The following is a 60,948-nucleotide window of genomic DNA, read 5'->3' on the forward strand; positions in this document are numbered from 1 at the left end:
ATATATACAAATCTGCATAGCACTCAGGTTTAGCAAATGAAACAAACGAAGAGGAAAGGGACCAAGAAAACCACAAAACAAAGAAACAACCATAGGATGCAGCTTTGCCTCCGCGCAAACAGATCGATCTGTCAAGCTAAATCACCAAGCTAAAAACCCAAGGGAAAATTCCATAAAACCAAAAACTATCTCAATTCCGATTTAAATTATTACTAAATCTTTCCGACTATCATCGATTTTTCCATATCAAAAGAGATCTTCAGACCAAGCTACTAGCAGTTCTTTATTATATATATAATAGTAATCATAATAATACGAATCATATGCTGTGCTTTCACATGTAGTAATGAAAATGACTAAAGAAGAGAGATTAAAAAGACTGTTTCAACAAAATATCAACAGCTACCTTAGCATCCGCATTTTGTAGTCGCTTGCTCTACGAGATATATTAAAAGCAGTAGAATACAAAACCAAATTATGTAAATTGTCTCTTTCTTTCTATATATGTTCAAAAATATAGAGTTAACTCTCTCGCCTGTGATAAAGAAAAGGTTATACGTAGCAGGGACTTTTTCTTGCAGTACTGGCGCAATCTGAAAGTAAGTGATAATTCATTGGGAAATCTTTACCAGTCATTTCTATTACTCTTAGTATATCAACATTTCTGTAATAATCTGGATTTTTTTTATTAAGGAACAAATCCAACATTTCATATAATTTGATGTGTGTGTTGGGGGGGGGGTAAAAAAAAGAAGAAGAAGCCAGAAACAAAAGAGAGATCAAACCGGAAGAAGGAGAAGAAGCCAGAAACAAAACAGAAAAAAACAGAAAGGAGAAGAAGAAGAAGAGAGGAAGAAGGAAATGACGAGAAAGGGGAAAGATGGATGATACGATTTCAACAAGTTAAGGTAAGATACCACATACAACTTTTTTACAAGGAAAGCTAGTGGCCGAATATCATGAGGTGAAAATTCGATATATGACTGTGGGTGATCAATATGAATATGTTTTATAAGTATTTATAAAATATTTGTGTGCATAGGGAGTGCGTAGTTGATATAAGTGTATTTTTTAAAAAGTAATTTTGAAATATTTGTGATCGCATATGGTGTGAACACTTATTATAAAATATATTATATGATTATGATGAAATGTGATGTGTGCATCTTGGTATCATTTGTAAGGGATGTGTTTAATGCATGCTCGCGGGCGGGGCGTGCATGTGATATATTTGATGTGAAAGGTTGGATGCGACATGAACTGATATAACTTGGTTATGTCATGTTATGAGAATTTCTAAGTAAATCATCATATGAGCGTTTGGTAATTCTATTTCTAGATGTATTTATCTTGATTATTCACTGAGTCATGAAAATTATTTTCATTTTAGCCATATGGATTCTAAATAAAGGAGGAAGTCGGTTGATGTTTAATTAATTATGGATAATGGGACAATTATTTGGAGATTCATTATTAAAGTTTTATATTATTACTTATATTTGTGTTTGGATTAAAGTATTTGATGGTGTAAAAATTATAAGTGGAGATTTCTTGATATTTGTGTTTGGTATTATGGTAGTTTTTATGGTTGTGGTTTGAAAAAGATGGTTTTATAAATAGTACTTTTAGTTAAGATTATTTTGATATTTATATATGTTTGGTTAAAACTGTGGTTAAAAAAATTAAAAGTAGTTTAATGTGTTTGGTTTTAAAAAATTGTTTTTCAAATTGAGGTTATAAAATAATTAATATATATATACATATATATATATATATATATATATATTGATGGTTTTTAATTTAAATATTATAGATTTAACTACTGTTATTACATCATGAAATAAATAATACTTATATAAAATATTTTTTATTGTTCCATTAAACTATCTACAATTTCATCACGTACAAAATCCATCCGATAAGGACTACAGTTTCATTGGTTTCTTTAAGCACGCAACAATATCAGGTAAAATATCATCAGGAACAAAATTGGGATTGCGATCAAATTCTGTAAATGTTATGTTATCAAGCGATCTCCTTCTAATTTTTTGAATAAAACACAATTAAAAATAAAAATAAAAATTGAATTTTTTTTAACTGGGTCGAACCCGGTTCAATGCATTTAGCTTTAGACCAGACCCGGTTCGGCCGGAACAGTGGAGACTACAGTTTCCTTGGTTTCTTTAAGCGTGCAACAACATCGGGTAAAATATCTTTAGGAACAAAATTAGGATTGCGATCAAATTTTGCAAATGCTAGGTCATCAAGCGATCTCCTTTTAATTTTTTAAATAAAATAAAATTAAAAATTTTATTTTTTTTATTTTTTTTTTAATTTAATCAGATCTCATTCAATGTATTTAGCTTTAGATGTCATTCGATACATTTAACTTTGGAGTGTACCTGATTCTACCAAAACAGTTGATAAAATCTCCACTGTATGGGACGGACGCATGATGCGGGGAAAAGAAAGCAGCTGAGAGCTGCTTTCTTTAAACCTGAGGTTCAAACACAATTTATATGGATACCACACCAATAATAAAGTGAGTTTATCGTTGTCAAATATACAAATTGTACAATTTGCTTTAAAAGTTGACGCAGCCGCGTAAACGTCTATACAAAGTCTCTCTTTTTATAAATCTAATATTTCAAAGTGAAAATCTCAAATATTAACCGCTCAATTATTTTCTTAGAAACATAAATCTGAAATTGTAGTCTATATCACAAACACACATCAGTCAACTCAACAACTAATACGCGTGATTTTTTTCAATTTGTACTCTTCTTAATTTCTGGCCGCTTCTGATGAATTCTGGACTTGCTCTAGGACTGATGACACGAAGTTGTACAAACCTATCTACGTGGTGGCAATGGATCCAACGAAATCCAATAAAACGGTGTTTTGCTTTTTTGAAATCGAGACAGGAAATCTAGCAAGGATGCAAGAACGGTGACATTTCAGTCCACAAAAAATGCCTTCTGGAGTGATTTCATTTCAAAGGTGAGGGTCCCCACACACGTTGTCCTGCAAACTTCTCTCTTGCGAAATTAAGCTCCAACTTTCTAGCATATATATACATGGCATATTATCATATGACCCACTATATATAATCTTCTTCTTTTTTCAAGTAAAGCAAATATATGAAAGTTCCTGAACTGTTGTATAGTAATATTACTTTTAACTACTAGAAAATAAAGTAACACTGATCCAAAAGCAAACATGAAAAGACTGCGGCTACAGAAGTCACTATCCAAGATATGAAATCCTTAAAACTCTTAGGTACAGTTGAGGTGTTCGAAGAGAAGATTAAAAAACAGCTTGAAGAAAATTGAGCTGCCTCTCTTATTGAAACCCCATGGTGTGAAGATCTCCAGGGTAACTGCATCATGTCTCCAAAAGGCCTTTCTTCCACGAAACAACTCGCATTCCTGACCTGGAAAACGATCCCGAACTTTGTTAATCACATGTTCTCTTTCTTTCTTTCTTTCTTTCTTTTTTCGGCCTGATAAAAAAAATGCAATCGGCATTAACCTCCCAATTTGGACATCAAACGAAGCTAGTACTTACAGAAAAAGAAAAAAAGATTCTGGGTTAAGCTTTTAATTGGCATATATATGACACAGAGAGAAAAAGTTTAGAATTAATGAAATAATATCGATAATCATTTTCTTCTCCAATTAAAAGTGATTGTACTCGGGAGGAGGAGTGAGTTTACCATGCAGCGGTAGAAAGTGTCTCGGTCATGTCTGTTATCGCATGTGGTGGGGCTTCTTAATTTCCTATCAGAAAAACTAAGTGGTGGGGCTCTAAAATGTACGTTCTCCTCCTGCTAAATGTAACCACAAAATAATTTCTTCCCTGAGCTTGTATGTGTTTGTTTCGATATTTGATAATAAGATTGAGTTATTCTAGTAGCTAGTGATTTGAAAAATAATTGTTCATAGTGTTTGAATTGTTTTTTAAGTATATTTTTTATATCACGGTAAATTCAGAGAGGGAAAGAAATCGTAGATATACTGCAAGGCATGATCTTCAAGTATTAAAGGAAATAGAAAGGAAGGAAAATATAATAATAGGGGAGGAGGGAGAGTTGGCTTAACATTTAACCCCAATATTCACATCATCCCTTCCGCTAAATCATTGGATTATCGATTACTGCCATTAATTTCTGTCAAGGTGCCACAATTCAAATGGGAAAGGAGGAGCCAAAGTGGGAGAAAGTCTGGCCTACTTCTAAGACTTTTTCCCCTAGTATACTTTTCGTGGGAAATCATCATGCACAGTTAGCAAAGTTGCTACTGCTACTACTACTAATGATAATGATAGTAGAAGTTGGGTTTATCCTATGCTCACACAATTAGGCATATTATAATAATAGAAGACTATCCACGAGAGATAAGAAAATGCATTCCTAAATGCTAAAATTGATTTTCAGACAGTAAAAATCAGCTATAATATACTTAAAAATCTATAAATAGGAGCCTAATAAAATTAATTAGACATCTGGAATTGGACACATGACCAAACAGAAAAGACATTTCGTTTGAGCACCCTAAGACGGGCAGCTAGCACTCGTGACTCTGGCAGATATATGTGTAGGAAAAAAGAAATTCAGGTAAAAAGAAATAAGAACAAAAGGACAAGAAAAGAAACAAAAGCCAATACATGTTCTCCCATCTCATGACTGCTCCCCTCATGCAAAGAAACAGGTCAGACAGATGATAATAGGGATAGAAATTCGTTTTTTCCAAAACCCCAAAAAGAAAGGTAAAGTCATCAAGGACACATTTACCAATGGAAGCAGAAAAATTTTACTTTCTAATCATATCCGAGTATGATCATTAAAAACGTCACTAGACTATAGTAGAAGAGAGTTTAGTTCACGTACCGATACTTTTGTCATCTAGCATTTTTTTTCTTCACTGAAAACTCCCATTTCCTCCGAAAGGCTGGCTTGTCGGCGCCGCAGAAATATTAGTGTTATGTCTCTCTGAATCCAAGGAGGAGCCACCCATATCCATGCCATGATGCTGACGCTGTGGCTGCTGCTGTTTTTCTCTCTGTGAAAACCCTGATGATCCACTCATGCTTCTCACTATTTGAGGACCAACACCAAGAAAGTCTCTTGTCAATCTATCAGACCCACCAATGCTTGCATTGAGACTTTGGTGCAACTTTGCTTCATCCATACTAGTGTTGCCAAAATTTGGGCCGTGGTGCTGCTTTTCTTGCTCCAAACTTGTCCTGCTTGCAGTATATCCACCATAGGGGTTTTCTTGTGCATGTCCGGAACCAAACATGGAGGAATTCCCAGGAGCAAATGAGTTCATTAGGTCATGAAGATTATTCTCGTTTTCGCTGAACATGCCACTAAAGTTCCCACCAACAAGTTGCCTATCTGATTTGTTACCACTTGAGGAAGAGCTACCAAAACTTCTAAGTAATGAGGCACTGTTGTTGCTTGAACTTGAACCCATTTGAGCAGCCTTTTGAAGCAGCGCAGTAGCAGACATATGAGAGACCATGTTATCATTCTGAACCGAAGAGCTGTAGAGAGAAGGGACACCGGAGGTCATTTGATTACCCATTACATTATTTGAGAAGATATTACTCCCTTCACCACCACCAACACCATTTTGGTTGTTGAAATGACTGGGCATTAGCAATCCTGAAGTTGGTAGGTTGCTGTTGGAATTGTTTGCATTGTTGCTGTTGGAAATGCTGCTTGCGGTGCTACTATTGGAAAGAAAGCTGAGGTTGAACAGATTGCCAGCAGAGGGAGGGTTGCCTGTGGTGTTGTGAATATCAGCAAATTGCATCAGTCCATGATGGAACGGCTTATTTTGCAACAAGTCTTGCTGAGATTGGTTTTCATCATGATAATTCTGGTTTGGTTCTTGCATGAAGAAAGCAGGTGAGGGCATTTGCTGTGGAGGTCGAAACGACGATGAACCAATTGATGAAGGGAGAAGATGATCGAATTGTCCAGTCCGGGCACCACCGCCACCAAGTCGTAAAATGTCAGTAGACTGGTTGTTGTGGTCTTGTAATGAGGAGATTTGAGTTCCTACTTGAGATAAGCCTAAGGTCATGTTGCTACTTCCATACAGATGGCTTCCAATTGTGTTCAAGTTGGTAGGAGGGTTTCTTGCACTTTCTTGAGCCAGCGCATCACAGAATGCCCTGTGAGTGATAAAGCTGTCACGCCTGCAACAATTATTTGGAGAAGAAGCTATTAGATCATCTCAGAGAGATAGTAAAAGTACACAAAGACGAAAGAAAAGTTGAAAAGAACTATAAACAGGAATTTATGTCTGCTAGCTCTACTACATCAAACTAGACAATTTTGAAAGAAAAAAAATACATAGTTATAGATATGAATAATTGTGAAATATGATGCCAGCTACCTCAAGGCACATGAGTATGTCCACTACTATTATAGAAACTGTGATAATAGTCGTGATTCTGATACATATATATAGTTAATCCAAATTATAGAGCCACTAAAGAAAAATTAAGTTCATCTCCGTGACTGATGGCATTTAATCAATATATATATGAAGATTTCATGAGTTCCTGTCCATTATTCTTGGCTTCCCCATTTTCTTGATGCGTCCCATCTTCATTAAAAGGCGCCCGAATTGTCGCGGTCCAGCAATTAAATGACAAAGGCTTGTAGATCCAGTACTTACAATAGCTATACATCACATCCAAATAAAAACTACGGTTCCATATCGGCTGTAAAAATAAAAAGAGTTGTAGAAAATGGTACATGAAGCATGGGGAAGGGCAGAGAGGTGTTTAGGATGCATGAGTCTTCAATAATTGAAGACTTAAGTTGGTAAAAAAATGTAGAAAGTACTAGAGAAGAATGTGAAAGAAAGGAGTTCAACCATAATTTCCTTAGGAGACAGAAACATAGTAATTACGGGCTGTGGAGGGGTAGGTGTGAAAGAGGTTTGGACAGGGACAGTATAATTAAACAATCAACCATGTAACACCATTTGAAGAACTGGCCCTTCAATAAATGCAACAAGAGAATGTGTTTAACCTCATGATAAGACATCAATCAAAGAAAGTCCATTTCAGGACTTCTTTTTAATGCGAGTCTCATGATGCCTGCTGATTTCCCGCTTGAGGGCTGACTGTTCAAAAACGAGGAACCAGTCTAAAATCATCACATCTATTGAAACCCTTCCTTGGTGATCAACTCTAAACACCCCCATATATGTCACTGCAATTCTCTCTCTAAACTGTAAGACCACGCAGCTCTAGCAGAACGGCAGCAATGGGGGGGGGGGGGGAGATGAAGGGAGAGAAGGATCATGGTTAGTTAGGGCCCAGCTAACTTTATCATTAAAAGGAGTACCTGCAAGAGCACAGACCTGATCACATCTAGCCAACCCATAAGAGAACAAACATGGTAAAATACACGAGCAAGCTCTACAATATGGCATAGCAACACGTGAATAGGAAAAAGGATAAACGGCCAAAAAGGGCGGTGGTTTTGAGGAGAACGAAAAAAAATGTACTCTCTCTTTTCTTTTTTCCTCTCTCTTTGTTAATCGGCCTCTCACCAAAACCTCAATGACCATGGTGGCAGTTTCAATAGATTATTCACGTGCGAGCGCATGTTTTCTGCTCTCTCACCATCTCCACTGCAGTAACCAGTTGAAAAGTCTTTAGAAAAATAAAACTTGAAGAGAAGGGTAGAAGAAATGGAGTTTGTATCAAAACTTTTCTCTTCTCTCTTGTCGCTTGATCGAGGAATCTTCGCCCTAAAACAAATAAGCTTAGTGGTCGTACTATACTCGTAACGCCTCTTCCGTTTCTTCTCTTTCAACCTTTTTGTTGGTGTCGTATATGAATCGAGGGATAGCCGTCCTCCTTCCAAGGAAGAGGAAGATATACGTACAGCATTAATGAGAAGATGGGGTGATTAATTAATTAATTAGCAGTTACCTTGAGAAGAGAGTGCCACAGTCACATCTGTATTCTCTAGTGCCACAAGTCTTAGAATGGGCTTTCCAATCAGACTGGACAGCATATTTTTTTGAGCACTTCTCACACTTCCATTTCTTCTCACCATGTTTTCTTGAGTAGTGCTTTTTGATTCCAGTAAGATCACCAAGAGCTCTAGAAGGCTCATGGTGGACGCATGTGGGTTCGGGGCACAGATAAACCTTCCTCCTCACTTCTTTTGTAGTCTTCTGCTTTAGCTTCCAAGGCAGGTTATGTCCTCTTCTGTGGAGCTGTAGATTTTGCTCCCTTTGGAACCCTTTGTTGCATACCTCACATATGAACCTGTTTGTTGCCATTAGGGTCTTGGGAGATAGTGCTATCACCTCTGCGTCTGGATCTGTTATGAAAAATGACAAACAACAAATTATTAGAAAAATCAAAATTTTAATTACAAATTAAGGAAAAGGAAACTTGGGGGAAGACATTTTTAAAACATAGTATATGTCTATATACATCCATGCCAATTCCACTAAAAAAACTTGGGTTTCTGTTAATTGGATTTTTGTGAAAGAAGCATAAACGAAGATGGGAAAAAATGTAAAAGATTGAGTGAAATATATATTGAGAAAATCATTTTGTTGCTTATATAACTAGGTAGATCGATCTTTAGATAAAATTGATGATACTTGCTTGGTGTTCCAGGTTGGTTTCTCTTTTTCTTCTGTGGCGGTGGAGCCTGAGCTGAAGATGAAGTTGGAGTTGAGGAATGCTGTTGTTTCATCTGCTGGTTTTGTTCTTCTTCCCTAATTCCAAAAAAAGGCGCCGATGAAGAAGAAGCAGCCATATTCTTCAGAGAGTTCTTCTACCTTCTTTCTTCTTCTTGAAGTTCTCTTCGCTTCTTCCGCTGTTAGTCTCGCAAGGCAATTAATAGTCTTGAAAACCAACACAGCCCCACATGCAATTTAAGCTCCTGCTAGATATTCTTATCTTATAAAGGCAAAAAAACAGCAAATTCAGGCTTTGGGGTATTGATTAATGAGAACCCTAAAATGGGAAATAATATCTGATAGAGAACCTAAAATCAAGGGAGATATGAAGAGAAAGGCAAAAGGTATTGCAGCCCATGGCGTAGCATTAGATTCCTCTTTTCTTCTGTTCCCTTTGTTTTAAACGCTCGGATTTTGAACGAGTGAGGTTACTCTTGTTCTTCTTTGATTTGGTGTCATGCAGATACACTAACACATATACATGCCATAATTTACTTCTTTTTATTTATTTATTTTTTTTCTATCTTCTTAATTTGTTTCACAGTTTTTTTCCTTTCTCGATATTGCTCAATAATTTCCTACCTTAAAATGACATTACCAAATGAAGATAATTAATTGAGAGAGAGAGAGAGAGAGCAGAGTGGGGGTAAGGCTTACGAGTCGGTGGACCCAATCCATCACACAAAACGACATAGGATGGTTTGCGAGGGTAGCATGAACAGCTACACCGTCTCTCTCTTACATTTCGTATCTGGCTATTCACTTCCAGACAAACCTTCCCTCATCACTCCCTCTCTCAGTGGACCTCACAGTAAAATATTTAGTATATACTTAACTAATTTTCCATTTGGGATCCATGTAACAGTAAACCCAATTTAACCAAGGCAAATTTGGCAATACCTTTTATTGGAAAAACATAAAACGATTGATTCTTTTTCTCACTTCAACCACGTGTACATTGATTTAGTTTCAACAGGATATTTATAATGTATGAATCGAGCGGTACAAACATTCGATCCAGACTGAATGGGTCAATACTTGATTTTTATCGTATAAAAAAAATTCAATCAGCTATAATTTAATGATCAGTACGGGTGTTTCTCTGTTTTTATAAAAATTCTCGTGTCCGAATACTTTTATTTTGTAATTAAAAGAAAAAAACATGCGGAAGAGAAGTGAACTCCTTGAATTGTACTACAACGGTGAGATTTTATATTAAAAAAATGGATACAAGATTGGTTTTCCGTGTATTGATGAAAAACTAGGGTAGCCCACCTGAGACTTGACTGGGGAACCCGGCAGCATTCATGAAGCTGTTGGCCGTCTGAGAATCAGCTTGGGGACTGTATAGCATAGTTCATCACTGTTTTTGACACCCCTCTGGTTGACTGGCATGCAAAGGGCAAAAAAGGGTCAGCCGCTAGCCTTTGTCAAGTACACTGGAATTTATCCAGTTGAGCTCGGTTCCATGCAACAGGGACCCTGGCTATCACATCAAGGTGTGTGGGGGCATCTCAGTCATTTCGAACGACCTGGAGAAAAGACCTAATATCCAACCACCAGGCACGGTCTCTAATTTTCTTAAGCTTTGCAGTATTCCTTGCTAGCTTCGCATGCATCCCTGTCATTTCTACGATGTTGCCTCTCAAATATGGCCATGGGATTTTACAGGGTTAGATGGTAAATTGGCATCGTAAAAGTTTCTTTGGAATCGATTTTATGCTAAGATTGATTCTAATTATTTAAGTAAATTGATTTGATTTGATTTGCTAATCGAAAGTCTTTATTTGAAACAGGTTTTAATTGAAATTGCGAGATTTATTTGACCTGAACAAGTGAAAATCACTCAACTTGCTCTCATCTCTTGAAAAAATTGTGTCAATCATATTTGTGTGGGAGAAGGACGGCAGTGAAGTTAATGTTTAAGGGATCAAGTTCTGAAACAAATCACACGCGTTTTAATGTGATTTGCAAAATTATAAACATCTCTAATTTTAATTAATTACCTGTAGAATTCATTTGTATTGATTAAAATCTTCTAAATTTTGGAATGGAGTAAATGATATTGAAATGATTTTATTTCTATTCAAATATTAAATATCCAAACAGCCTATATAAATTAAAAGTGATATACATAGGGGTTCAGGTAGTCGAGAAGACTGTGATGCAATAAAAAGAATAATGTGCTTGAAGTGGGAATTTGAAGCCTGGATTGGGACAGTTGTATTCTACTTTAAATTTCCCAGATTAATATTTTTTATTCCATGCCAGCTACATTTTTTATTCCTATCGACGCCGGTGGATTAACCTATTGATGTATACATAAACGATCAGTCACCTTTTTTCTATAATATTGTTTGGAAATTAATTATGGAGCTGTGTCTTCTAAAATAGTTGAATTTACCGTCGTCTATATCTGTTAGAAAATAATATAAATCATATTCTACCTTACTTAATAGTTTAAACTATTGGGTTGAGATGGTTCTGTATCAGAGCCTTGATAATCAGGCGGTCACGAGTTCAAATCTCAACATCCCCATTTATTTGATAAAAATTAAGCACAAGGTAATGTGGATATATGTAAGTTTCAAGCCCAAAAGATTTTCACTTGAGGGGGTGTGTTGGGGAATAATATAAATCATATCTTGAAACCTCACCTAATAACTTAAGCTATTGGGTTGAGATGGTTCCTTAACAATATCGAACAATTAATTGTTGTTTGAATGGGAATTCATTGTTAACAAAAAAATGCTCTAAGTAATTTTTATATTAGCTTATGATATCCTGTGGAGAATCTGGTTGGTTAGAAACAAATTGGTTTTTAAGGAAGAGTTATTGATTGGGATACATTGTTTGAATTGATTCTTTATCATTTAATATTTTGTTTTGAAACATTTGATGAAAATTATTAATACACGAGAATGAACTTGTTTAGAGGTATTCTTATTTGGTCTATTTAGTAAACTCTTGTTAATTTTGGCTATAATATTTTTTTTATGTATTAATGTATGTTTTTATCTATTTCTTGGCTTTTTTTTAATTTTGTATATATAACTTTTATTTTTCTTGCTAGTTTGGGGTTAGCTTTATGGCACTGGTGACAATTAATATTAAATCCTTGATTATTATTAAAAAAAAATACAAACATGGCCAGCATTTTTTCTCTTTTATTTACAAGCAAGTCGGAGCACATTAAATTGGCGTAATTTTTTACTCTCGAGTATAATCAACAATTAATTGTGGTCTGCATGAACCTAGAAAACAAAAAAAAAAAATTTGCAAACGAAGAAAAATAATCTTAGGTATTAGTTTATCATTCATCAGCAGTCTGCTGGATAATTAGATTTAAAGCCTTCAATGAAGCTAGTTTCATAGGAAACATAACAAGATAATTAAAGAGAAAATTATTGGTCACTTCGACGATGGAGATATAGATATGGTAACGAGAGAGAGGCATTTATCCAGACAATAAGACCATTAAGTGACAACACAACAGCATGTTGGCATCACGAGGATGATAGTTCTGTTCGAAGATGGACACGCTGTATTTTCATTTTCAATAACGGCGGCCTACTACAATACCATCCGTTTTTATTTTATTTCCTTACGCGTGCAGCTGCTTTGGAACGTATTTAAAACTGTGTTCTTAATAATTTTAAATTTTTTTAAATTAATATTTTTTTGATATACTATATCAAAAATATTTTTAAAAAATATTTTTAAATATATTTTTAAATAAAAAATATTTTTAAAAATACTTTTAAATAAAAAATATATTAAAAAATAACTATCACTATATTCTCAAACAACTTATTTATTTTCTCTAACAACTCGCTTTTCTTAACAACCTAATGTTTAACTCTTTTAGTTTTTTAATTAGATATTTTTATTTGCACAGGCCAAGCAATTTTGTTTTTGATGTAAACAAAATGCTAGGCTAAAAGAAAATCTAAGTGCCAAGTTATTGGTTAATATTGATGATAATTTAATTAATAGAAAAAAAACAATAGAAAATAAATTAATGAAAAAGCAATGAAAAAAAAACATACATGAAATTATCTAGGTTATCAAACGACTCAATATTAATCTAATACTCAATATTAATTTAATAGAAAAAAATCAAATAAAAATTAAACTTAAAAAAATAGAAAACACTACCTTAAAAATAGTTAAGCTAAAAAACAACAACTAAATATAGCCTAGCAATTCTTTTTTTTTTTTTTTGTTGATTTTGGTCTTTGTTTTTTTTTATTGCTGTCTTTTTATGTTTTAGATCCTTTATAAAACAATTTGCAATTTTACCCCTCAATATTTTTTTAAATAGAAATTGGGCTTTGTGTTTTTTTTTATACGAGGTAATCCCGAGTCATGAGTTTGAGAGATTAGTTCGAGATGACTTTTTATCTTTTTTAAGATTGATATTTTTTATAATTTCATCATTCAATATTATGTTGAATATGGATCGAGTTTCATGATTTTTTTTTACTTTTTTTTCGATGAAGTTATCCCAGTTTTATATTCTAAATCTCGAGATTGACAAATCGATCGGGTGAACTCGATTCTTTTTTTTTTCATTACTAACTAAATCACATAAATCAAATTCTCAACTAACAAAATGAGAAAATACATAAAAAATGCTCGTTTTATCAATTGGGAATTTGAGTTTGTGATTTTTTTGGGTTTTCTTTCTATAATTTCACCTGGATGACCCGAGTCACGGATTTGGAGGATTAGCTATGGATGACTTTGGTTTCTTTTTTAGTTTTTTTAATTAATTTTTTTTTATGTTTTTGAATTGTTTTGATGTGCTTATATATGTCACAAATAATTTTTAAAAATAAAAAAATTATTTTAATGCATTTACGAGCGAAAAATACTTTGAAAAACAATCACTACTGTACTATTAAACACCACTGAACGAGGCAAATAATCCCACCCTTGATAGTAGTAAAAATAATAACAATAACAATACCTCTTCGCATTATACTAAAAACTTAGTATTATTTATACGTGAAAATTTAAAATTGACAAAGAAAGTTGATGTGAGATATATCTATCGCAATGTATATAATAGTATATTGACCCGCATTTTACAGCAAGTCAGTAATAAATTATTTTTAAATATAAAAAATATTTTAAGTATTTTGGGTCTGCCAGCAATGTCAAACCCAAAAGCTTTGAGTTTGATAGTCATGCCTTGACTCAACACGCGCTAGCAGCCTTTAAAATAAAAAATAGAAAAGACAATGCTCCTGTGGTCTTCTGAATATTTACGGTATGATTTATAATGCAAACACCTTATGTTTATAATATGATATACAATGTAATTATTATATGTATATAGTATCAAGATAGTGATTTCCCTATGCGTTTTAATGCATAGTATAATATCTTTCATCACGTAAAGGTGGGTTCCACATGAATATGAAACAATGAGTAGTAGATGCATCAGGGGCACTAGTTATTTTAATTTTATGCGTATACTTTGCTTTTAGTTTTCTTATCACAGTCACAAGTTAAATGCTATTGAAAAAATAAAATATTTCTTAAAAAATCAATATCTTAATGGTTAGAAAAATATTTTTATATAAAATTTTAAATAAATAAACATCGTAATATTTATTTTTTCAGAAAATCTTGTTGATTTCTAGATGAGATTATAAATTATTATATAAACAAGACTAGTTATTCTAATATGGAAGTATTTTCAATGTTCTCTCTTTTTATTAGATATGAGAAATTACTAAGTTTCCATACATATAAAGTAGCCATGGAAATCAATATCTGGAGTTTTTGAATTTTATTTCTAAATTTAGCCTTTTAGGCCCACGTTGTTTTTGACCTTTTTAAGGATAAAGCCCATGAGTCAAGTAAAATTCGGGATGAAGTAATCCATAAAAAGGGTTAGTTGTTAGAATTAAGTTTTTGTGGACATATATTCCTTAAAACGCCCACAAATAAAATGGTAATTTGAATCTCCTGGGAAAAAAAACAAGACCAATAGACCATAGTTGGTAAGTTGCAGTCTACATTTATTTCACGTGAAGGATTTTTTTTTTAAAGAAATTTATTGAATTACTTTGTATAATAAATATCTATTTCACACTTTTATTTTCTCTCGATGATCGATTTTAGATTTTCTTAACTTTGTAAAAATAATTAATTTTATTGTTTATTTTGATTCTTAAAAGATGAATTGTAAGGATTGTTGAGTTTTTTTTTAATATGTATTTAATACCATTGAGAATAGTTTTTATTCACATATACGTAGGCAAGAAAAAAATGCAAAAGCGTTAGATCTCTTTGAACTGTTGATCAGAGCAGAATTAATCCTTTAATAAATTATCTGACACTCGAAATTCATAAACAAAATTGAAGAACTAATTAGAATTTTTTTTATTAGATAAACTTATATTTTCATTTAATTAGTGTTGATTCAAGCATGTGAGATGCACGTGATTTCTGTATTTCAACCTTTTAAAACGGATCAAATATAAAAAACAGAAGGAAAATTAATGAAAAAAAGTGGAATTATTTTCTTTTTTCAATATTTCTTCTCTCTCTCTCTGTTTTTTTTTTTTTAATTTGAACTAATTTAAAGGTTGAGGTATGATAACCGCGTGCATTTCACACGCTTTAGTTAACACTGAATATACGAAGACCTGGATTTAACTAGTTAGCGACTTGGTTTTGTTTAGGAACTTCGAGTGCCGGATAATTTAACCAGGAGCTGGTTCCATTTTGACCAATAGTTCATGGGGCTTGATAGCTTTTAGAAAAATAAATTATTCAACGCACTGGTTTTTAAATTTGAATTAAAAAAAGTCATGGAATGAAGCAAATTTCTTTAACCATTATACTTTTCCTTCATGTTCGAGAAAAGAAAAAATTAACCCCGATAAATATAACTTAACTGGTCAGATTCTAGATTTATTTTCTAAAAGTTACTAGTTCGAGTCTCACAAACCTCAGGGTCATTGGAGATTTATATAATCATTAACTTTAAAACCCGTAAGATTAGTCGAGATACACGTAAATTAGTCAGAATACTCAAGTTAATAAAAATAAATAAATTGTATAACCTTGATCCAAAACAATTTTCAATACGAACATGAGAAAAAGAAAATTGGACACGTGCAATTGTCTTTTAAAACTTGAAGAATAGGGACACTTAAAATTGACTTAAAAAATGATGAAGTTGGATTAGTCGACGTGACTTTTCAAGGAATTAAAAAGAACCGACATTACAAGCTCATGTTCGTGGCATGCGTCAAAATTAATCTCGCATATTATTTGGGTCCAAGGATGTATTTCGTGGTGTAAATTGTATTTTTTTAATTTTTAATTTAATTTTTTTAATTTATAAATTATTTTTTAAATATTTTTAAATCATTTTGATACAATAATATCAAAAATAATTTTTTTAAAAATAAAAAAAAATTATTTTAATGCATTTCTGAATAAAAAATATTTTAAAAAATAATCACACCTTCAAATAGTCTCTAAATAAAAATTAGTTAAAATTATTTTGATATATTAATATTAAAAATAAAATTTTAAAAATAAAAATATATTATTTTAATATATTTTTAAATAAAAAATATTTTAAAAAATAATTATTACCGTAATCTAAACCCCTCGTAAGTTTTGTTGATTGGTAATTGGTTCAGAGGAATTTTAGCTTGAAATATTTATCTTATTGAAGCCAGAACATTGAGATGTCTAGTGATGAGATTGGTCGAGCTTCAAGGACGAGTCAGTGAAATTAATTGAGGTCACAATCAAGAAATCAATCAATCGAGCTCGAGCTTCATACTTTAAATTCAAACCAAAATAAACAAGTTTTATATTTTTAAAATTTGAAAACAAAAACATCAAATGAAAACCACACATCATACATAAAAAAAATTATTTATTTCAAGGTAATTCTTAACCTGTACACTCATTCTCAATAAGTCAAATTAATAAATTTTATCAGTCAAGTCTTAAATATTTTTCACATCTTTGTTAGGGTCCTTTTGTAAAAAAAAAAAAAAACAATTTAATATTTTCCATTTAATGTGTATGTTCTATGCAATAAAACAATATAATTTTTGTTTTGATGGTGAAATTTTTTTTTTGATTTTTAATTTTTTTTAATTTGCTAATATCAAAAATAAATTTTAAAAATTTTTAAAAAATATATTTTTAAGTAAAAAATTATTTTAAAAAACAACTGTAACCACAGTTTCAAACATTTTCTAAATTAATTCCACGAAGGATAAATGTTTATCCCCTTTTAAAATAATACTTTAATTTTTATTTTTTTTGTTTATTTTTTTTAATTTAAAAATCTAATTTTATTACTAGTCACTAGGTTATTTGTCGCATCATGTTCCAAGTGAACCAATTTTTTTTAAAGGTAGAAAATATATAAAAAAAACTAAATGAAAAAAATATATATGGGTCCAAAACCAGCCTAAATGACCAGTAATAAAATGGTTTGATTTTTAAAAAAGAATTTTAATATAATATTTAAAAAAAAAAACTAAAATATCAACATATCGGATCAATTCAGTTTAACTTGTCAAACCTGCAATTCGAGTCATGAAATATTTATAACTCCATGAAAAAAATATATAAAAAATACAATTGAGCACAAAAATTAGACATTTATAAAACTAAACACCAACTAAATAACAAGATATTAATTAAGATCGCAATAATTTTATAGAAATCAAATCAAAATATATCATGAACACCGATTCAAAACAAATTAGATGTCAAAAAATAATATTGATTTTTTTTAACAAAAACCCAACTTTGAAAATTAAAATAAAAAAAGGTTTGGTTTTTTTGAAACTATTTTTTATTTAACTATATTATAATTTTTTTTTAATAAAAAATCATAAAAAACCTCAAATGATAAAAATTAAATAAAAAAGAGGTCAAGTGTATGGATTTACCCGTGTTGCCTGGCATGCCAATGCTTTTTATTTTTATTTTTTAAAAGTTCAAAATTATATGGTAACGTAATATTCCCAAATACTTTTAAAAATTCAAATAAAAAAAATAGAAAGTGCGTCATTGTATTATTTAATGAATTTGAAATTCAATTCCATGTAATTTAGTCAGTAATTAATATGATAAATAAGATAATAATAATAATAAATTATTATTTAAAATTATATTTTAGTTGTATGTAATGTTAAAAAAAACACACTAAGAGATAAATTTGGCCGAAAAGTAAAAGCTGGAATCACACCAACAGACCGAAAAGTAAAACTCTTCAGATTTCATACCATCACTTTAACCACAGGACTAAATAGAAAATTGCGATCAATTTACACCCAATTTTATTTTAACAAACACCATTTGTTTTTGAAAAAAAATAATCACATCTGAATTTTTTACAAATATATGCATTTCCGAGATGAATTTTTAACCGGGTTAATTTGATTCCTGCCAGTATATTTGTAGCAGAAGAAGAGAGAGTTAGCAGCCAAGAACGGAAATTCAGATACAAGTTTAAAATAGGGTTCTTGGAGGCATCCACCCTTGGATCGTTTTAACGCTTCTCCTAGCCCTCCCCTCCCCTCCACTCCCCTCCACTCCCCTGTTTGTTTCACCCAGTTCAGCTGAGTTGATTTATTAAGTTGGGGGTGGATAACATACAGATATCTCTGACTCTATTCCCTCCTCATTTTCTAAACCCTCCCTCGCTTATTTAAATAAGTAAATGTAACAAATTCTCCAAAAAATAAAAAAATGGAGGTTCCTGTATTGACGAGCTTTCACTCCGTTTCTCTCTCCTCCAAAACCGCCTTTTACATGGATCGCTGCAGCTTCTTTCGTAAGAGATTGAATTGCAAAAAGCGTTGTCGTCTTCGAATTAAAGTGAGCTCAGAGAAGGATGATGATGATGGTTCATTGAGTTTTAAAAGCGACGCTGTTAATTTTTGCGGGGGAGGACAATCCGGCGATTTAGTAGATGTAATAAGCATTGGCAGCAGGAAGGACGCCGTTGTTGATTTCTGTTTCGACTCGCCTTTACAGTTATCGTCTTCGCTCCTCCGATTTTGGTATCACCGCAATTCTTTCTTTATTTCTTTTTTACTTTATTTTATCATAGATCCTCTTGCAATTCCTTAATTTGTTTTTGCTTTTCTTTTTCTGGCAGGAATATTCAGACCAAAGATTCCGTGACTGTTCAGTTGCAAGAAAGGGTTCTTGAAAAAGGTTTGCGTTTCTAATTTTCTTAGGTTAGGTACCAATCTTTTTGTTTTTTAGCAATAATTCAATTTTTTGTTCTTCTTTTATTAATGTTTGCAGATGTTAATCCAAGGGTTATGGAAGTTTCGCAGTTTCTAAAGTTCCCTTCAAAGGCCATTGTCCTTGTTTGTACATTCCTTAACTATCACTCTCTTATATTTTGGGCTGCTGTTAGTCTAATTAATTTGTTATCTGCTAAAACTAAATGAGTATACTTATGAAGGTAGACTGGCATGTGAAATTATTTAGTACCCTCAGCTCTGTGTATTGTTCCTCCACTCACAACAAAAAGAGGAACTGCCTTGATAGCTACAATGGAGGGCAACTACCATGATAACTACCAATGCACAGGGAGTATCTAATACTCTATCGACTTACACATCTATCAACCACAACAAGCATGATTGGTGTTATCAGAATACTTGTCATATTGACTATCTGGCATCAATCTCGTAAATGCTTCATAGCTGCCTGCTGAAATAAGAAAAGATTCAAAGACCTCAACTTTAGAAATCTTGTCTGTTCAATTGGAGTATTTGTGCAACACTGATGAGAAGGGGAAACAATTTTAGTGCATCAAATACGAGATGTAGTCAGAAAATATAAGCATGTGAACTGAAAAATTTCTAGCTTGCCCAAATGGATTTTGTTAAGAAAGTGTATCCTCTGAAATATAATCTTTCAAGTCCCACCTTGCCCTTTTCAATTCTTAATACTTTTGCGTATCTCTTCAACGTATGCCATTATAATTCCAACACTTTTTTGGAAATAACTGGGTCTGTGAAGAAAACTCAACTGTAGGATCCGATTTTAATGAATAAACGGAAACCAGAAAAAATTATATCATGCTAATTGCTTCCTCATTCTCAACTAGAAATCTTACAATGCTGTGGTTTTTTCCCCTCTAGGTGGCTAGTGCAGGATATGGCTTGGATCATATTACAGCAATTGATATTCTTAAAACAAGGAGGTTCAGGAATGCATTTACTGTCGCTATTTTTCTAAAGCCTTTCAGTTTTGAAGGACAAAGGCGCCAAGATGAGGTATAGTATTTGGCAACTGTTGATGTCAGATGTTTTTTTACTGCAAAAAAAAAAATATATATATATATATATATATTCATCAATGATAATCCACTGGAAGATGTTCTTTGCAGTTGTATCTATTCATATGTGCATTAAAATATGGTCGGGAAACTTGAAGCTACCCAACAACCTCTCCATCTGACAGTGAAAATCCCTTGTTCATTATTTTAAGTTGCATGCAATACTTTATAATGTGGTTTATTTTTTCTGATTGTGGTGATAACAGTCATTGCTCATTTTTTCATGTTAACTGACTGAATAACTTCAGGAGATAACAGGCTGAAAATATGTCATTTTTCTGAAATAGTATTAATTTGCGTAGGTGATTTCAAAGAACTGCCTTATGCTGGGGAGGCCAGAAATTTGTTGGATGTTTGTTGACTCAGACATCTGAAACCTCCTTTTGTTTTCTTTCACTGTCCTTTGGGAGAGGAAGATTTCCTTTCCATTGCACTTTAGACATGGGAGTTTAATTATATCAATTAGTAGACTCTTTCTCTTGTTGATAAAGAACCAAGAAACACATGAAGGATTATTATTTGAGTATTTAATTTTAGGAATTTTATTATTCAGTTTCTGACTCAGTTCATGGGATTTAGGAGGTAGAAAGCTGCAACTTCTTGGCTATAGATTCTACCCAACTAAGCCCTGAAAATTTGTTGGAGTTGGATATTTTAATTATTTGTTCCATTCTCTACTGTCTAATGCATATCATAAATAAGAATTTTCCATAATTATTGAGATTATACCCTTTTCACGTGTAGTGTGTCTGAAGCAACAATTTTGTGATTTGGCTTTCTAATCAAGTATTTGCCTCAGCGTTGTGATTGTCTATCATTTCACAGGTGAAAGATTTGGTAGGAAAGCTTCAAGAGTATACAAATTTCTGTATTGGTAAGCAATGCGGTATATCCTTCGATAATAACTCATCTTTTTACACAAAACCAGCTAGAAGTCTTTGTTTATTATGACCTCTATTTTTAGTTTTCTCTGGCACATTTGCCACCGTTTCATTAGTAAAATAGCAGGTTGTTTGCTGGTAGCCAAAGCAATTTCTGGGAATTCACTCTTTTTTCCCCTTTAGGCCTGGATTATCTTTGTATGTCTATAAATGAAAGCTTTAAGTTATAAACGAATTTAAAAGTAAAGGGATTGAATATATAGTTTCTGAAACCATAAGGACTAGTTAATTAGTTGGATTAAACTATAGGGACTAAGTCATATTTAACTCATGTTTTTTGCTCAATATAAAAAGCAGACCATCATCGATACAACTGGGGCTGCTAGGAGACTGGTAAGCCTGATAAGCTTTATATGTTGTTTTTTGTAATTACAGATATTGACACTGATGCACTCCTAAAAAAGGACTTGGTCACTCTAGATGAGGCCTTGAAGTCTGCAAACAGTGCTGTTTTATTGGCCATGAATGCCATCTCTATTCTTATCTCGGTTAGCATGCGTTCTGTCCTTTCTCTTTGACAATCAATATTCATGCCATGGTTCCTCTAATTTGGTTATTACCGGTACGTTTTCAGGAGACGCACCAGAAAATAATTGATGCAGTGCATGATAATGTGAAAGAACTTAAAGTTTCAGAAGTTATAAAAGTAAGTCTCTGTGACTATCCTCATTTGTGCAAGTTATTCATGCTTTTTCATTGTTCTTGTCTTTCTTGTTTTGTTTTTTATTTAGGTTTTTACTCAAGATTTAAACAAATTTTCTCATTCATAGATTGTTATTTGTCTGTTTTCTTTTCTGTGTTATTTTTCTGCTTTATCTTCTGAAGCTAATCCAACCATTTACAGATACTGGAGAGCTACAAAGAAGCAAAAATTGGATTTGGCACCGGTAACAGCATTAGAAGTTCAATTATACAGGCTCTATATGATTGCCCTTTCATTGGTGCCGGTGTTAAGGTATAATAAAACAAATTTGAGTGGAGAACTTGCAAAAGTTTTGCCTTAACTGTTTCAACAAGTGTTGATTGCACTTGTATCCTAGGCATGGCTTCTTCTTTTCTGCCTTATGCAATGATAGATATTTTTAAATAACTATTTTGCTTTACATATGAAGACTGAATAGCCATTTTTCTCGATGCATATGCATGCTCTCTCATGTTTGTCCATTCTTTGGTTGTTTGTTGTGCACAGGAATTAAATGGAATTGTTATATGCATTATTGCAAGTTCCGTTCTTATGGACGACAAAGATGTACATGCCTCTCTGCTTACTTTCCGACGAACAGCAAATTACACGGGTGAAATCATTATTTGTACATCTCATGAGCCTAATCTGGAGCCCAACATGCTGGTAACAACAGTTGTTATTGTAGGGTAATAATCCTTGCTCTGCATATAAAAACTTGAATTGATTAAATCTTGATTCTCAATTCCTTGTGCAATGGTTGGAGTTGGTATCCCTTAATATGCTGTTCTGTCATTCTTGAGTTGAGTTAGTTTAGGCCACAAACTAGTGTTCGCTCCCCTTTTGCATTGACATTTGATTATGGAATATATAACAGTCTCTCAATGTTGAGAAAATCTGAAAAAGCCTTTTCCAGTGATAACCGTTCTTCTGGAAATAATGAAAATGTAAGAAAGCTACTTTGCATCACATTAGTTATGATTGTTGTAGTTCATTGTTGTAGTTCTAGTTTCCTCTTTTATTGCCTAGAGCTGTGTGGTATTTCATTTAAATTCTGTGGTTTCTTTGTTTGGTTTTATCTTCAGTCTTCCCCCACCCCCTTATTCCTATGTAAATGTTCAGTGTACCATTGCTAATTGTGATGGTTTTGTTTATATTTAGGGTCATGCATTTTCTTCTCAATTTTTAATTTAAATTTTATGTGATCACCAGCTGTATTGAGCAACAGGCTCCTCAGAAAAGTAGCATATTCTCCAAACTGGCCCAGCATTTCCCTTTTGTTTTTAAACTTCTGAGGATATCCCACCAAAAACCTTGTGGCAACAAAGGAAAAGATATGGAAGATGCACAGCTATCGAAGGGGATAGATTCACCAGACTCTGGTTTGGTGGAAAATACAAGTTCTGTAGAAGGTTTAGTCAATGGTGTTGACAAGCACTCCAAGGACTCTGAGAGGGTATCAGGCGGTGATTATGTTGACATTTATAGTTCAAGGTGCTGTTGAGCATTGGTTTATATTGAGATCTCTCACACACACAGTCCATCGTTTTTTTCTAATATTTTTGCTTTTTGGTATTTTAGGAATTACAACAATGGAGTTGAAGAAGATGGGGTTGGCCTATTAGAAGAAGATACGATAGAGTCTTCTAATTTTTACAATCAAAACATGGAAGGTTGCACCAAAAAGTTCCTTGTTGTATTTCAGTCCCTGCTGACTACACAAATTTCAATTGGTTAAAGCACCTTGGATTAATCTATTTTGAGGTCTTAAATTTCTTTGTTTGACACCATGTTTACATACGTGTAGAAACTCCTGCTTTCCAAAGGGAACCGCTCATTAGTAGGAATATGGGGCCAGGATATCAGATTGCACAGGAGTGGGCCAAAGAAAGGGCCGGAGCCACTCCAGTGCTTGATGATATGAGCGTCTTCCAACTTCCAGTTGGTGTAAGACCTTCAGAAGAGTCAAAAGGCAGTCTGAACATCTCATATGCCACAGAACTCTCAGAACCAAAAACTGAGGATGATTTCAAAGGCCAGACACTTGTTAATTCAACTATCCCTTCTTGGGGTGATGCAGGTTTTATAGCAGTGAGGGATTTTTATAATAATGCATCCACACTGTTAAAGGGTAAAAATCCTGATGTGCTTAAAAAGCAAGGAATTCTTTCTGCTCGTGCTGCATCTATGCTGGTAATTTCCATCTCATGAAAACAGACCCAAAAATGCAAGTCCAGTTCTGGGTTCTAATCTGAAAAGCTATTTTTTTGAAGCTAGACATTCTGTTTCTGTTGGCTAATTGTTGGAATAATCCTGTTTCTGGAAGAAAGTTGTACTTGCTAGTACTTCAGTATAATAATCTGAGCTGCTTTTAATTTTAAACGGAAATTCTGTCCATTTTCATGTCAGACTTGTCATCTAAATTTGCTAGTTATAAATTGGAATGTGTGGTTATTATCTGTGCATAAAAGAGAGAACCATGAAACTCTAATTCTCCAATATTTTCTACTAATTCTACAAATTTATTGTTGTTGCATTTAATCTGTTTAGATGGAGTTGGTTAGTGGTGGGTTTTCTTCGCAATGGTTATCTGACATTCAAACCACGTTTGGTAACATCACCATGGAGTGAAAGATAGTGAAACACTAGTTCCTTAAAAACCGATTTTCTGAAGAAATAAAAACAGTTCAATGGCCATGCATTGTCTTTTGTTTTTATTTTTTTCCTAAGCTGGAACTCCTTTATTTGAATTCTGTAATTTTTGACAAAGAAACCATAATTTCACTCAGATATTTACAGGCAACCATGAACCTGAAATACTTTACCTTTTCTTCTTTCTTTCTGGTAATCGAGAAACTTTCCTCTATATCATTGAGATCAATCGATCTATTTCTGTTCTGATTCTGATTTTCACACAGGAAGCTGAGCGAGATTCACCAAAAAAGTGGAGTCCTATTATGGAAATGCAGTACAGGGGAGGCGTCTACAGGGGGCGGTGCCAAGGAGGTCTGCCAGAAGGGAAGGTACTTTGCTATAGCCCTAGAATGTTCAGAAAGTTCAATTTCTGGTGATATTTGTTTCATCTGTAGTAGAAGAAACCAGAACCCACTTGAATAAGTTATTATGCAGGGCCGTCTGATCCTTCAGGATGGAAGCATGTATGATGGCATGTGGCGCTATGGTAAGAGATCAGGCCCAGGTACATTCTACTTTAGCAATGGGGATGTATTCCAGGGATCATGGAGGGATGATGTAATGCATGGCAAGGTTGGTCTCACGTGTCTCACCTCTTCCTCTTTCTAACTTGACTGATGACCTTCAAAATAAGAGAATCTTTGTGACCAACTTCATCATTCTCTAGCATTATGAGGCTCTGTGTTTGTGCCAAATTTAGATAGAATTGATTCTTAGTGACTGCATTAAGGCAACATCTTGGTTATTTCTAACACTAAAATCTCTAATCTTGGATGGCTCTATAACATTAACCACCATTTGGAAGCATTTTGAAGATTAAAATATACATATATAGGTGCAACATTGTCCTAAGAGGTGCTGATTTTTGGTACACATGTTCCGACGACGTTGGGAATCTTTTTGTTAGTTACTTTAGTAAGAGGCAATATCCAAAACACATCCACAACATGTGCCTGTGCGTGGTGGGTTTGTGCGAGTGGGGGTGGTGATATGGGGGTGGCAAGGTTCCATGCACTATATCCTCTTTTCATTTTTGTCCCCACAAAAGAAAAAATGCTTCCATAAATTCAACCAAGACCAACATATATGCATTGCATTTTCTTTGCTCTACATCCAGGGCCCTACTTTCTGAACTGCTGCTGCACCTTCCATTATTGAGGATGGCAAGGGCCTATGCACTATATCCTCTCCTCGTTCGTGTCCCCACAAAAAAAAAATTATGCTTTAATAATTTCAATCAAGACCAACCTAAATGTACTGCATTTTTCTGCTCTATGTCCAGGCCCCTTCTTTCTGAAGTGCCACTGCATCCTTTCTTGTTGGTATGGAAATAATTGCAATTCAAACTTTGTTTTTGAGTGTTGCTCTGCATTTCTTGGTTGTGTAGGGCTGGTTTTATTTTCATTCTGGGGATCGATGGTTTGCAAACTTTTGGAAGGGAAAGGCCAATGGTGAAAGCCGCTTCTATTCAAAGTTTGGTGATGTATTTTTTGGCCATTTCCAAGATGGATGGCGACATGGCCACTTCCTTTGTATTGATGTTGATGGAGCAAGGTCTGTACTCAATTCACTATGGAACACTATTTAATTTCAGCCAGTCTTCAATAACATTGATTTGGCATGTTACGCAAAATAATTATTCAATAATTTGTTCTCATTTCCTGGCATAATCCTTTTGTTATGCAATGAACGTTGGTATTGTATTAATAAACATCACATCTACATATTTACACGAGATTCACATGTATAAATGCAATTTATGAAGTCTGGAACATTCATGCTGATACATCTTTCTTCTTCTTGCACGAGCTCAAGTGGAGCACTTCTTTAGGTGTAAACACTAATATTTTTGACTTGCATGACCCCAAATCTTGGTATATAAATCAATTAATACAAATTCTCTATGTGCACAGGTATGTTGAGACGTGGGATGAGGGTGTTCTTGTAAGCCGTGAGCAATTGGACTCGGATAATGGTGGTGGATAAAGATTATGTACTCCTATAATTTTTGTTATACTTCTCGTTGATTTATTTTCTTACACTTGCATGTAAAGCCATTACCTGTTTCTCTAGGTTTAGAAGGTATTCCATATGTTTGAAAGTTATTTCCAGAACCTTGATACAGCAACTCTGCTATCCAGTGGTGTTCTTCAACATCCCTCCCCAGCAGCATGTTCACTAGAAGGTGTAGTTTGTAAAGCAGTTGTGCATTGATTTTGTTTTTCCAGTAGCCATATTGATAAATTCGAAAACAATGAACATCTTGTAGGAAAATGGTTAGTTATATATTCATCTTAAGAAGACAGTTGACTTCTTATAAAGCAAGCAGAAATTATTCTTCTTGTTATGGTGCTGGCTTGTTGGGGTTCAATTTGGATGGAGAGAGAATTGGGGATTTTATTCGAGGATTGAACGAAAACGTTGGCTAAATATTGGATTATATTCCGAGCAAGTAGGGTCAGGGTATGTCCCTTGCATGAATGTTGGTGATGGGGGGTGAGGATGGCTGCGGTGGAGGGATTCATCTAGGTGGTGGTTTCTTGTTTATTTATCCAGGGGGATAAATTCTCTTGGACCAAACCTCCTTGGACTATCTCTTAGGGTTTAAAAACACAAGTCACAATCCAATTGCAATACATTCTATTATAAAATAAACAAAAAAATAAATTGTAATACATCTTTTTTTTGTTTCTTTACGAAATACACCCGATGGTTTAACACTAGAACAATCATAACCTTAATTTACTCCTGTATAAATTTAAAATTATCAAATTAGAATCTTTTAAATCATGATAGACTTTCTATAGGAAGAAACCTTAGCAACCTCAAATATATTCAAAACCATCTTTAATCTTTTTTAGATCTCTGTAGTCAATTTCTTTTAATTTAATAAAACTGCTATTATTACCAAACTTAACAAGTAAGTATCGGGTTTGTTACACATAATCAAACACATGAATTAACTAATTTTTTAAGGTACTATAAGCTTAAATAAACATAAAGATTTTGTAAGCACGGAAAATATTGCATGTCGTTTGAAATGGGAAAAAAAAAAGATTTTCGCTAGTTTTAGCAAAATTTCAAGAAACCTTGTTGGCCGAATAAAATTAAAATCTACTTACTAAATTCCTTCTCTTTCCATAGAATTTCGTTTGCTTGATATAAGCTTCTGAAAACCTTTGCATGAACAAATAAACAAATCAACCTTCTTTGGACGACTGCCTGCAGCACCTGGCGGCCAGCTTACTAGTCACAGCCAAATGCTTACGTTTCCAAGTTTCACGACGCAATCCATGTAGAACCAATGCGACGGTGCAGACTTATCTTCTCCCGTCATCCAGCTGAGCATTCATTCATCCTTCAAACATTTTTTGTTTCAAATTTCAATAACCATTCCTGCAAAATTACAGCTAATAACTATTCCGCCCAACTTGTCATACCCCGTACCATTTTTCCCTCGGTGCATATTGTAGGGCAGAGATACAACACAGAAAAGCAAGAACTTGGCCTAAACACAGATCTTCAGGAGGCAGCCCATCTAGCATATTCCTACAAACCATTTAAGCAGCATAAAAATCCAGTTGACCGCAGCTTTAAGCAAAAATGTCAGCTATCAAGTTTTCCAAAACTCTTAAGAACAAAATTAAACACAGCTTGATAGTAGCAGTTGCATGGAAATACATCTAATTAATTATCACGACTAGCCAAACATTATTAAAGCTATGTTCTATACATGCCTAGGTCTATCTACTGGAGAAATAACAAATAACAAACAACAAGATCGGTTGCCTTAGACCAAATGTTCAAATAAAGATGAGATCTCAGCAGAAGATTTTTATAACTACTCAACCAACTTATGGATTGATCAGTTCAAGTACATCAGAAGTTTTTCTGACTTCATGAATTTTATTTTAGCTCCAGCAAAAAGTCTGTCAATGCAATAAAGAAAATAGTTAGCATAAGGTTGCAAAACCAAATGCTGTCAAGTTTCCTAACAAGTGACTATTCTTTAAAGAAAATGTTGAGAGCTTAAACAAACATAGTGACCATGTACCGATCTTTACTTATTATTATTATTGTACCAACTCCCTGTACAGTCAGTACTAGAGAGAAATTCTGACTGACACGTGACAGCAAAAGGCACACCATTAACATGAAAACCGACTATTCTTCACTAGGGAGAGAACCAATATTCCTTTTAGAAAAGTTCAGTGATGTACTTTTCTTTACTGAGAACATGTTTGGGAACGCGGTGCAAACCGCGTTCTCAAAAAATTCAATTTTTTTTTTTTGCTAAAATTTAATATGGTTTGTACGTTTTGATGTGCTGATGTCAAAAATGATTTTTAAAAAATAAAAAAACATCATTGGCATGCATTTCAGCACAAAAGGTTATTTGAAAAGCAACCGTTACCACACTGCCAAGCACCCTCTGAATATCTGTTAGATAGTATTTGAAGTATATATCAACCTTATGCGGATTAAACGGATATCTGTAAGCTGGCGCCTCTGAAACTGGTTTATTAGATGACAAGTTGGAAAAGGAGTACAAACAATATCAGGCAAGACACTATGACAGTTCCACTATCTGTGCTTCGGAATGCCAATTTGACAGGAATTCCAGAGCATTATGCCATCAACCTCAAACATTCTGCAGCGTTTTGTCATTTATCAAAATTTAGGTAAGGTCTGTTTGCTTTCTCTCTCTTTGATGCATCTCTTCTACACCTCCCTTCAGCTATTTCAATGCTTTATTGCTAACAATATAACATACAAACGGAGGAACATAATATGTAAGATACCACTTGATGAATGTAAACCAGAAACCTTACCTTCTCATGCTGCGTGCGAAGGGGAAGAGTTCCTCAAAGCATATCATTCACAGCTCATTGTTGCAAACTTTGTTGAACACTCTTTTCCGGAGAATCATATCGACGGAGAGAATTAAGACTGTATGAGATTAATTAACAAAAAAATAAAATCCATCAAGGAAACGGTTTTAAATGGTCAAATTCAGACACACAATGCGCATATGTTTTCCTAACCTGCAGTTTTGGGGGACCGTCCACAGCATAGACGATGATCTTTTCAAGGCTGGTGGCAAAGATAAAAAAGTTTTCCAATCCTGAAGCATAATTCTAAGATCATGAAGCTTGCTATCCAAACCATAACAGCAATTTGCATGCATTGTACAAACTAAATTCAAATCCTTGCTAGGTTCGCAAAGGCCCCCAAAGAAAGCAGTGTCCAAGAATCTCATCTTCAATCCAAGGTCCTCAATGAAAGGATCAAATTTGATAAAATTAAGGACATCCTGATCATGGTATCCAGGATAGGTCTCCCGTGAAGAATACCAGAACTTGTAAAATTCTATCGTGCGGTTGTTGGACTTTACATAGTTAAAACCTCCATTGGGTCTGTTTTGTATATCACTTGAGTTGCCCAAGAAATGATCACATGCAATCTGGAAATCAGCATCCAAATAAAACCGTGGAAAGGGGTCCCTGAACCACATAATATCAGCATCCTGGAGAAAACCAACCAAATGAATTGAATGTGCAGTGGAAGATTTAAAATAGGATGACCGAATTAGGATGAGACATAAACATGCATACAGAAATGAGTATCTGCATTCCTAAACTAAAGAAAACAATAGCGGCATTTTTTTATGGGGAATGCTATTCTATTCTGACAAATAAAAATTCCGATGCAGACACAATAACAGACTTTTGTGGGTACAAAAAGACGTGTGCCGAAAACAAGGTCAAGACAATTGCATACTAGTGTCAATTCAGCATCCTTAACAGCACCGATCTCTTGCAATCTTATCAGCTTAGCTAAAGAGTTTTGGCAAAACAATTAAAAAAAAATCAACCTTTTCTAGTTGAAGGATAAAAAAAAATGTTGCATTTCAAAAAGTAAAGTAAAAACAAGGCACCAATTCCAACACAAATTTAAAATTAAATCACTTGATACCAAGTCTACCATCCAATCCATCTTATTCTTTCCTTTAATTTACCTCCTCAAAAAACCTTAAAATTACTTTCAGTGAACTCTCTACGCAAGCATTGCATAAACATTTTCCATTCAAACGCCAATTAACTATGCATTGAATGTACCTATTTCGGGACGGAATTAATTTACTTCAGCAACGATAAAACAAAATTCAACAATCATCCATCTCAATTCTCAAAGAGAACAAGTAAACAAAAATCACAGCCCAGAACATGAGAACAAAACAGGGATTAAATAAGTATTACCGTGAAAACAAAGTTATAGCCCATCTGAAGAACAGAGCGCAAGAAATCAATGCGTCTCCACATCATCTCCAAATACGCAGGGGTCATAAAATAAGCCTCATCATGAAAATCAAGTCCTTGAGTAACAAGAGCAAAGCAATGAGCATGAAATTCCATACATCGCTTATATGCCTTTCGATCCAGCGCAACAATCACCAAATGATTCAAAAGCCTACGCGTACCCTGCCCAATTCTAAAGCTTTCAAGGAACAGATCGATAATTGTATTTGGAGCTGCCCATGCTTCATTTAATGTAGCAATTATTACTGTCTTATCTTCCATCGCAGCTTCTTTCAATACTTTCTCCAGCTTATAATCATCATCACCATCATCATTAATCTACATGATGACATTAATAATCCATCCATTAATGCGCAAACTAAAAGAAATAAATTTGCTAAAGTGCGCCACCAATCATATGATCTGTGCTAAAATGCGCCAAGGGAAAGAAACTCACTGATAATTTAGAATCGCTGTTGTTGCTGTTGCGGAGAGAAGGGAAGATGTTAAAGGAGTAACCAGAGGAGGAGGATTGGAAGCGGAGAGAATCTGCGGCTCCGTATAGGAGCAAAACGGAGACGGAAATGGCAACGAAGACGAGTACGGCGCGGGGGACGTTGGATTCAGGAAACATGGAGGTGGAGGCAGGGAAGCTAGGGGTGAATCTGGTGCGGAGGAGTTGTTTGGTGGTGACCGGCAACTGTCTCCTGGTGGTGGATTGGGGCCTGAGCAATGGAACTGTATTCATTTAGTAGCATGGCTTATTTGATTGAGATATATTTATTTAGTGAGAGTGAGAATCGGGTTGGGCAGGTAGATTTTTTTTTGTTGTTTTGTTGCTGAACGATAGAGAGAGGTACTAAAATATTTGGAAATCCACGAGAACGTCGGATTTTGAGGGGGTGGGTCCTTCCTACGTCCGTTTGAATTTTTTCTGAGTGGATTTTTTAACAGTTTGGGCCACCCGGTAACAACAACTTGGGCCACCCGGCAACAATAGTATAGGCTTTTGCCTTTTCTGTTTGGGTTTTTTAACAATTTGGGCCACTTGGTAACCTTGGATAACTTCATGGGCTTCCAACCCGAGTCAAGTAACAGTGGCCCAGCCCGCCCGCTTACAACCTAAAAGTCTGCAAAACCTCTGTCCTGTCTTTGGAAATCTCTGAAAATGGCTGCACTATCTGTTAACATAGAAGTTGGGGAAGAAGAAAAGGAAAAAATGGAATCGAAATCAGAAGCAGCAGCAGAGAAAGAAAGAATGAAGCCATGGGAACAGCACGCAGGGGTGATAAACATGCCTCGTTTCGATTACAACGCACCTTCTGCCCTTCTTCATCATTCTCACTCTGGCTTCCTCATCACCTGCTCCATCAGTAAGTTTCCTCTTTTTTTTTCCCTATTCTTATTTATAATTAACCTTTTTATCGTTTCATTAATTTTACTAGGTTCTCAAGCAAAAACATTGAATGCCCAAATTTCCTATGTCTATCTGCTTATTCTATCTTAGGATTTTTTTTCTAACCTTTTCGTTACTGAAACCAGAGATTGAGAGACCCACAACACAACACGTTGGATAAAGTACTGTTACTCTTAGTTCCCTCGAGTGCCGAAGGCTTTTGTATGTCGGAAGTGAGGGCTTTAGAATCTTGTCTTGGAACGTGGTATACTTGTGAGTTTTGTGGGATTATTTTAATTGGAACAAAATATGTTTCTTTGAAACACAAAACCCATTTAGGATCATGTATCAGGAATATGCTTGAGTTCAAAAGAACGGTAATTTGGATCGCACCTTCTACATCTTAGGTCATTCAGGATTCAGATTGGTAGTTTTATTGTTCAGACGCTAAGATATGAATGATGGCAGTAGTATTGCATAATTTTGAGCTCCACATCTGTATTTGTTTTTGAACTCACTTTTTCATCAAATAGATAAATGATCCCAAAAGAACCAATCAGGGACCACAGACGCCCCTTTAGTAAGTAACAACAATTAACAACCCAGCATAGCTGCCGAAGTGTTTATATAGTCACTGCTCTTGTGTCTCAAAGATATTTCAAGAGAGAATCTAGAGGTTGAAATTATGCATGTGTATAAACTATCTTAGCATCTAATTTATGGTTTCTGGCAAAGAATCTGTATCGCGCACCCGAGAAACTCATAATGTGAGTTCGCCATATATATGATCTTTTTTCCCTTATAGCTCCATTTTTGTAGTTTCTTTATTATTGATGTGTTTGGTTGCCTATTTTCTGGAGTTATAAACACTGATATGTGACAAGCATTTTATTTTGCTAATTGCTATCTTTCAATAACTAAGCACGTAAAAGTTATTAAATATATCTCTAGCCAATGAAAACTATTATCTTATCCTCCTTGACAACTGTTCATGCATATCTTAAATTTAATCGATCTGGGTTTTAAGCTTCAAAAATTTTCTTTTCTTATCAGAAAGGGAGAAAAGTGCTACAAAAGAAGCCATGTCAATCCTTGAAAAGGTTTCATTCACTTTACCTTGTTTACATTCATATCATGCTATCTTGGTTTTCTTGCAGTTAGAAGTTCTACTGTTCCTTGTAATGGTGATGATATTATAATTTATGCCAATATAATGGCAGTGGTGGAGAAAAGAGGGGGGGGGGGGGTGTCTGGCCCCTACAAAAAATATTATAATATGCCCCCCATAAAACTAGCAAATATTTCAGGGCCAAAACTAGTCAAATTTAAAATCCCCCCCCCCAAAAAAAAAAAAAAAAAAAATTCCTGGCCCCGCCTCTCATCACATCTATTTTGCTATCCTAGAAAGAGCCCTTGGTGGTCATTATGTTGTTTGTATCGAGCTAGTCGTATTGTTCATCTATCTTCTTATATTGTTTCTATTTCCAACTGAACAAGCATTTATAACTGTCCAACGGGCCTTACATTGGGATTTTGATAAAGCCCTTTAACATAGACTTTATATCTAAATTCTCAATTTAGGGAATGGTCATGTTTCTTGGCACTTTTCTGCTTTAGAGGCCTTCATGGAGGAAATCATTTGGCTCTACTTCTTTTATCTTCGTTATGGAGGTTTCTCAATAGAATGTTGAACAAAGCGGTGGAGATCCTTTTTTGGAGGGTTCAAGGCAGAAGGAGTGGTGGGATTTATTATAGAAATGTAGTACGACATCTCCTAGTTGCCAATGATGCTGCAACTTCTTCCTGATGGAAGGAAACTCAATATATATTCATAAGAAGTTTGCTTCTCTACTTTGAGGCAGTATTCGGCCTCAAATTAATTTGAAAAGGTGATCTGGCAGCCCCTTAAAGGCAAGGAGTTGATTGAAATTTCTGGGATAGCATCTTGGCATACATGGCAGGAGCTTCCTATTACCTGTTTAGGTTTCCTTGGGATGCGAATTTTAAACTTACAAGGGTTTGGGAGCCTGTTATTGAGAAATCTGAATGGGGTTAAGAGACACTTATCTTTATATGTGCACAGGCTTGCTTTATTCTATATCATTGTTTCCTATCCGTGTTTTGATGTCATAATCCCATATCCCTTGCTTTAAGAGATACTGCGTATTCAAACACTATATAGGGTGGGTTTGGGTTGGTTTTCTACTCTTTTGTTTCACTATTTTCAAAAATATTTATCAAAAAAGGTAACTAACATTTTAAGGTAGTTGAGCTGGGAGAAATCATTTTTCTTTGAATTTCTTTCTATTATTGTTTCATGAAAAAAGTTTCTTGCACAGAATTTGAATTCTGTGCTGATTTTTGTTGGACTTTTTTTTAATACCCCTTTGGCCTTATAATAATGACAGAAACCGTGTCTTTATTTTATTCCCATTGATTCTGTATGAGATATAACTTCCTGGCATTGGAAAAAAAACACTGCATTGGAAATATATGCATCTGTAAATACTAATACTGTGATCTTGAATTACTATGCAGTATGTTGAATCCTACAATAGTGGAAGCTCTGAAAGCTTGGAAAGATCTGATGAAAATAAAAGCGCTAAGAAAAGGAGAATATTGACTGATGAAACCAGTGCGAAATGTGATGAAGATGTGAAAAGTGAAAGCATTATTGACGAGATTAGTGGTAATTTCTAGCCTAGATAACAGACTTTGGATTCTTACTCACACCTATGGTTAGGCATTTGATTATTTATTTGTTGTGATATTGCTTGTGCTTCCTAATGACAGGTGGACCTGCAAAAGATGATTGTCAATCTCTTTCAAAAGCAGATGCACCTGTGGAAAGAGGTTTTGTTCTTTCACTAGTGAAGCTGACAGGAAGTGGTTTGGTTCTCCTTACCTTTCCCAGAGAAAATCCCTCTGTCACCGCAGACGTTGTATCAAATATTTTCCAATGTCTGGAATCTGGGATTTTAAAGTCACCTCTGTAAGTTGTTGGCGTTACTGGTTTCTATTTCTCAAATTATCTTATTTAAGTAAGCATGGTTCTGTGTTCCATTGAAGGCAATTAATTTTTTTCCCTTTCAGTTTTGCTTTTGTTTTGTTGTCTTCTATAGAATGGTGTTTCATAATCCATCCTCCAATCTGCATAGCCACCTCTTTGAAATACACACAAACATTTAAGACAATCATTATCCTCAAAAAATGAAAAGAATAAAAGAAGCAGGATCAAAATAAAATAGCACCGCTATCCTCCTGAATGTCGGATAAAGAAATACTCATTGGAATTAATCCACGAGGAAGCATAAAAAGTATCATATCCCACAACACCTGTCTTGAGGAGAAATGTCCTTTGATGACTTGATCATCCTCTTCTGTCTAAACACTTGAAATTATCAAAAAGCAAACATGGCACAGCACTACAAAATCCTTCTCCAAACCCCAGAAAGGGAATCATCAAAAATCTTCTACCCTCTGTGGGAGCACATGTCTCACACTCTATTCCAAACAATCTAGGACACATATCCCATGTTACTGAATAACATGAGGAAAGATGGCTACATCACTCCCTGCTTTGATACCACAAACCAGGGCATTATGATGTATCCTCATTTGCTTCAATCCATCATGTGTCTTTTTGTGGTTTTGTCTGCTTATGCTGCTCCTGGAAATGTATCCTCATTTCCAGTTTCCTTGTGTTGACACAAAACTGGAAAGTCATAGATCATGAATGTTTGAAGTTATACATTCCTGTCGTGTGTTGTTTGGTTTGCTGAATCTATAGATTGCCCATTAGGTTATTACAAGCAACTCATTAGTGACTAGATATATGTTAATGGATAATTTTATTTTTGCAATTGATTTGTTGGTACTATATTTCCTTTTCTCATCTTAACTAGCTCTGATAAAATGTCAATTTAATTGCAGCTGGTGTCATCGCATTTTCCCTATTCAAGCTACTTGTTTGTTAATTGAGAAGGAGCTGCGAGCAGTTGTGTCAAAGCTTGTTCTTCAATTCATCAATGACAAACAAAATAAACTTGCACGACCTATTAAGGTACACTTTCATTCTGTGATTAGTGCCCATAGTTGTCCAGTCTTCAATGCTGAACATATGTAAGTGGTTGGTAGCCCCTACAGGATAATTGCAGTTTTAACCTGCATTCCAATTTACTAGGTAGATATCCAAGGGTTTTTTGGCCATTATGAGTGAAACAACTTGTGAATACTTGAATTCCACAGCATTCTTTTGTTTTTGTGTAAAGCAACACTGATTTATTCTATGAATTGTGTCACTGCAAATGGTTTGAAAAAAAGACAAACCTGGCCTATTTAATGTGCAAATACTGAACTGCTCTGATGCCGAAAGAAATAGAATGGAATTTTCATCTTGACATACCTCTCTTTCTCCGTGTCTCACTTGTGAGCATGAGTGCAGTTGTGGATGCATTAAATTGAGAGAAAACATCAGAGTATTGTTCAGCTGTGACGTTATTAGTTAACTGTGATTTACCTGAAGTTTGCAGTTGGATATAACAGAAGAGGAATTGAAGAGACATGCATGAAGAATTTGAAAGATAATCCAAAAGATTCTGATCCATTTCCCATGTTGGACCGGAGCAAATGCTTTGATGTTGTGGCTTCTGCAATAAAAGATGCTGTACCAGAGTCAGCTGTTGATCTCAAATCACCAGAGGTGAGATTGAACTCACCAGTTCTTAATCTTACATGTCAATGCATTTCTCTTCTTTTGCCCCGTCTTCAGGCTGGTGACCATAATGAGAAATCTTACAGCTCTCTGTTCTCGTGGAGTTGTTGCCCCTTTCTGGAGTACCTAATGGATCCTTGGTTGCTGCTGTCTCTGTTCTTCCTCAAAACCTTGTAAGTGTAAAGCCGCGGCTCTGCATTAAGCCACTAATTTCTGATGCGAATGCGCGGAATAGGAGTTAATATGTTGTGAAAATATCCAACCTGACCAAGAGCAACCAAGAGCGGCAAGCTTCGTAACAGGTAATCACAATATAATGTCCTTCATGCAGCTATGGTTTCTCCAGTTTTTCTTCACCTGGATGGCTTAGCATGGTGCAAAAGATGCATATTTAATTCGTTTGATTAAATAGGATAGGCCTTCTCTCGGGATGAAAATAGATAGGGCTGATTTTGGATCATGGAACCAGACCAGCAGCCTGGATGAAACAGTCATGGCAGTTCTTATCACCTCGAATTGTTTCTATATCACATGCGAATCTTTGCCCTGTTTGTTTGTAATGGTAGTCAACATTGGTGAAAACTTATGAGAGATTAAATTGAACAAGGATTTTGCTTCTACATCGACTTTAGCATACTACTTCCCAAGGTACGTTTCCGCCTTCCTTTCCCTGGACTTGTTGAACTTGTGGGGTTGGATTCGGTCTCCTGGTCCAGGTTCTGAAGTGGGGTGGGATTCGAGTCAGGTTTTTATTTCTGAAATATCTATATTTTCCATTTTTTAGGATGTAATATATTTATGCTCAAGAAAAAAGAATTGTAACAAATTATTAAAAAAAGAAAAAATAAGATAACATTATTATTAAATCAGGTTCGGAGAAATGTCGGATCATATCAAAACATGTTTTTCTGGATCGGCCAGGGTGATGAAGGAAGGTGTAGGTTAGAACTGCTGCCATTGCATCCTATTCTTAAATTGCGTTTTTTGTTTTTATTTTTCCATCATTGACTCCGTTTCAAGCTCTAGTTATATTTCCTTTCCAACTTCCAATCCTTGAATAAATGCACGAGGCTCTTGTACATATCGATGAAAGAAGAGGGCGGCTCTTCCTGTTGGAAATCTCTTTTCCTACGTTGATGAGCCAAATCATCTCCAAAAGGAACCTCCTCTTTCTTTGGAAACAAGCAAGGTTTTCGAGATCTAATAATACCGACGGTCCACATCGTGCATCTGAAATTATTAATGGTGTAATCTGCCTTCATAATTACTAGCATAACCCAATAACCCAAGAGATCGGTGTAGTTTATAAATCGGTGTAGTTTATAAATGAATAAAAAAATAATAATATCTATTTTACATCGAAAAGAAATATTTTTCCCAAGTATTTATAAATGTAAGTTTTTATTATTTAGTAAATTAAATAAAAATCATTGTGGATGAGCTCTCTAGCATGTTTTTTATTTTTTGTTCTTACCCGGGTATCTTCATATCTTTTTAAAGGGTGAGACTAGTCCCGTTTGGAGTTCGTGGTTGCTTTTTTCAATAAGTGTGTTTTTTTAGGATTGAATTTATGTTCTCACTCTTGCAGGGATATAACAGTTTCTTAATCGCTAGACCAACACGTCATTGGCATATTTTCTAATACTATTAGATAAATATCTATAATATATAACAATGACAATTGGCACTTGTGAGTTTATTAAATGGATATTGGTTTTTTTTTTTAATTTTTGTAATTAATTTTGACATTTATGATTATTCAGATAAAACTAAATAGCAATTATTAAGTTTAATTTAAAATATAATTATTTCATTAATTGTTATATAATTTCTTTAATGGTCATAACCGTTGTAATGTTTCATTCTAATATTTTAAATTTATATAAACTTGTTACTACATAGAAAAAACAATTATACAAAATAAATATTTTTTTTATCTTTTCTTCTTATTCTTTCATAGTTTAGAAGATTTAATTGTACTATTTTATATTGAACAAATATACATTTTAAAAATAATATTTTTTACTTCTCTAAACTAACTCTACATTTGTTTCCATGCCCTGACAGTGTAGTAAAATCAACAATTTTAATAATCACAAGCTCCCGAACACAAGTATAAAAAAGGGGGCGACCATGTTTGAGAGTATTATCAACCCTGGCGTTCTTTTGGGTTCAATCCCTTCACCAAGGAACCCAAAGTGCTGAATGTCTGTAGCACTAACTAGATACACGACGCAGAGCAATCCTAGCAGAGCATTAATTAACAAGTTTCATCATTACCCAGCCTTATGAATTTGATGGTTTCACGAGAAGAAAGCATCTGCGTAAATGGAGTTACATATAGTGGAAGCATAAGCAATTCGACAAGGAAATTTTGCTTGCATTTGACCTTGAAGATGAAGAGTTTGAAATCACTCATGTCCCATCAAAGGCCTCGCAAGCTCAACTCGTAGAACAAGTGAAGTTCTAGTGGATTACGCACATGCCCTACTTGTTTTTTGTGTTTCAAAAGAAAATGTTTTTCAAAAATTTTAAAAAAAATTCTTTAAATTAATTTATATATATATATATATATATATATATATATATATATATATATATTCAGATCATTTTAACATGTGAATGTTAAAAATAATTTTTTAAAAATAAAAAAATATTATTTTAATATATTTCTAAAAATAACACTCATGATCATAATACTGATAAGGTTGACCAATGAGTAACTGAGAATCACCGTCCTCAGATTTAGGTCTAGGGCAGTTGTCAAGTTTCCATACTTGACATGTGCTTGGTACTGTCGTGTTTTATTTTAAAAAATATATATATATTAAAATATTTTTTTATTTTTTATACACTTAAAGCCAATACACTTGATTTGATACTTATTTCATGCAATCGCAGGCCCATGCATCTACAGGCTCTTTCCATGATGGTTTGATGTGTATTCTGATCAGTAAATGAAACCATACCAGTACCCAGTGCGCCATGATACCAGCTCGCGTCTTATGCTTCAGAACGTAATTACTTAGGACATTATCGAAGCATGCGTGGTTGAGAGCATCTTCAGCTGTGATTCTTTTCACCGGAAAAGCTAAAGATGTGCTCCATTTTTTATTTTATTTTTTTGAGAATGTTAATAATTAGTGCTTAATTCATTGTGTACAGATAGTGCAACCACGTTTTAAAACTTGCTGGAGAACTGGTAAGAAAATGGTAAGAACTGACATCTTTCTTAACAGAAGCTGGGGAACATAGCCGCATAGGCAAGTGCTGAGGTATGTTAAGGGTTAGGGTGGGTTGTGGTCCAGGTCAAGATTTTATCAATATTTTTTTACTAGTTTTATATAAAAAAATTTGTAGTTCTCAATTGAGTTATTAAAAAATTCTGAAAATTTACGTGAAGCCTTCTAATATGATGCTTTAGCTTGGGTTAAAATTTCAGAATTTTTTGATAAATTCATAAATTTGATAAAAAATCACAATTTGACTAGTTTTACGTTATTGAGCGTAATTTTCAATCCAACCATCAGATTGAGCTGAAATTTTACGAGGGGTCTTGAATATATTGAATAAAATCTGGTTAAAATTTTAGGATAAACGGAGCTTGGTAGTGCTAACAAAAAAAAACTTCAAATAAAAGCAAAACGACTCATTAAGAGTAAAATAGCTATTTGCCATTAAAAAATAAAACAAATCAGCTTTTTCTTCCTTTTATATGTTGCCGACTGGGCAGAAGTAGAATAGGAAAAGAAAAAAAAGAAAATGTTAGAGAGAAATAGAAAAAAGTAAGGGAAAAACATAAAAAAATCCAAGGAAAAAAAATAAAAAAAGTGAGAGAATAACTTTGTAAACTTACAAAATCCAACTTATAAAACATTAATCTAAGGAAGAATCAAATGAAGGAAGGAGGAATTGAGAGAGGGAAAAAAATTAATTACTTTGTTTTCCAGTTGACATGAGATTGTTATTTTATCCCAGTTGATGAGTTGTTACAATATCGATTCAGATTCGATTATAGATGAATTATATTCCACAAAATATCGAAGGACGTAACTTTAATAATGAGTTTATTTTTACTTTCACTTTAATTTTATGTACTTTCAAATTTATTTTTTAATATTTTGGGTAGTGTATTTGAATTAAAATTTTATTATTAATTTCAAAAATTCATGTATATTAATTAATAATTAATTTTAAAAAATATTTATATATTTATTTAATAGTTCAGGACAGAAAAAAATTTATGGCTCCGTCATTGCGCATAGGGTTTTTTATTTTCTTTCAATCTTAGGGATGTTCTCAAGCTAACTCCTGTACTTCTTCAAACTCACGAGAATTTTATTTTTTACAGCCTAATATATAGTTTGACGCTTACTAATTAAAAGAGAGTAGGCCCTCTTGACCATGGATTGATCTCTCGTATTATAGAGCATCACTGCAAAAGGATATGGCAGAAGTAAATGTGGTCCTAAACACGTACCATTGAACCAGACTCGGTAAACCACCTAATAAATCTGCTGAAAGTTATGCGGGCCAGGTCTCTGCAACTGGCATACGGAGATTTATGTAAAGAGCATGATAGACAATTTTCAACATTAAACGCGTGAAAGTTGCAGCCTGCCTGAAAATCACAGATGCCTGAGGAATCCCGGTTTCACCACGGAACAAAGGTCGCCCAATGACCAGATCTCATAGGGACTACAGCATTCCGTAGCACCAAGTAGGAGTTGAAGGTTCCAGACGGTAGGAGATTCTCTGGCTGGATTTTACCAGGTGGAAAATTCCTTGGCTGGAGGAGACAAAACGTTAATGTTGACAAGAAAATTACGCACTCTAGACAACGTGAGTCGTTTTGTCTATTTGCAGCCATGCTTTTAATTTGTTGACAAGGCAATATTGACAGACATTTTTGCTAACAATAACATGCGTGCAAGGGAATAGGATTCATATGCAGCCCAGTAAAAGATGGCAAGGTTTAAGGTAAATAGAATAGATATACGATCGAATCTGAAGGATATATGTCTGTGTAGCAGAGCAGTTCAAAGAACACGTTCTGCGAACCTACAAATGTTTCAATGCTTCAGCTTGTTGTAATTAAGGAGAGATTTCCATCATTATACAGCTGGGAATGTCAGCTTGTTTTCATATCAAATTAATCATGCATGTGATAGTTTTCCAACATGAAGAAACAAGAAGAGAAATTAAAATCGCCGGAATCGCCGCCATATTAAAATAGAGATGCATGGGATTTCTCTTGTATGTTCCAATTTTTGAAAATAAGCGAAGACTTGACTTTATAATAAGTGGAGGGGGCAAGAAATTCTCCAAGGAGCTGCCCAGTTTCTGTAATAACGAGTCTCTTTATTTTTTGGTTTGAAAAACTTTATTTCTTTATTTTTACTGTTTTCAGATATTTTGATATATTAATGAAAAATAAAATTTTAAAAAATAAAAATATTATTCTAAAATAAAAAATACATTGAGAAGCAATAAAAAATATCTATTTGGAGATAATTTTCGTGTTTTTTTCGAGGATAGCTATCACGCGTTATGCTTTGTTCTGCCGCCCCACCGCCATGCGGGGAAGTCTTTTAAATTTGTCACTCTCTTCGATGGAGAGTGATTTCCCAAACCGCCATGGCTTTGATCAATCGGGATATCTTGTCACGACATGAATTATTATTATTATCAATGCAATATAAAAATTTGGATCAAAATACTATTCATATAAATATAAACAGTTCATCGCCTTTAGTTTTTTTTTTCCTGTTTGCATCCTTTCTTTTCTTCTTTTTTATTTGGTCAATTTAACATTTTTTTACCTTTGCATGGGTCCTTAAAAGCTTTTTTTTCCCATTCAGTCTTTCTTTTTATTTTAGATTTTTTCCCTCTCATTTATTAACACCATAAATCATAAACCGATGTTGAAATCGGCGAGATGAAAAAAATAATAGAAATAAAATATATAAAATAGTACAGCACCACTACGAAGAACGGTCCAGTATTTTCTATTCCTAAACAATAAATCATCTATCATATTCATAAAAAAAAATGGTTAGTTTTCTTTTCCAATAAAACCATGACAATATTCTTACACTATTTCGAACGAAAATTAATGATAATAAATGTTTTAAATTATAAGATGTTAATTTAAATTACACATACAAACTATACAATGTAAAGCATTTTAAATAAATAGGGTGTGAAGTGTTCACACATTCATACCAGGGGAAGAGATGGGAGGGGCTGGCGGGAGCCCCTACAAGAACACTTAATATCAAAAAAATGCCACGATTTTTCTTTCAGGGATTAACAAGACCAAAATGGGACACTTCAGCGAGATATAATTATATTAATTCTTTCATTTATCAATAAAATCTTTTTTTATTTCACACGAGATAAAATAAAAATTAACCACCTCAGAGGAGTGATTGATGAAGAATAGGCTTTCGAATTACTATTTTTTTATAAATAAACTTGTATACTTCATAGAGGTAAAAATGAAATTAACCCGTTTTTAATTCTTTAGATGACCAAAGCTCACAAACCAAAGTCCTAAACCAAATTTATTTTTTTCCTGCATAACTCCTGCTGTACTGCATAGGAGACGGGCATAATTTGCTAATCACAAGGTGGTAATTTTCCATGAATTAGGCCTAAAATGTCATTTGTAATATTGGTAATATGAACAACAATAAGCAACGATTTTGCATATCTTCTAAGCCAAACATTTGAATCCCGGTAATGAAAAGTACTCAACAGCTAAACCAAAGGGAGATTAACAGCGGCTAAGAATATAAAAGAAGGACGAATGAAGATATCTAGAGAACATACTATTTTTTTTGTTTTCACGTCGACATGATCAGGCACCGCAAAGAGCAATAGACAGATCCAAGTTAATATCACGTTTTCCGGTAGAAAAGCCGGAGCAGTCTTTAAAGTTCGACCTCGAGTATGATGAGAATGCCTCGCTGATCTCACTCGTCGATGAAGAATCGCTTCTATGTGAGGAAGGTTGGGGTAGTGAGAGTGCAAGTGACAACTCGCAATCAACAGGTTCTTCATCTTCTGCTCTTCCACTTCCAGTAACCTCAGGCGTGAATAACTTCTCTGGTTTGCACTTTCGACCCTCCAGCTTGGCAATCTTTAGAAGAACAAGAAAACAGTAACAGTGTCAATTATAGCTTTCTGCGTTACGTACTAAAGAATCAGAAAGATAAAGGGCGACATTTATCAAAACTTTTGAGTAACAGATTTCAAGACCTAAGAGGCTAAACAGCCATTGCAGCTGTCACCAGGATCTCAGTTCATAAAAGTGTTACCTAAAAGTTGAAAAATCATTGACATATATCTACATAGTTAGGGCAAGTTGTTGATATTCATCTCTACTTCTCTTGGTAATTAATTGGGCACCGAATAAGAAAGAAGCACTGTAGCCCCACCGCAATTATACCTAGTCACATGTGGGCAGTCCTGTGATTCAATAAAAGTAGGCCTACGGATGCTAATACTGGCTCTAAGAAATAATATTTCTCCTATGCACCAAGGGATATTTCGTATTCCCTGCCTTCTTCCAACTCGAGGCCCCATTTATAAAAAGTGACAATGGACCACGGTATGTAAGAGTACACTGTGGTGTAAAGATCATTATCCTGCAAGCTTTACCCTAGTTAGGAGACCAAGCAAAGAAAACCCTTCAAACTAAATTTCGTAAGGACTTCTGAGTGCCAAGAAATTACATAAAAGGCACTTTGTTACTTAGAAGAGAATCAAGTTGCTTGTTAATTTCCAGGACATTAAAAGATATCTGATTGCGACCTTTTTTTAATTCAATTGGAGTTCGAAGACAAGCCCAGTTTTAAAGAACTGGACTAGCAAAGCAGGCATTGCTCATTGCTGATCAGATACCACTATCTAAGGAACTAAAAAGGCTAACAACGGCGGTTTTAATCTGATGCCTAGCACCACACAGGACTAATCTACTAGGATATAATAAAAAATGGTCAATTTAGAAAATGTACTAGTCTTAAGACCTTGCAGCAGCAGAATATACCTTTGAACAACTTTTTTTTACCTAAATTAAAGCTGTGAAATGAAAATACAATGGTGCCATAGAGATGACGCAAGTTGACCGAACCAGGCGTGGATATTCCATCCTACCACTGGTCAGAAGGGCCTTCATGTATCTATCTATATCCATAGACTCTATACGTAAGCTAAAAGGAGGCTACCTTGCAGGAGGTAGCAGAAACTTGAAAAGATGGAACCAAAATACAACATTACACTCAATCTCAATAGAGAGGCTGGCAAAAGAAAGAGAGCGAGGTTGGTTTAATAGCCTACCTTGAGGAAATCAGATTCTTCCACTTCACGTTTCAAGGGGTTGAAGTTATAAAGATCATGTGGCAGAGAGAAGGCTGTACATTGAGGGTTAGAATGGGTCTGCTCCCATTTGAAACCAACTCCATTGACCTCCTCCTTTATTCCCGCATAATCATCAAAAGAGTACGGATTTGAGATTGTCTCACATATTCCTTGGCTGCATTGCAGGAACTCCTCAGATAATGAACTCCTGGTCTCGATTCTGGCCCTGTAGAAAAGAGAGTTTAAACAAAAAAAAACTAAAAGAAGAAAAGCAAAGGGCAGAAAGGAAAAGATCATGCAACGTTGCAAATCATTTTTTGTTTGTTTCTTGCACCCTGTATGACTATATATATATCTACCTTTCTTTTTTATATCTGGTACGTCTGAAACCATAAGGATAAAGCTACGCTGACCTTTTTGAAGAGAGAGGCCTGTACATCGAGTGAGAATCTGATTCTTCAATGGCTTTTACTTCTTCAACACACTCGTTATAGACAGCAAAAGATTGTCTTTTTTGCTGGGTGGAGCTCCTATCTGTTCAAAGAGACCAACACAGAAACACAAACCGAACGCAAACGAAAAGGTGTCAAGTCCAAGAAATTTGGTTTTTGTATAATTGAAAAAAGGGAATGTAAAATAAATAGGAACTGTAACTGATAAAAGCAGGAGAGCGATGCAAGTGAGGCTGTGAGTTTCATCAGAAATGCTAATATTAGAAGACTTGAAATGGATATAAGGTTTATTTTGTTCTCAACTCTTTTGGCATAAACTGTAATAGTAACTACAGGTTATAAATGAAGGCAGCTATTTTTTTCCAAAATGTATGTTTACATGTGAGTGCATGATCCTTGAGTTTGAACAGTGGATAAGAACCGCTAAAGGAAAGTACAATAGAGGCTGTCATTAATGCATGCATATACACAGACAATCAGTGATATGATATAAACTTGAAGATTAGAAAAATGGAAGTTTTGGAATACATAGGCCTGTTCGTAATAGTTGAGAGAGAGTGACAGACATATTAACGTGTATTCAAACAAAGAGGGAGGAAACAAAACAGCTTTGGATACCTAGTCTGCCCAGGTCACCACTCCTCATGCTTCTATACATCTGGTCAAAACAAAGAAAACCCCATGTAAACAAACCGGTTAAACAAGTGTGTTCGAAGATACAAAAGACAGGAAAATCAAACCCATGGAGGAGGAAAAAGAAAAATAAAATACCCCAAACTATACTAGTAGTTGAGAAAACAAGGACCGACCTGGAGATGGCTTTTCACATGTGAAATGGTGAGTCCTTTCACATCCATCATCTGAAGAACGAGTTTAGGCGTAGCCTCTACAAAGAAGAGACGAGAAGGAAACAAACAGGGAAAAAAAAGGCAAATAATCACCATAAGCGCCTAGAAGGAAAGAACCAAAAGGAATGATAATGAAGGAAGCAATGATCCAGCAAAAAACAAGCAGTTTACTTACTGTCTTGGCCACCAAGCCTCTCAATGGCATGAACAAAGCAGTGATGAAGCTCGGGAGTCCATCTCAAACGAGGCACCTTTGATCTTACATATTGCCTCACGGCCCCACTCCTCCCACAACTACCCATCTTCAAAATCCAACGGGGTATCCCAGAAGACCGTTTCTTTCCTCTTCTAAACAATGTTTCGCCAACTGGGCTCTCTTACAAAACCCTTACCTTTTGCAGTTTCTACCCCCTTTGGTTTGTCTTCTCAAAAGGAGTTGTTTCTTTCTTCTTTTTTTCTTTCAATCTTGTAGGGAGTGTCTAGGTATAAAGGAGCAATTCGCACAGGGCACACAGAGGCTTAAAACAAAGTTACACACATGTAGACTTGTGAGCGCATGATTCTTAACAAAGAAAGGAGATAGAGAGGTTTTAAGAAAGAGAGATGGGTCACTGAGAAAAAAGGGCGAGACGGGGGTGTAAATTCCTCAAGGAGGACTGACAATACCTGCCTGCTGGCTTCTGCTTCTGTTCTGTTTCTAAACCTCTCTTTTGCAGCAGGCAGGGAGAGAGAATCAGAAATAAGAGTAAAACGAAATCTGATGTGATGATCACGAGTTTCTGATCTTCACCGAAAATCATTACACCTATATAATACTACCAATATATAGTACCAACCCTACACGCACAGCACCACCCAACTGCTTCCCTTTGACCTTTGTTTTCTTTCTCTTCTTTATCACTAATAAATACTTTTGGGTATTGTTTGAAAGTGCAATATATATATATATATATATATATATTAACCTTAAAATTTAAATTTAAAAAATTAAGGGAGAAAACAATTTTTTTAACCACGTTTTCTCAGGTGGGATAATCTATGGACGCATATTCTCTGTGGAAAAAAAAAAGTATTGCTACGCAATAATAAATGAATGAATAAAAGGAAAAGAAAGGAAAGGAAATAAAATCTTCTGTTCTGTACAGCACAAGACGCCAACGTCGTCATGATCACAAAATGCACGTCAATTGTTATTGTATTATCCTGGTTTACTTGTTTCCAAAAGAAAGCACAGTCCTTTTCTTTTAGGACAACTCATTTGACTGTATTTATTTTTCTTTTCTTGTATCATGCAACCGGAGTTTTTGAAAAAATAATATTAAAACTAGTTTTTAAACATAATTATTTTGAAAAAATATATTTGAAAAAATAAAATTATAATTATAATATTGATAAAAAAAAAATAGAATTCTATATCTTTCAGATTTGTGAATTAAATTTATTTATAAATTGAATTTAAAGTAAAAATTATAATTAAATACAATTACAGTAGATAATTTATTCAAAAACAACTTGTTAAACCACCATTTTAAAGACCAAACTATTTTCATATTTTATTTAATTTTTTATCTTGGATTTGTAGTTAGGGACCACTGTGTGGAATAAGAGTCATTTTAGTGTGAATTTTTTAAATTATGGTTTTTGGTTTTTGATTTATAATTCAAAAGTCATTTTTATAAATAATTTACGATAAAAATAAGTAGAAACAACTTTAAGATTAAAGCTCATTTGATTGAAATTATTCAAATCATTTTTTAAAAAAGAAGAAATATAATATAAGTTATAATTCATAGTTTAGAATTTAAAAATTTTAACTTTATGATTAAATCAAAATATTGACTTAATTTTTTAACAAATTTCTTATTTAATTCGAAGATTATTTATAACTAGACATACTTATAACTTAAATCAATCTGTAAATACATAACCTAAATTATATTAAAAATATTTTTATTGTGAAGACTACTGGAGGATAAGTTAGTATTTTCAGGTTTATTCACATCCATCCAAAGTAAGAATTTTTTTATAATAAGATCAAATATGATTAAAAATATAAAAATTACTAATTTGATCTTCTTGATTTAATCATATTACAAAACATGCATATGCCAAGAACAAGTTATAAATACCTAAGTTTTTTACTCAAAATTTATAAAACTTCAACTTCTCACTGTCTATTCTTGAATTTAAAATCATAATAGTTATGATATTAATACCCATTAAATATTTGGATCATGCATTCAGGTTTGATGCCTTAAAACTTTAAGGGTGTGTTTGGTATTGCGGTTGCTGTTGTGGTTGTGGTTTGAAAAAAGTTGTTTTATAAAAAGTACTTTTAGTTGAGGTTGGTTTGAAAAAATAGGTGTTTGGTTAAAACTGTGGTTGAAATTGAGGTTGAAGAAAAAGTAGTTTAATGTGTTTGGTTAAAAAAATGCTTTTCAAATTGAGGTTATAAAATAATTAAAAATATTTTTAATTTAAATATTGTAGATTTAACTACTATTATTACATCATGAAATAAATAATATTGATATCAAAATTTATTTATTATTCCATTAAACTACATGCAATGTCATCACATACGAAATCTATCCAACAATGACTATATTTTTCATGGTTTCTTAAGCACGCAACAACAAAAATTGAATTTTTTGTAACGTCATCAAGCGATATCCTTCTAATTTAATGAATAAAACACAATTAAAATAAAAATAAAAACTGAATTTTTTTTAACTGGGTCGGACCCGGCAAGAACATAATTGGAATTGCGATCAAAATTCACAAATGCTACGTTATCATGCGATATCCTTCTAATTTATATAGTGTTATTAAATAATATTAAATACTAGTTTTTCAAGTAAAACTCAATTTTTTTTAAAAAAATTATAATTTCATTACGTTCAAAATTTATTCGACAAGAACTATAGTTTTCATGATTTTTTGAGCGTGCAATAAAATTAGGTAATATATTATCAGGAATAAAATTGAGATTACAGTACGAGTAAATTTAATTCACCTTAAACTAATTTTTTAAAAAAACAAAAAAAAATTAGAAGTTCATGTTCACGTGAACAGTGCGGGTGAAATAAATTAACCACACTAGTTTTTCAAAAAAAAAAATAAATAACAACTGTTCACGTGAACAGTACGACGCACTGTTCACGTGAACAGTGCAACAGTGGAGCATGGCTCCACTGTTAAGAGAAAATCACAACGAGAAGCAGCAAAATGCTGCTTCTCCAAACCTGTGGTGCAATAGTTAAAATTGGTGGGTCCCACCAATGAAGATCAATTTTTCCTCTGTTACCAAACACTCAAATATGTGGTTGCGGGTGAACCTCACCCGCAACCACATTACCAAACAGCATCTAAATATAAGAAAAAATAAATGAGCAGTGCTCTAACAATTACCATACACAAAGCTTGAACACGTGGTGTTTGTACTATTTACGAAATTATTGTTAATCATTTCATATTTCACCGTGGATTACTTATTATATATAAAGCTAAAATATATGATGTTTTTACTACACCTCTTGCATTTTATGTATTTTATTGTGAATTATAATAGTGTAATTTTTAAAAAATTTCAATTTGATCATCAAACTTTCTTTTTTTTTTGCATAATTGAGTCATTGTAAAACAAAAATAAAATTCAATTGCATGTTTTTTTTTGTAAGGGAGGGTTAAATTGAAAGAAATAGAATTGAAGTGAAAAAAACAGGTAGCATAGGTGGCGGTTTGAAAATTTCAGTAAAAAATTCACTTGAGTCCCCCCATCTTTTTTTATCTATTAGGTTATCAATCCCTAGACTTTTACAAAAATTAATTTTTGTACCAAACTTTATTTTATTTATTTTTTAGTAGTTTTTTGGTTGGACAAAAAAGAAGAAGTCGTTGAATTCCAGCTTAGAGAGATAAAGTGTCCGTCAATAAGGAATCTGTCATCAAAATAATTGTTTTCCATGTTAAATGATTCCATACGATGAGGTAAGTTAAGATTAGATATTTTGATTACATTGAAAACACCTAAGAAATCAGATCCGAGCTTGAAAAGTTTTTAGTTTCAAGTGGTTTTTGGGTTTTATGGCAGTTTTATGTTTTTTTATAACCATGAATTGGTTTAATAATGTCTATATGGTGTGTTTATAGGTGTTTTGGGCTAAAATGAGTTGAAAAAAGCTTTTTGCGTAAAAAACAAGGAACCCTATTTTTTCAGCCACCACAGTATTCGGATTTTAGGGATGGATAGGCAATGCGTCGTCTATTGATGCAGATGACACGTCAATTTTTTTTCCCAATGCATTATTGGGTCAGAAAAAAAATATAGGCTCGCTCATGAGCCATTGCTTGATTGGGTTAGGTGTTGGGCCTCATCTACCAAACCCAGCAACATCTGACCTGATTTTTTTTTTTAATGAATTGGTTGATTTTTTTTTCAAATAAATTTTGAATTCATGTTTTAATCAATTTATGATGATATTTTAATAATATTGAGTGTGCTTGGTTTTAAAAAAGTTATATTTTTACCAATTATTAAAATTACATTTTGATCAATGAAATCAATCAATTTAATTTGAAATAATTCTTATATAATTTAATTTGAAATTCAATTTAATAAAAGAATTAGGTTACGAGATTTCAAGATTAACCTATTAAGTCAAATTTAATATAATTAAAAAATTCTTCATGTTTTCAACTATTTTTTTTATATATTTGAAAAAATTTAACCTACCTATGAAGATGTACGGGACAATGTACTAGTGATTACTATAATGCATCGCTAAATTATTATTTTTTTTAATCAAGCTTCATTGTCTGGAAGGCTCCATTGCGATAATTCAGCTCAAATTTATTTCCATGTATGCTCTTAGAGGCTGGAGGCATGATATCATCAACTAGCTACGGTTTCCTGCATGCATCTTGAACCTTATATAATCTTTTCCTTTTTTTTTTTCTAGATAAACATTAAATGCACCATTAATTTATTAGAGTACTGTCAATTTTACATTTAAATTGTTTCTTTTAATGATTTTATCACTAAATTATTTTGATTTTCAATTAAAGAATTCCATTAAAATCAGTTAATAAAAAAATAATCTCTATAAAATGGTTTTTTTACATGTAAAACAAAATAGTAGAATTTGATGGAATATGTGCGAGGAACTCTTAAAAATGAATGAAAATATTTAATAAAAAAATTCTAAAAGCTTGAGATTAAAATTAATACTAAAAAATATTTAATATAATATTGAGTTGCCATGGTATTTTGCTCGTTGAACCGCGCGGTGCTTGATAAAAAAATCCAGTGTTTTTCCAAGTCAACCCTTTCCATAAAAATCAACTATATGGGCACATAAATCAATGGTGAAAAGCTGTAGCCCGATAATTAAATCTTCACCGTCAATTTCTTATTGCCACAAAAGGGCACCTACCTCTTGAAAAATCAACGGTGAGATCGTGAGAAAGATGAACACGGCAGCGGGGTCCAAGAGGATAATCACTGAAAAAGGAGTTTCCGTCATGGAATTTGGGAATTAGGCATTCAGAAAATTCAAACCAATCACGTTTTGGTTTTACTAGTATTTTTCTTTTTCTTTCCGTAAAGGTCTCTGTATTCTTATGGGCACTCTGCGTTAGCTTAATGAGGAGATGAAGGGGGGCTCGCCGCCCACAATTTGAGAGCCGGTGCCGACTATTGAAATACCTTTTCAACTATTAACACTGTAATCACAATTTCACGTTGCAGCACATGGCAGCACCGTCGTTGTTTTTTTTTCCTCGAAGAAAAGTTTGGTGAATCTTAGGCCATGTGAAAAGAATTGTTTTTTTGTGTCTTTTGGTATATTGATTTTGAAGAAAAATAATTGGAGATGCAATGTATCTCTGTATTTGATAAATTAATATCTTCAATTTATTGAAATTTCATATGTTGCAAGTTTGCTTGGAGTTGAAAACCAATGAGTATTTTTTTCTCTCTATATATAACACGGTTTAAGAAATATTTTGGCAAATTAGCATTGGCTTTTTTTTTTTTTTTGAAAAATAACATGATTGGATCAAAGTCACAGTTGAGAATGATTATATTTTAAATAAATTATTAAAATGGGTTAGTATAAATTTCAAAGAAAAAATGAAAGAGAGAAGATAGAAGGAAAAAATAATAATGAGATCCTAGAGTCACGTTGAAACTCTTACAACAACACCCGTACTATCATCATAAAAATCTCTATGAGATAAATCAAACGACACCAAAAAAGGTTATCAAAGATAATTAAACTGGGTCACACACCTCGTCCATAAGCAAGTGAGCCACTAATTCCCTCTCGATGACACGTGTGAACCTCTCCTGCTACAATTGATGACTTTCATTGATGTCGCGGATTTGTCTTATCTAAAATTTTCTTTCATGATACACGAGGTGCCATCATTTAAGTGTTCATCTTGTATCTCATTCTTTCTTTTATTTTTTTTTTCTCTCTCTCTCATCTCGTATCCTTGGAATTTATTGTTGGGTTTCCCGAAAGACATGTAACCAAAAAAAATGATAAATTTAAAAATTTTTAGGAGCCCCAATAATCTTGTTAGACGAATCTAAAGTTGTTTAGGGTTTATATGAATATTACTTGAAGATCAAATATTTTTTGGGGCTATGAATAATTGCTTCAAAGTTGAGTTATTGTAAACTATAAGTCATCTAAGTGTTCGGCCTCTAACGGTAATTCACGTGAACCACCGGTGAAAAATCTTCTAAACCCTTTTAGAAGAGAGAGGTCGTTACACCTTTGACTGTTAGCTTTTTTCTTCCATGTTTCAAATGTTTTTGTATCGTACACAAAATAAGAAAGATGACATCTTAATTTTAGGAAAACTTGAAAACCCTATAAATGATAAAATATTATCTTGTCTATTGAATAATATCACATATACTGTTTTAGGACAACTCTAAAAAATTATATATTCAACAAAGTCCCTAGATTTTTTTTCCAAGTCCATGATTGCAATCCCCTGTGTTAATTACATTACAGTTTTCAATTTCTAAAACTTATTTATAGTTAAGTTTTTCTTGATTAATCATCTCATTTTTATTTACGACAAATGATTATTATATGTGTGGTCAATTAAATTTCTTGGTAAGTCGGTTTGGATATAAACCATGATCCTAAATAAAATAAGACTAAATAAAGTAAATAATTTAATTTATCATTGATTTACATTTTAAGATCAAATACAATATTTAGTAACTTATCACGATCCCCAAAATACTAGGAAAGTCATAGTAGTTTGACTATACCTTTTAGTAATCAGTTTCTTGGTGTAATTAATATCTCTTCATTAATAATATTTCAATTTAGCATTATAATATTGAGTATGTTTGTTTTGTTGAGTTATTTTTGTTATCAACACTATAGTTATTGGTTATTTAAAACTTTTTTCAAAACTCATTTCATATTGATCAAGGATCTTACAATCAATAATGTTTGAGAACAGATATAACATTTCTCTCAATCCACTTGGGGTGGCGAATCCTTTATTTACTACTCAAATACTTTCATGCAGTTTATGTTATATCCAATACATGCTCATTTGTTACTATTGATTATGAAAACATGTAGTTCTAGTTATTTTTTAATGTATCTATTAGGTGCATTACTTGTTACGAGAGGCTTAAAGAGTAGTAGTCGCTGCCATGAAGGAGATGACGAGATGGGACGTGCCTTGTCTAATAATACAGTCAATTTGTGTCGTGGTGGATTCTAGGAAATTGCGGAAGCTGAGTGTCTTGAAACGAACAGTGAGATAACTTATCACGAACAAGGACATGTAGTTAGGGAGGCAGTCCGTCCACGAGCGATCCAGACCCATTTATGAGTTGGGTGATTTTGTTTCTGACTCCTCTACGAGCACTGCAGTCTTGTCATCCACTTGGACGGGGTGGGGTGGTGAAGGCCCGCCCACGAGATGTGATGATTTTTAGATATAGTTAAATTATATGTTTTGGTTTTATAAATATTATAGATTTAGTTTAAATTTAATCAAATGTTATATGAAATTTCATGATGTTTAATTAACATTTTTTAATTTTAATAAATTGTGAAGGGTGTTGATTTTTTTACCGTGCTAGAGAGAGAGAGATGAACTATAAATCGTGTTTCTAAATTGTAAATGGTTCAGTTGATTTATTTATTATTGCTTGGAGTTGAGAGGCTGTATTATTTCTTTATAGATATGTTATTTTTATAATTGTTTTACTGTAATAAATAAATAAAAATATTAAAAATCAACCCTACAAAACTTTTTCTGTACGGGTGCGGAGAAGACAAAGCGCATTTACTAGTATTAGCAGCTACCACAGTGGGCAGCAGGCAAAGGGTACAAAAAGACCTCTCTCTCTCAGTTTAAAAGAATATCCATATTTCCTGTCTGACGACTCCAAGGGAATTATCATTACTACTACTGTTCTTCTTGTATCTTTGGGATACGCGCACTTACACGTCCTCCCACGCGCATTTATTAATTCCTTTGGAAGCTTTTGTCAAGCTCCTGCAACTACTTCCGAATCCCATCCCCTAACCTCCGCACGACGGGCGTCGTACCACGCGCCCACTCACTGCTCTCTTTCTGGTTTGAACCCAAGGCGCTTACTTTCTCAGACTGACTTGGAGCAACGAGAAGATTTGATGTGCCAGGCCTAAAGATGCTGCATGTTAGGCTGCTGAGGTCTTGCGAGATGTGATATGGCCTTGTGTGGCCTTAGGCTGGCTTGGGCATTTTAGACATTTACCTATTAAAGTGTTCAGACGAGCTTAGCTGATCATTAATTACGATTCGTGTTTTCGTTTTTTTAAAAAAATAGGATTAAGGTGAGATTATGTTCATTAGTCCAGGTTTTTCTTCCTTTTATATTTTCCAGAGTTTATTAGCTTTGACATGTCAAATCAGAGCACTGATGGATCAATAACTTGAAATTTACGTCCAAAATGGAATCAAAATTCTAATTTAATAAAAAGTTTTTTTTTTAATGTTTATAGTACGTGAAAGAAAACTAAATGTGATATAAATTATTTTTTAAAGTTTTTTTATTTAAAAATATTTTTTTTATTTATTTTTAACATTAATATATAAAAAATAAACAAGAAAAACTAAAAATAATTAATTTAAAGAATTTTCTTTTTAATTTTAACAAAAAACAAATTATTTCATATGGAGTTTTAGTATCTCATTGTAATATCATCAAAAACAATATAGATTTGTGTTTTTTTTCTTAATTCTTTTCATTTTAATTATTAATTTTTTTTTTAATTTTATCACTTTACAATGCATTGTTTGTTGAGTTTCATGACTTATTTTATGCTATTTCTTTTAGATTTTTTCTGTTTATAAAAAATCTGTTCTTTATTTTACAAAAAAAAAAAAAATTTATTGTTCGTGAAAAAAACATAAAAACAAGGAGACCGGAATTGAAAGTAATATGAAATAACAGCCCTTTATATATATATATATATATATATATATATATATATATTTGTCCTTTCTTGTTTGATTTGGATACTTCTCAACCAAAATCCCATGGATGATCAGGCTGAGGCTGGAGCAAGCGCGCCCTGTCAAGGTAATGTCTGGTGCCAATACGTAGTCGTAGTAACAACATATTCAATGTACTAGTAGCATAATCAAAAGCGTCACAGTGTAATTTCTTTGCAGGACGAGGGAAAAAACAATAGCAGGACTGAACATTCGCTTACGTGTCCTCCTCCTGGCATGTTGCTGCGTTGGGTAGCCTGTAGGTGACATTGAGATAACTTCAATGCTGGATTGTCTGTCTTTTAACCAGTAAGATATATCTACATGGATCTTTTAATTCACAGCTGATGCTTTTTCAAAAAAGTTGTTAACTATGTCTACTTACATCATATCTTTTCCCGTAAAATCTTTTTAGAGCTAAAATTTATTAGGATTCACATTATTTTATATTTAATTTTTAAAATTCTCATTCGAATAACAGTGTAACTTTTTAAAATTCAAACATTGCTCTATAGACATTTTGTTATTTAATGATAAATAAACCCTTCATAAAATAAATATAAAAAAAACGAAATAAAGGTTAGTAAAGTAGCACGGAGGAAAAATCATAAATGGGATATTTATTGGAGCACCCAAAGCGCCCCTATTGACAACAACCAAACAAATATAATTTAAAAAGAAATAACAAGATAAAATAAAATAAAATAAAATAAAATGCTCAAACAAGGAGCACGCAGAAGGGAAGCAGAAACTGCAGAGGGGCGTGTATAGTAGGGCCTGTAAAGACAAAGGAGCCCTGTGAATTTGTTTTCGTTTCCACTGGTGAGTTATGATGACGATGATGGGAGATGGCAGAGAAAGGGAATGATGGAATTTCCTGCTCAAAAGGAATGATTTAAAAGAGAAAGATCAGAACGAGAAAGAATTGACATTTCACATAAATACAAAGAGTTATTTGAGATTCAAACAAAGAAAAATAAATACATAAATAAAATATTACTGTGTAATAAATCTTTAGAAATATAGTGTATATACAATCTTGCATAACATTTGTCGAGTGCAATTGTCACGTGCTGTGCGACTATTTTAAATTATAAAACTGTTGGACACTAATTCAATAAAGAGAAAAAATAAAATAAAAAGAAGAAATAAAAAAAAATATCTCGAAGACACACTACAGTTACACTATTAATATTGTTAAAAAAATATTAATAAAATAAATTTAATAAAAAAAATCACCAACGACGATCGAAATTAGCCATATGAACAGCCGAAAAATAATTGAATCTTAACACTTTTGAATGACTCGTGTTATAATTTATTTTGTTTATTATTTATAATTTTTTTTTATGTTAAATTTTTTTCAATAATAGTGGCGGTGTTGTAATCAATTTTAGTGTGTCTCAAATATATATATTTTTTCTCTCCCTCTTTTTTCCCTTATTTTTTTATTGAATCTTTTGTTCATAAATTTTACATTTTAAGAGTCTCTCTCGTGACATTTGACACTCGCAAATAGTAGATGTTACATGTGACTATGTAAACTGTATTAATTTTCTAAATAATTTTTATGCTACGTTATCTTATCAATCTTTTTACTATTTGTTTTTGTAGTGCAAAAACATTTTTGATTTTTTTTTGTTTTAATGTTTTTTAGACTTTTTTGATGTGTGTTGATATCAAAATTAAATTTTAAAAAATAAAAAATAATATTTTTTTAATATTTTTTTTTTAAAAAACTTTAAAAATAAAGGTGCTCTACGTATAAATACAAAACGCATATTTATTGGCAGCAAAAAAGCGTTGTCACACAAATATCTTTTTATTTATTTATTTCTATTTTTATCTAACATTTTGCCAAGGTGAATAAATAGATAAGAGGTCTCGAGAACGAGGGCTAACATCGAGGCCGCCGGGTACGTTTTGGCTTGTGCGGCAGAGAAAATTTTACAACCTCGCTTTGCCTCGAAAAATGTGTAAAAAATAACTTTGAGAGAAGAGAAGGATTTTGCAAAATCTGCTTTGATCCCAACGAATGTTAAGTATTTGTTGGCTGCTCTCTATTTTTTTTTCGCTCTCATTTGGCTGCCAAGAGAGAGTATTCCAAATGAGATAGAGAGAGAATCTGGAGAATTTATTTTTTCATGGTTAAATGAAGGAATTTATACTAGCTAGTACTATACACTAGCAAGTAGGGTTTTGTTTTTTCATTTACAGTGTTGTTGTTTTTTATGAGAAGTCTCGTCAAATCGCCGAGCTAAGAGAGCCCAAGTGACGTAGACTACGTGTTTTTGTGTGTGTTTCTCTGTGTTTCTGTTGCAATTCCTTCCTTCAGCCAGCTAGCTACATCATCATTACTATTTCAAGAGCTGGTGGATTAAACTTGGAGGCAAGAGATTCCAACGATTTACTTGATATTTCGAAGAAACTCTTTTCAGATGATATAGATAATCTTCTGCACCAAAATAGCTGACGAATGGCAAATTTATTGTGGTTATTCCTGACATAACGGTGTTATTTTCTCTTATCATTGCCGGAGCCTTTTCCATTATATATAAAGCTTTTCTTTCTTTCTTTCTTAAATTGTTATATGTATTTTATAAGCGTAGATATAAAGTTAGTGCACGCACCAGACATGATAAAAAAGGATTTTTTTTTATAATCCGGGTTAGCTTATACACACCACAACTAATTTCTGGGTTCACTGAACATCATGCAAACCCAATGAACATTTAAGATACCGCAGAAATAACAAACATACACAGAGAGGATCGAACCCAGGTGTAGAGGAAGGGAACAAGTCCATTCCACCGGTAGACCACGACCTCAAGTGCGTGTCTTAAAAAAAAAGGATTTTTGAAATTTTAAAAGATGTAGTTTAATTGATCAGATTTTAAATTTACTTCTTCTTAAAAATCACAAGTTCGAGTTTTATAAATTTCAGGGCCACTAAAATCTTATATTATCGTTAATTTCAAAATTTATAAAATTAATTGATATACATGTATATAAACTAGCATAAAAATATATTTTAATAATAAATTTTTTTTTTGTCTTGTTCCATATTTAAATTTGCTTTCCACCACTTTCTAGGACAAGTATGTGCTGTCTTGTGAGGCAAAACCTATCAAATCGCTTTCTCATTCTATATTTTATTCTTTTGGACTTTTTAATATATTTTTTCCATGAAAACAAATATTTATTTATAAAAATAAAATAAAATAATTTAATTTAATTGCAAATAATAATAAAAGGTTACATCTATTAATTTATAGAATTGGTAGAATATTTAAATTTATAATTCCAAAATAGAAAAAACAAAATAATAATTTTATCCATAAAATTAATCAAATATATTAATACATAAAGTCATTTACTGATCAAATCTTGTTCTTGATAGAGTAGACATTGGCAGTGTGGTAGCGGTTGCTTTTTAAATAGCTTTTCGTGCTGAAATATATGCCAATGATGTTTTTTTATTTTTTAAAAATTATTTTTAACATCAGCACATCAAAACGATCCAAAAAGTACAAATCACACTTAATTTTAATAAAAAAAAAATTCAAAATTTAACGAAACGCAGGTTAAAACGCACAGCCAAGCAGGTTGATACCCGTGTAAAACAGCTAGCTTGTAACTGCCAGCGGTCTCTTGATATAATTAAATATACAAACTCTCACGATAAATGAGATTCGTGAGGCATCGAGTATGTGGGCATCTGACGTAATATTTTTGAAGTGCATATGCAAGTTATTCAACAAAGAACAAGTATATAGCTACTGTACTAATGGAATAATAATTCAACATAATAGTTAAACTTATAAAGAATTTGAATGATCCAGGTATTCAGCTGAATCAATCATTAATTAGTACGAATTAATTAGTAATATTTGACGTGGGTTGTTTGATTTTTACAGCATGTCTCCAATTGCCTAAAGATAATCGCATGGCTTGATGTAAAGACCTGGCTTTAGGATGCGATATTCGAAGGCAACGCATGCAATGGATATTTGAATAATGACTTTGAAAAACGAAACAAATAGGTCAGATTGGGTATTTGGTGGCTGCTCGACAGGTCAACAAGCTTGATCCCCGTTTAACCCTTTCAAACCATGTTAGGGATGAAAGTGTGGCAAATGTGGATTTTCTGAGTCAAAAGAAGACATGGATATAAGAAAATTGGTGTAGATTCGAACCGTTGCACTGCCACCTCTAAAGCTAGAGGACCGAACTTCATTCAAGACTTGCATCGTTCCTAAAAGAGATCAGAGATTTAGTCCCCCCTTTAGAACTTCTCGCACATGTTTAGATTTTCTGGACCAAAATGTACTCTTATATTTTTTTTAAATTAATATGAATGTTTGGGTTAGTTTATATGCAACTCGACTAATCCTGTGAATCTTGAAATTAACAAGTATATAAATTTTTATTGATTCTAAAGTGATTTAAACTCATGATATTATAGAGTAAATTCAAATATTAATTTAGGTATCTCTAGATTAAATATATTTACATTGACTTGTAACGTGTGTGTGTTTCTCGTCTGTATCCGTAGTCATTTGAGAATAGGGTTCAATTAATCTCCCTTTCGTTTCATTTTTTAATTCTATCTAACCCTTTTTTGTTTAGCAATGGGCAATCCTTTCTTTATCCTACCCACATGGCCTATCTTGCATGATATGACCTGCTACACAAATAAAGTTTGACATTCACTTGCGAAGCGAAGTTTGTCAAAAAGATGGTCATCTAAAGCACCTCGACTAACATTTTCCACATCTTTATCTCGGCTCAAGGTCACCTACAGCAACTCCTATTATGATAGACCCTGAAAGAGACATTAGAATTGAGACATAATGCAGGTTTTTCTAACCCCTTTTAGCCAATTTCTTTCTCTCTTACTTTTAACTATAGTCTTCGTGTTTAGTTACATGCATTTAACCACAATTGT

General features: G+C 33.4%; 5 protein-coding genes across 12 annotated transcripts; 2 read left to right on the plus strand and 3 right to left on the minus strand.

The window, feature by feature from the left end:
* Positions 1-3,141: 3,141 nt before the first annotated feature.
* On the minus strand, positions 3,142-9,232 carry LOC18102534 (protein indeterminate-domain 5, chloroplastic). Of its 2 annotated transcripts, XM_024611129.2 has the most exons (5): positions 9,038-9,232; positions 8,653-8,949; positions 7,963-8,359; positions 4,889-6,207; positions 3,142-3,502 (listed from the first exon to the last, which is right to left on the minus strand). In XM_024611129.2, the coding sequence occupies exons 2-4, from the start codon at positions 8,804-8,806 to the stop codon at positions 4,920-4,922; spliced, it is 1,839 nt and encodes a 612-aa protein (XP_024466897.2). In that variant the 5' UTR covers positions 8,807-8,949; positions 9,038-9,232; the 3' UTR covers positions 3,142-3,502; positions 4,889-4,919. The 2 variants fall into 2 exon arrangements, with proteins under 2 accessions (XP_024466897.2, XP_006378422.2); XM_006378360.3 differs by having other exon boundaries at positions 3,142-3,433; positions 8,653-9,231.
* Positions 9,233-18,103: 8,871 nt separating this feature from the next.
* LOC7462635 (protein ACCUMULATION AND REPLICATION OF CHLOROPLASTS 3, chloroplastic) lies at positions 18,104-26,744 on the plus strand. Of its 2 annotated transcripts, XR_008060291.1 has the most exons (17): positions 18,104-18,790; positions 18,889-18,947; positions 19,041-19,105; positions 19,889-20,023; positions 20,911-20,959; positions 21,402-21,514; positions 21,601-21,672; positions 21,871-21,981; positions 22,216-22,397; positions 22,921-23,202; positions 23,290-23,381; positions 23,516-23,901; positions 24,627-24,731; positions 24,838-24,975; positions 25,790-25,956; positions 26,316-26,587; positions 26,672-26,744. XR_008060291.1 is itself a non-coding variant. In XM_024609965.2 (16 exons), exons 1-16 carry the CDS (start codon positions 18,477-18,479, stop codon positions 26,386-26,388), a joined length of 2,343 nt encoding a protein of 780 aa, XP_024465733.2. In that variant the 5' UTR covers positions 18,104-18,476; the 3' UTR covers positions 26,389-26,744. The 2 variants fall into 2 exon arrangements, 1 of the variants encoding a protein (XP_024465733.2); XM_024609965.2 differs by having other exon boundaries at positions 26,316-26,744.
* A 617-nt stretch (positions 26,745-27,361) lies between these two features.
* LOC7462636 (uncharacterized protein At4g15970) lies at positions 27,362-31,539 on the minus strand. Of its 3 annotated transcripts, XM_052456276.1 has the most exons (6): positions 31,159-31,539; positions 30,663-31,040; positions 29,448-29,929; positions 29,235-29,352; positions 27,850-27,951; positions 27,362-27,760 (listed from the first exon to the last, which is right to left on the minus strand). In XM_052456276.1, exons 1-4 carry the CDS (start codon positions 31,447-31,449, stop codon positions 29,289-29,291), a joined length of 1,215 nt encoding a protein of 404 aa, XP_052312236.1. In that variant the 5' UTR covers positions 31,450-31,539; the 3' UTR covers positions 27,362-27,760; positions 27,850-27,951; positions 29,235-29,288. The 3 variants fall into 3 exon arrangements, with proteins under 3 accessions (XP_052312236.1, XP_002315829.4, XP_024465735.2); XM_002315793.4 differs by having other exon boundaries at positions 27,362-27,951; XM_024609967.2 differs by lacking the exons at positions 27,362-27,760; positions 27,850-27,951 and adding an exon at positions 27,962-28,331.
* Positions 31,540-31,843: 304 nt separating this feature from the next.
* On the plus strand, positions 31,844-37,431 carry LOC7462637 (uncharacterized). 4 transcript variants are annotated; one of them, XM_052456057.1, is made up of 8 exons: positions 31,844-32,074; positions 33,151-33,197; positions 34,636-34,786; positions 34,885-35,089; positions 36,031-36,160; positions 36,623-36,799; positions 36,898-37,113; positions 37,224-37,431. In XM_052456057.1, exons 1-7 carry the CDS (start codon positions 31,870-31,872, stop codon positions 37,051-37,053), a joined length of 1,071 nt encoding a protein of 356 aa, XP_052312017.1. In that variant the 5' UTR covers positions 31,844-31,869; the 3' UTR covers positions 37,054-37,113; positions 37,224-37,431. The 4 variants fall into 4 exon arrangements, with proteins under 4 accessions (XP_052312017.1, XP_052312018.1, XP_052312016.1 ...); XM_052456058.1 differs by having other exon boundaries at positions 37,229-37,431; XM_024609708.2 differs by having other exon boundaries at positions 31,845-32,074; positions 34,891-35,089.
* Positions 37,432-43,496: 6,065 nt separating this feature from the next.
* Positions 43,497-47,313, minus strand: LOC18102535 (myb family transcription factor MOF1). Its single transcript, XM_024610030.2, has 6 exons — positions 46,651-47,313; positions 46,437-46,513; positions 46,246-46,285; positions 45,589-45,709; positions 45,155-45,401; positions 43,497-43,955 (listed from the first exon to the last, which is right to left on the minus strand). Exons 1-6 carry the CDS (start codon positions 46,775-46,777, stop codon positions 43,674-43,676), a joined length of 894 nt encoding a protein of 297 aa, XP_024465798.1. The 5' UTR covers positions 46,778-47,313; the 3' UTR covers positions 43,497-43,673.
* Between the last annotated feature and the right edge of the window lie 13,635 nt (positions 47,314-60,948).

This window comes from Populus trichocarpa, chromosome 10, assembly GCF_000002775.5.
Source record: "Populus trichocarpa isolate Nisqually-1 chromosome 10, P.trichocarpa_v4.1, whole genome shotgun sequence".
Lineage (NCBI taxonomy): Eukaryota > Viridiplantae > Streptophyta > Magnoliopsida > Malpighiales > Salicaceae > Populus > Populus trichocarpa.

Bases quoted from the DNA above. Each gene is read 5' to 3' on its own strand.
- LOC18102534 (XM_024611129.2), bottom strand. From the start codon at position 8,806: ATGGCTGCTTCTTCTTCATCGGCGCCTTTTTTTGGAATTAGGGAAGAA. The intron at 8,360-8,652 runs GCAAGTATCATC...TTTTCATAACAG, and splicing joins AAACCAACCTGGAACACCAA to ATCCAGACGCAGAGGTGATA. The intron at 6,208-7,962 runs GTAACTGCTAAT...TAATTGTTGCAG, and splicing joins TGTGGCACTCTCTTCTCAAG to GCGTGACAGCTTTATCACTC.
- LOC7462635 (XM_024609965.2), top strand. From the start codon at position 18,477: ATGGAGGTTCCTGTATTGACGAGCTTTCACTCCGTTTCTCTCTCCTCC. The intron at 18,791-18,888 runs GTATCACCGCAA...TTTTTCTGGCAG, and splicing joins TCTTCGCTCCTCCGATTTTG to GAATATTCAGACCAAAGATT. The intron at 21,515-21,600 runs GTTAGCATGCGT...GTACGTTTTCAG, and splicing joins CCATCTCTATTCTTATCTCG to GAGACGCACCAGAAAATAAT.
- LOC7462636 (XM_052456276.1), bottom strand. From the start codon at position 31,449: ATGAATACAGTTCCATTGCTCAGGCCCCAATCCACCACCAGGAGACAG. The intron at 31,041-31,158 runs GTGAGTTTCTTT...GTCATCATGTAG, and splicing joins ACAGCGATTCTAAATTATCA to ATTAATGATGATGGTGATGA. The intron at 29,930-30,662 runs GTAATACTTATT...GGTTTTCTCCAG, and splicing joins GCTATAACTTTGTTTTCACG to GATGCTGATATTATGTGGTT.
- LOC7462637 (XM_052456056.1), top strand. From the start codon at position 31,870: ATGGCTGCACTATCTGTTAACATAGAAGTTGGGGAAGAAGAAAAGGAA. The intron at 32,075-33,150 runs GTAAGTTTCCTC...TTTTCTTATCAG, and splicing joins CCTCATCACCTGCTCCATCA to AAAGGGAGAAAAGTGCTACA. The intron at 35,090-36,030 runs GTAAGTTGTTGG...ATTTAATTGCAG, and splicing joins GGGATTTTAAAGTCACCTCT to CTGGTGTCATCGCATTTTCC.
- LOC18102535 (XM_024610030.2), bottom strand. From the start codon at position 46,777: ATGGGTAGTTGTGGGAGGAGTGGGGCCGTGAGGCAATATGTAAGATCA. The intron at 45,710-46,245 runs GTATCCAAAGCT...CTCTTTGAACAG, and splicing joins TGGTGACCTGGGCAGACTAG to ATAGGAGCTCCACCCAGCAA. The intron at 43,956-45,154 runs GTAGGCTATTAA...GTTCTTCTAAAG, and splicing joins AAGAATCTGATTTCCTCAAG to ATTGCCAAGCTGGAGGGTCG.